This window comes from Saccoglossus kowalevskii, chromosome 3, assembly GCF_978046115.1.
Source record: "Saccoglossus kowalevskii chromosome 3, keSacKowa6.1, whole genome shotgun sequence".
Lineage (NCBI taxonomy): Eukaryota > Metazoa > Hemichordata > Enteropneusta > Harrimaniidae > Saccoglossus > Saccoglossus kowalevskii.
Genome location: NC_140643.1, coordinates 18,869,081 through 18,941,169, shown reverse-complemented (window position 1 = coordinate 18,941,169; position 72,089 = coordinate 18,869,081). Strand labels below are relative to the sequence as shown.

The 72,089-nt window shown below is 34.6% G+C and overlaps 2 protein-coding genes across 2 annotated transcripts; one reads left to right on the top strand and one right to left on the bottom strand.

Moving 5' to 3' along the window:
- Nucleotides 1–32,884: 32,884 nt before the first annotated feature.
- Nucleotides 32,885–53,358, bottom strand: LOC100375979 (lysine-specific demethylase RSBN1L-like). Its single transcript, XM_085496853.1, has 5 exons — nucleotides 53,006–53,358; nucleotides 44,687–45,539; nucleotides 43,760–43,930; nucleotides 37,315–37,423; nucleotides 32,885–37,184 (listed from the first exon to the last, which is right to left on the bottom strand). Exons 1-5 carry the CDS (start codon nucleotides 53,331–53,333, stop codon nucleotides 36,684–36,686), a joined length of 1,962 nt encoding a protein of 653 aa, XP_085352979.1. The 5' UTR covers nucleotides 53,334–53,358; the 3' UTR covers nucleotides 32,885–36,683.
- Nucleotides 53,359–53,877: 519 nt separating this feature from the next.
- Nucleotides 53,878–64,120, top strand: LOC100375832 (protein SET-like). The gene is made up of 7 exons (XM_078012311.2): nucleotides 53,878–54,241; nucleotides 56,379–56,568; nucleotides 57,335–57,498; nucleotides 58,091–58,212; nucleotides 59,391–59,512; nucleotides 61,927–62,004; nucleotides 63,608–64,120. The coding sequence occupies exons 1-7, from the start codon at nucleotides 53,972–53,974 to the stop codon at nucleotides 63,676–63,678; spliced, it is 1,017 nt and encodes a 338-aa protein (XP_077868437.2). The 5' UTR covers nucleotides 53,878–53,971; the 3' UTR covers nucleotides 63,679–64,120.
- The last annotated feature ends 7,969 nt before the right edge of the window (nucleotides 64,121–72,089 follow it).

Sequence of the window (72,089 nt, the reverse complement as noted above, 5' to 3'; positions counted from 1 at the left end):
TCTAGTGACATATATAGCCAATTAAAATGAAACACTTATCTGTTTTGTTTAATTACAGGGAATTGTTCTACGGTGAATCATTTCATCAAAACATCTATAAATTAATAAGCAATATTAGTTGTAATGATATTATTTTCGATTTGTAATATATATCTGAAAACCCATCAGAAAGAACAAAACTACAAATTGTATTACACATGTTTAATCTAAAAGTCTGAACAAATACGCAATGTACTAGCGGTATGCAAGCAGAATGCCACACGCATAAATCACGAACCATAGTAGGATAAAGATATGGTTTATTCAATAGCTATAAACTTTCCTCTCAATTACAGACAGACCCTGGAGTAAACATAAAATTTTGTTAAAAACACTATTGACGAGTTATTTTATGCATATTTGAAGTATTAGATTTAGAAGAATGTTTTTAGTTGTGGTAATGAATTGATGTTTCTCAATTGATTTAAAAGATACTCATTTTGAAATTCATGGTGTCATCATGAACATTTGATAAATATTATTAATCATTTTATTTTATTTTAAAATTATTGTTGGATATTGCGTGTTTGTCATCCTCGATTACCATCGTCTCATTCATATGCCCTCTCAGGAAAAGCAGTCTGACTTACAGAACGTTGTTCTAGGGACCGTCTCTGTACAACGTGAAGGCTACGTATCACGGACACGAGTAGCTTTTTATAATAAATTAAGCACGGCTTACGTGAGGGCGTCTATGAGGGAAACGGGTGATTTGAATCGAGATAACCTGGCTGGATAATAATTAAACACGTAATATCAAAAGTCATGCTTTATAACGTATCTGATAAGTTACCTCTAAGAAGTATTCAATAACACCGATAATAGATTATTCAAACACCGATGAATTAAATAGCATGTTCACCTCAGTAATGGGAATTTTAAGTAGCGTGCAATATTCGTATTCCGTCTACTGTTCACGTGAAACAAAATAGGCAAATAGGTAGTTCAAATGAACCTGACTGTCAATATATGAAAAAATGACCAATAATAAAATGATTCCCTAATTTCAAAAGCTCAACCTCGTAAAATTCATTTGCATTGACAGCCATGCGTCATTCAGGTGAAAGAGTATAACACATATTACAGAGTCACGGCAACAGTGTATTGATTAGTCTTGGGTTCGGTACAACCTACAGTAGAATTACAAGTATAAGGACTATTCAATAAGTATAGGGAATATTCAATCGCTGAATGTCTTCGAAATTAACATGGAATTTTGTTAAAAGAAGACGTTTAAGTCTTCGCATAATTGTCATTATAAAACTGTATTCAAAACAACAATATTTTAACTGGATTAAATCTATGCCTTTACCAAGTGCATACTACTTATATTACTTATTTATCCGAGATTATTATTTAAGAACTTCGTCGCTTTGTAAAATGATCGACTTGATTTGGAGCATAAATCGCATAATTGTGAAGTTATTGGACGTCATTGACCACGATGATGAAAGTGAAATACGTGATTATCTTTGACTTGTAAATCATATTAATATTCTGATGCGTTCTTCTTTTCTATGGTTTAATTGGATCAAGAATTTATAAACCATCGATGTGATACGTGTTTTCTTATCGTTTTAACTACTGTGACACTAGAGGGTGCAATCTACTAAATTGTTGGTGATGGCAGTATAAGCAAAAACACATTTGTAAAGTGGGGGAAATAAAATGTCATTTTGTCCATTGTGTTTATATGACTGGTCAGCATCGCGAGTTTACATGAGAATTGATAAACGTATGAATCGTTTGGCCACTCATGATGCGGTGTGCCCACTTTGCTCGAGAAAATACGGCAACAGGAAACACCACATCACTCTTAGACCATAGACCACAAATGTCAGGGCGAGGCCATGTTGTCCTGTCATATTACAAAATGTATTCTGTCTGGGTGATTTCAATTATGAGTATGTTTTATTTAAGCTGTGTAATATTACTGCTTTGCATTCTGAAATAATATGATGCCGACTAAGTGAAACCTATTTTCATGGTTACTTGTCATTAAAAAACGATCGATCTATTTATACAGCTTCCTCTACATCGGGTCATCGACATTATGTAATATATACGCTTGATACTAACACCTATCACCCACATAATTTTTAATTCAAAAAAATAAATTAAATTTATCACTCATCATTTTGACCTTTTCACTCATCATTCTCTGCTTGTCTAGATTTTTCAAACATGAATTCTATGTATGAATGCATGGGATACCTTTCTCTCTTTAAATAACATGTTCATTTCAGCAATGGAGAAGAAGGTTTTGATTTCAGCGATTGAATTGTAATTATAAGCAAACATTTTGGTGTTTCCGTTACTCTGTGAAAGTAAACACGTCAAACGCTGCTTCGATTTTGACTCATCAACTCATACTCAGGTTCGTACCTATTACAATACATATCAATGACGTCATAGCATGGTACCTGGTCTAATATCTAACCCAGTTCACCAGCATATACACTTATAAATATATAACTGAAATTATCATGGAAATTAATTGAATTTTCAGCTCATGAATCATATGAGTTAAAGTGTTGGCTGATATTAGTATCCCAACTACTGCTCGCGTGGCACAACGTAGGTGAATAAGTAGTTCAAATTTACCCGGAAATGTTCTGGCTGGCTGTATAATATATCAGAAAGACGTGTTCATGATGATAAAGGTTCGAGAAATGTGTATGCACATTCAGCGTAGAGTTCATTATGAGATTTATGAGATATTCATTTATCGTTGGAAATTTCATTGTGGTATCATAAATATTTTGAAAAATCTCCTTTAAGGTGATTGTCAATTTCACAATAAAAAAGGCTATTATCGTCTAATTGTAAATAGAAAGCAGGTACAAGTGCCCAAATTGCATTAAGTAGCACCTTTACGAGTAACGAAGAAAGTACACTGCACGATTTGACTCGGATACTTATAGTAGTATAAACAATAATAGTATTCAATTGCAGAAACCTAAACTTGTTTCCCAATCACCGACAGTCCCTGAAGTAAAGACAGAATGTTGTTGAATGCACAAAAGTATATTTCTCGAGATTCTGTAAACAGTTGTTGGTTGTTGTAATGGTTTGATATTTTTTCTTTAATTTGACGAGTGTGAAGACAGCGTTCATTTCGATTCGCCTTCGATTCACGCACGATTGAAACGTTCACTGAAACACCTATAATTCACTCAAATGTTGATATATAGCAGTTTCGGCTAATTTAACAATATATTTGGGCTGGAAAAATATAGATCGATTTAGTATTTTCTGTGGCAATCAAAATTATAAATACTTCCATAGTGCGCATGACAGTTCCTCGCGTCTGCAAACATCATCAACGTCCTTGTTTTTTTTGTGTTGAATTGAGTGGTGATAATTTTTGACTATATAATTTTTGACAAAACATTCATTTTCTTTAAACATATGTATGCGTTTCTCGTCTGTTTCTATGGCTATTTTATACTTGTTTGCGCCCACGTGACTTCTGATGTGTGCGAGACTGTAGGACTATTTATACCATGGTTTTTTCTAATAAAATAGGTTGATCTCCATTTTTCCTACACAAAATATGCTATATGTGAACTTTTGTGTAAGTTATAGATATTTCAATTTGTACGTCAATCGAACGCGAAACGTACGTCAATCAAACGCGAAACGTACGTCAATCGAACGCGAAACGTATGTCAATCAAACACGAAACGAACGTGAATCGAATCCAACTTGAGCTCGTGTCGAACGCGAATTGAACGCGAATCGAACCGAACGCTGTCTTCACACTCGTTATAATTTGTCGATCTCACAATCTCAAATCTATTATAGAGAAATTCTAAATCACTTGATTTGATATTAACAATGAATATTGTACGATGGCCTCGAAAGACCATATACTGATGAAACTGTAAATTATCAAGTATATCACATTTTCTATTCATGGTTATATTATTAATGTTGGGCTATTACGCCAAAGATTCGAATGTAGTTGAAGACCTAACCCTGGAGTTGAATGGTTAAAATCTGGTGTAATTAAAAAACAAATTTTAAATGAAGAGCCTTAGATAACGGGTTTCTAAATTGTTTTCTAACAATATTTTATGTTTACAGTTTGAACTATACAACTATCAACATTAACCTGAAATTCACTTATCATCTCCTAAAAATTACATTATTCATTTCATTTTTCAGAATAAGTATTTATGAATGCTAGTGACATATCTTGATGTTAGTGACGAAGTTGACACCGTGATGTTAGAAACTATAGAACTATTTAGCTCTCTCAGATGATTGGGGAATACAATTATGGCCTATATATCAACTATGTGTATAAATAACAGGTAATGTTCTGATTGAATCCGTGACCATTCGCGTTCATTGTTTAAATATAGCCTAACACACCATTTTGTAGCAACACTACAAATATCAATACCACCCGTTTACTCATTTAGAAAGCGTCTCTCTCCTCAGTTGAATATTTCAAAATAAGCAGCCTTTATCTGTTATATAAACTGAAGTTCATCTTCTATGAATTATGTATGCAGAGTAGAGACCTACTGATGACCAATCATGGCCACGTGTTGTTTTTCACAATAATTAATATTGTATATCACAGAATACACCCTTCTTTTTTTCTTTTGGGCTTCGCAAGTTCATGGCGATCAGCGGAGTCATGCGCCCTCATCGATGTACTACTTTAAGAGGGAAACTTAAAGGATGCACATGATTTAAGTCAGATTATATTGTGATCCGTCTGCAATTTATATCAAATCGCTATATGCCTCTTAGTAGATTTGTTACATTCCTGAGCATTATTTACATTCTGAAATTGGCATGTTGATCATTCCTTTCATACACGTGACATTTACCGGCTACAACTCGAAATCGTGAATAGACGCTCATTTATACGGTGTATACCGTCACCGTCGTTAGGAACAGTAAAAAAGATCATTGGTTTTTTGAGAGGTGTTAACTTTCTATCCCAAAACAACTCGTGATTTTTAGAAAAACAAACAAAGCAAATCAAAAAGCCTCTTGGGCCATGTTTTGAGGCAGAGTTGACTAACGAGCATGTGCTTCCCTATTCTTCGTTCCAAACTTCTTCAGCATCCCTCAATCTTGGTGTAACATTTTAATATTGGATGTAAGATTTTCTTGTACGAAATCTACACGTCCTTTGTGACAAGCCGCTCACATCCGCGCCAAAACAAAAAGTGGATTGTGGGAAAAACTTGGGACAGTCAGTGAGTAAAATTTAAAGCTAACAAACTATGTGTATAATTTATCGGCATTTACATTTAAATTACGGATTAGGTCATTATGATTTATATTTAATTTATTCATTAGCATACGGATACACCGTCCACATTTTTCGCCCATTCGTATACGTGAATATATGGTATGTATTATAGTCTGGGCGTCTATCATTTTTGAAACAAAACTAGCGTGATGCAGTGATACCCGTAATACAATTGGTCACTCTCATGGCGACAATCGCTTGATTGGTTGCAGCTTCTGGCTATTTTTTGTCGTGTTCTATCCAATTGTCGGTGCTTTCCATAGAACGGGACATTCTGCCTTGAATCCGCATCTAAACACCAATCACACCATGATTTGATTAACTATTGCAAATTATAGCATTATTATTCTCGTAGAGCACCCCACTTGCCCTGTTAGGGCTGAACGAATTTAAATCCTTAATTTAAATAGGCGGAGTATTAGAGGAAACAGAGTGAAAATCACTGCTGTCTGTTCGTCGTGTTCTGTCCAATTGTCGGTGCTTTCCATAGAACGGGACATTTTGCTTTGAATCCGCAATATCTAAAAAAAACAATCACACCATGATTTAATTAACTATTGCAAATTAGAGGATTATTATTCTCCTAGAGCACTCCCACTTGTCTGACTGTCGATTGTAACCGGCCCTGTTAGGGCTGAGCGAATTTAAATCCATGATAGGCAGAGTATTAGAGGAAACAGAGTTAAAATCTAAATTCATGAAAACGAATATAGCAACAGTGGATTTTTAACTTTTAATTTTGGTCCATCATTGATTCGTTGGGTGAAATCGTATTACTGTAACGTGGAAAGTTCGATTATCAATAATGGTTTTACCACGGGTTATTTTAAAGTTCAGAAGGGGGTCAGACAGGGGGACCCTTTGTCCCCTACATTGTTTATTCTGGCGCTGGAAGTGTTTTTAATCTCCATGCGGGCAAATCCAAATATTCAAGGTATTAAGTTGGATGATGAACTTGTAACAGATGTAACATTTGCTGATGACCTATCATGTTTCTTGCAAGATGAATCTTCTGTATTACATTTGTTTAAACTTTTGAATTGCTTCCAAAAAGTATCAGGGTTAAAAGTAAACACAGAAAAAAATGAAGCCCTTTGGCTTGGGCCCTGGAATGGTCGAAAAGACACACCTTTTGGTATTAAATGGCCTAAGGAGCCAATCAAGATTGTTGGTGTTTTTGTTTCCTATGATACAAATTGGGCTGCTACTTTAAATTACGCCAAGCCAATGGAAAATTTACAGTTAACTGTCATGATTTATATTTCAGCCTAACGGTGGTTGCCATGGCATCTACTGATAGGGGTTAAATGATGAGGTCAGTCAGTTTGACAGTGGTTGCCATGACATCTACTGATAAAGGTTAATGACAAGGCCAGATGGCGAGCTAGTCGAAATCAACCAAAAACATCTTATGAGTCTGCAGTTTTTAAGATTACAGTACAGTAGCTGTAATCCTAAACCAATTTTGTTTGCGATTCTAACTAATGTGGTATCTTTGTGGAATGTTAGTGCAAGACTATTACCCCATAAATATTAGTTAGTGTTGACAGTATATAGTAGTGTTTTTCTAGATAGCTTGACGATTAATCAATTGATTATAATGTGTAAAACTTTCATGTGATTGGTTGTTTGTTTGTGAGGCAAGGCCTTGGAGTCTCTTATACTGATTGTAATTGGTTAAGGAGTGACAAGAAATAAAGAGTGATTTAATGCTGTCTCGGGTGAAAACCAGGGACTTGGCGGAGAATCGTTTGGAACATGAATGGAGCTTGTGTGTGTTTTTTGGTGAGCCTAGCGTGGAAAACGACCGAATCCCGGTTACCTAAGTGAAAGGTTTTTAACCATCAAAAATACCTGTCACATAACCTTGAATCTGTGGAAGCAAAGAAATTTAACTTTAATTGGTAGAATACATATTCTGAAGAGCTTTGCCATATCAAAGTTTGTGTATCTTATGAGAATGGTCTCTGTACCAAAGAAAGTTTTACTTGAGATAAATAGAAAGTGTTTCAATTTTATTTGGCAAGGTCATGACCGGGTGGCCCGCAATGTTATGATTGCAGACATAGAAGAAGGTGGCTTGAAAGCCCCTGATATCTTTACAATGTACGGTACATTTCGTATAATGTGGTTTAAAAGGTACTTTGACCCTTCAGTGACCCATGCATGGAAAAAATTATTCTTAAAAAGGTTTAAGCCTGTTGGAGGCAACTTAATATTTACGGACTTGAATATTTGAAAATCAACCTGTCCGAATTTCATCGTGAAGCCTTGGTAGCTTGGTCTACTCTTCAACATTTAGATATTAAAAATCAAATATCACATCATATAATTTGGAACAACAAGGATATCCTAATTGATAACAAATCTGTGTTTTTCCCTACAATTGCCAATAAGGGTATCAGTTGCATTGGTGATTTATTTCCAAATAACACCCGTTAGTATTGCTGTCTTATCTGCTAAACATAACCTAACCAGACCTGAAATATATCTTGTGAGTTGTGTTTTTAATGCAATTACAAAAAACACGAGGGAAGCTTGGTCACATGTTTCCTATCCTATCCAAAGGTTTTCGTACGATTCAGTGCCAAATATTTATATTGATGGTAAGAATATACTGGCATCTGTGCTTAGTAAAAATTGTATAAAAAATAACTTTCTTCGTGCCAAGACTATTCATCCAAATAGTTCAGAGTATTTTATAAAAGATTTTAAACTCAACTTTGCTGCAATGTCTAAATATTACGTTTTACCATTTAGGACAGCAATCGACACGAAATCACGAGAATTTCAATTTAAGTTACTACATAAAATTTTGTTTACTAATTATGATATTTTTAAAATGAAATCTTCAAAGGTTAGTAGTCCGAATTGTTCGTTCTGTCATCAGGAAACGGAAACTACTTACCATCTTTTTTATTATTGTAAATATACAAAAAAAATTTGGTTTGCCTTTAGTGATGTATTTAAAAACATCTTTGGTCCAGATGCTCTTTCATTCAGGCAGATAATTTTAGGCTGTACTGATTTTCCAGTGTTGGCGAATTATTTGGTACTTTTAGGGAAGCAATATATTTATAATTGTAAAATGAGTAAGAGTATACCGAGTGATGTATATTTTCATAAAGTGGTAACTGAAGCATGCGAGATTGAAAAGCATATAGCTATATCTAAAAACAAATTGGAATTACATTTACGGAAGTGGTCTATTATCTCTGATAGTGTGTAAATTTTATTTATTTTTTTATTTCAGTTAATTAGCAATTATCTTGTTTTTGTTTTATTTCTTTTACTCTTGTTTGCTAGTCTTTGTCGTTTTGTATTATGTAATTAATGTTTACTGTAATGTATGTAATCAAATGAAATAAAATTGTGTAAAGAGAAAACAAACAGTGGACTTATACCAGTATACACAAAAATATAGTAAGCAAACCAAAATTACATCACACTCCATACCCTCCCCTCAATGCGCACAGTTCATCCCTTATCGAATGCATTTGCAACTCATTGAATTTGTTCCCGAAGGAGGTCACTATTTGCGAGTCATTTTTTAGAAACCACTTAGAGTCAAAGAATCCATCTAATAAAATCATATATTGCACCAGGATTGGAAAGTGATGTGCCATGTTTAGCACTGGATTAAAATAAATTATCAATACATTGTCAAATAGAAAGGCAGCTTTGAATTTTCATGAATTTTTTGCTTTTTATTATCCAAACAGTCTTGGCTATAGACTGTTAAAATGTTGTAGAATTATGAATAGTGGAACATACTCAAAAAACGATTTTCAAATATAGATAACAGGTGCAAACATTCCCTGTTTTGAATGCTTAGCAAGATTAAATAATATACATAAATAATAAAAAAGATACATGGTGAAAAAAAGAAATGACGGGATGTCCATATATACTATGAACTATATTTAACTTTTTACAAAACGAAAATACATATAAATTTGAAACTGTTACAGCCATTTTAATCATTAGCATTAGCAAACTTCGTACTGAGTGAATTGTTATGCAAATTATCTCAGCTTCTTTTTAGTGCACATCCCAAAACTTAAAAAAATAGCTTCTAGACGCTTTGACCTTTTGTTTTGAAATTTTCACAAATGATTGACAATATGTTTATCTTCAAAACGCCGTCGGGGCATTGTTTTGGTTGAACAGTGTTACAACAATCGTACAGACAACTGACCTGGGTGTTAATTTATGCATAAACTTTAAGTAGTGAAATTCTAGCTGCTGCCCTGCAAAATTTACAACTGGTAGACAGTTTTCAAGACGGTACTTTATTTAAGTTCATAATGAACAGATGTACCCATAAACCAATTTTGACAGGAAACAGAAGCGTGGTTTAGAAGCTATTTTTTTAAATCACTTTTAACCAAAAAAGCACATTTTTGTGTATATTTCAAACTACAGTGTCCATAAAAAAAATACTAATTTTTGTTTTAAATTCATACAATAAGCTTTCCGAAAATATATAGTTTTGGTTTCCTAATTAACTAATTAAAATGCCTGTCAGGTAAACTGCATCTCTACCTTAAACCTGTCATTATACGACTCGACCATTTCATTTTCTTATTTTATGAATCGGCTTAAATTATTTTTAAAAGTTCCCTTTACTATCTAGAAACTGACAAAATACGTAATGTTATATGGCACCATACGAGAAGCATAACGCATATGTAATACCTGTGTCATGGTGATGATGACCATGCCTCGCGTACATAAATAAAATGTCTGCTATTCAATAAAGTGACATAGACGTGAAATTGAATTTTAGTATAATATTTTAGTTTAAGTATAATGAAAATGACATATAATTTTCCAATGAGTTCAAACCCTAGTAATCTCCCTGTATTGAATCATCGATAATATGTATATATATACTCTGGATACTGACACATACACACAATTTGTAATCAATGAAATAAATTCAAGTTGTCACTCACCAATTTGATTTTCTCACTCGTCATTTTCTGCTTGTCAGCCAACTAACTTCTCCGAGGGATGTGCATCTCAGTAATAATCACTTCGCATCTCTCAAAGGATTTTGCAATAATTTGGATCACGGTCGTGTCGCTGTCGAGAAAATAACCTATTCGCATAATGATAATTTCAGCTTAGAACAAATCATTACGAACTATCACCAATTCTAGATTGAATGCTATGTATGAATGCATAAGGTTCATATCAGCGATGGGGAAAGAGTTTTGATTTCAATTATTGAATAATTCGTACAGAAGACGACTCTGTGGACGAGTCCAGTCATTGCAGATTTTCACAGTTACTCCGTGAAATTAAATACGTCATATGTGTGGTTACTTTGTCTCGTCTACTCCTAATATGTTTTTATCATACTCAGGTTCGTACTTATTACACTAATCTATTTTACAATACATATGCCATGGTACCTGTTCTAATACCTGACCCAGTTCACGTAAATATTTTTTCCTGGAATTCAATTGATTTTTAAGCTCATTATAAGTTAATGCAGTGTTGCTTGATATTGGTATCCTAATTACTGTTCAAATTAACCCATAATCTAATATTATTATTCTAGGCTGATGTGTTATTCAATTGTGAATAAATGAGTGGAATATATCAGAAAGACGTGTTTATGATGGTAAGCTACGGAGATATGTGTATGCACGTTCAGCGTAGCGTTCATTATTTCGTTGTATATGATGCTTATTGGAAATAAAAACAGTTGTAGTTGTGGATTAATGTTTCTCAATTGATTTATTCCCAAAATTTGGGGAAATCTACTTTAGGTTGATTGTCAATTTCACAGCAAAAAAAGCTTTTACCGTAAAATTGTAAATCATTCAGTTTCACTTGGATATTGCTTCTTTGTCATTCCCGCTTCTCAACTAATCGTTAAACTAGAACCTAATTGTGAAAAACATAGATTTAGTAGAAAGCAGGTAAAAATGCCCAAATTGCAACAAGTGACATGTCACCTTTACGCGTAAATACGACAGTACCCTGCACGATTCGATACTTTCAAAACATATTAATTTCAAAACATAATAGGATAAGCCTAGGGTTTATTCAATTGCTGAAACCTAAACTTCCCTTCCAATCACCGACAGTCTCTGAAGTAAACATGGTATTTTGTTAAATGCACAAAAATATTTTTACTAAGATTCTGTTGAAAATTTTTGGTAATAGATTAATGTTTCGTTTTAATTGTTAATTTCATTGTAAACAAAGCGTATGCGGAAAATTTTTAAATCATTTGAAATTATCAATACAATTTTGAAAGTGTAAATCATCATACATTTTCTATTCATGGTTACATATTTCTGTGGTCATATTAATGATGTTGGGCTATTACGTCACATATTCGAATGTGTGGGTGAAACCTAGGCCTGAAGTTGAATGGTTAAAATCAGTGTAATTTCATAAAAATAAATTAAAATGATGCCTTGGATAAAGGGTTTTTTAATCTGTTTGATTGTTTTCTAATTGTATGTTTAGAATGTTAACTACAAAACCAATATATTATCTACCTTAACATCTCTTTAAAAATTACATTATACATTTTATTTATCAGAACAGGTATTTATGTTTAATGTTCTGATAGAATCCGTTACCATTCGCGTTCATTGCTTAACACCCTTTTTTCCCCATTTGAGCGTTTTTAAACCAACGCAAAAAACAATACCACCCGTTTACTTCTTCAGAAAGTGTCTCTCCTCAATTGAATATTTCGAAATAAGCAGCCTTTTTCTGTTATACATACTGAAGTTCATCGTCTATGAATTAGGTATACAGAGTAGAGAACTATGGGTGACCAATCATTATATATATATCACAGAATACACTCATTACCCCCCTTTGATTCTTTAGACCTTTTATAGTTCACAGCGATTAGCGGAATCATGCGCCCTCATCGATGGACTCGGAGACACATAATTTAAGTCAAATTAAATTTTGATCCGTCTGTAATTTATGTGAGATTATTTGCACTTAATTTAAGTCAGATTAAATTTTTATATATTGCATATTGCACCCACATTTAGATGCATACTGAATATGGAAATATAGATTATGTACTGCGCCTCTGAACGACTAAGTTAAATAATCTTTCACTTTTAACCGTGCCGCCCACTCCGTAGTTACGTTGACGCATGCACAGAACCTCTGACATATGAAGTTTATTATTTGTAGTTTGTGTGAAGTATGAAATTTGAAGATGTATGGGCCTTTTCGGGCATCGTAATATTGCGTCAATTTTCATTCCCCCTTCCCACTATCTCACATGTTTGTCCTGTCACGGAAATCAGGCTTATTCACTGAACGTTGTCCTGGGCGACCGTCTCTGTATAAGGTGGAGCTTACCTTCACTGGTGAAAAGGAAGCTTTTAATATAAACTACGATTGCTGGCGCAGCTTACTTAGGTGTATGAAAGACACAGGTGATTTGGATACTAATCAGTCAATCGAGGTGGGTGACTATTCATGCTAATCAAGTACATACAATGACTTCTTCCAAAGGATTTCGCAACAATGTGGATCAAAATCTTGTCGGACTCTAGATAGCCTCCCCACATGATACTTATCTCGAGTAAACAAGTAATTTCAATAGTCAGTCTTTATAACGTAATTGATAAGTTATCTCTGGGATGTATTCAATATCACCGACTCTAGATAATTCAAACGTAGATACGATAAATCTAAGCATTGGGTTGTTTTTTTAAATAGCGTGTTCATCAGAGCGATGGAATAGTAGATTTTGATTTCAGCTATGCTACAAAATGTATTTATTCTGGGTATTCATTTGCTAGTATGCTTCTTTCTTGGGAGAATTAAAGTTGTGTAATATCAAATACATTACAGCTTTGCATTCTGGGATAACAATTCAATCCATGTATCGAGAAATATAAAGAAATACTGACACCAAGGGAACGATAGATATAATGTGAATATTTCCCAGGACATTCCCAAGATATATTTCTCGAACAATTACACTGATTTGTGCTTGTATACTTTATATATCATAATGGCATGAAGATATGATAATAAAAGTATGAAGAGAAGATAATTGAATAATTTTCCAATCAGTGCGAACCCCAGCAATCTCAGCTGTCAGTAAGTCTTTATCATCCCCTGCATTAAATCATCAATAATATGTAATATATACGCTGGATACTGACACTTAACACACACACAATTTGTAATCACTAACTAATTTGATTTGTCCACTCATCATTCTCTGCTTGTTAACCAATTAACATCTTCAAGAGGTGTGCATCTCAATAATAATCACTTCGCTTCTCACAAAGGATTTCGCAATAATTTAGCCCACGGTCGTGTCGCAATCGAGAAAATAACCTACTCACATAATGGTAATTTCAGCTTGGAACAAATCATTACGAAATTCTATACAGTGCGATACGATGGCATAATTCTTTAAGATTGTAGAATTTCTTATCATTCCGGAGAAAATATCAAGAATTATGCTTCATATAACATAACCGATAAGTTTGTCTTTAGAAGGTATTCAATATAACGACTCTAACATGAATGCTAAGTATGAATTCATGACGATTTCTTTCTTTCATTAAATACCAAGTTCATTTCAGCGACAGAAAAGAGGGTTTCAATTTCACCTATTGACTAATTCGTAAGGCAGACGGCTTTATGGACGAGTCTAATCATTGCTGATTTACACAGTTACTCCGTTGAAAGTAAATTTATTTTGACTCGTCTACTCCCAAGCTGTATTTCTCATACTCAGGTTTGTACTTATTACACCCATATAATTACAATTCATGTGAATGACGTCATGGCATAGTATCTGTTCAAATAACTGACCCCTGACTGATGTGTAATGCAATTGTGAAGAAAGGATTATATATTATATCAGAAAGATGTGTTCACAATGGTAAGCGACAGAGACTTGTGTATGCAAGGTCAGCATAGAGTTCATTATGACGTGATATTTGATGCTTGTTGGAAATACAAAATTAATGTTCCTCAATTGATTTATGTCAGTTATTATTGGAGATTTCATAGTGGAATCATATAGATTTGATAAATTCTCAAAATTTGGGGGAATCTACTTTAAGTAATTTGTCAGTTTCACAGCATAAAAAGCTTTTACCTTTAAAATGTAAATCATTTATTTTCACTTAAAAATCATCATTGGATAGTGCGTCTTTGTCACTCCCGTTTCCCAACTACTCGTTAAACTAGAATGTGAAAAACATAGATTCAGTAGTAAGCAAATAGAAGAGCCCAAACAGGTGTCAACTCACCTTTACGAGTAACGAAGACAATACACTGTTAGCCCAAACAGGTGTTAACTCACCTTTACGAGTAACGAAGACAATACACTGTTACTCTTTTAATTTAATTTCCAATTTCACTGTTAAGAAAGCTTATACGGAGTAATTCTAAATCGTTTATTTTGAAATTAGAAATGAATACTATACGATGGCCCATGCAATGATGACATTGTAAATCATCAAGAATATTAAATTTTCTATTTATGGTTTCTTATTTCCATGATAATAATAATAATGTTGTTGGGCTATTACGCCACAGGTTCGAGTGTGTAGTTGACGACATATTCCTGGAGCTGAATGGTTACAATTTCAGATTTTAAATGAAGCGCCTCAGATAATGGGTTTGTAAATATGTGCGATGGGTTTCTAATCATATTGTGTGTTTAGTACTACATATCTAATAAACTATCAACACGTTCATTTTGTTTGCTTAAATATAGCATAACACACCCTTTTCCCCTTCGAGAGTTTTTAAAACAACAGTACAAATATCAATACCAACTGTATACTCCTTAAGAAAGCGTCTCTTCTCAATTGAATATTTCAAAATAAGCAGCCTTTATCTGTTATACATACTGAAGTTCATCGTCTATGAATTACTTTAAAGTGATGATTTAAGTAAGATTAAATTGTGATCCGCCTGTAATTTACGTGAGATTGCCACAAGCCTCTCAGTAGTTTTGTTAAAGACAAATACATTCCTGAGCATTGTTGACATTCTGAAATTGTCGTTTTGATCATGCCTTTCATACACGTGACATTTACCGGCTACAACTCGAAATCGTCTGTGAATACACGCTCATTTCTATATAAAAAAAGTGGACTGTGGGAACAGCATAAACGACCAGTGGTGTATTGAGGGGTGTTAACATTCCAAAACAACTCGGGATTTTCAAAAACAAACAAAGCAAATCAAAAAGCGTCTCGAACCATGTTTTGAGGCATAGTTGACTAATGAGCTTATGCTTCCCTATCCTTCGTTCCAAACTCTTTCAGCATCCTTTAATCTTGGTATAGCATTTCGATATTTGATGTAAGATTTTCGTGTAAGAAATCCACAAGTCCTTTGTGGAAATCCGCTCACATCCGCACCACAACAAAAAGTAGATCGTGGGGAAAACTTGGGACAGTGAGTGAGTTTTCATAATGGTCATTATCATTCATATTTAATTCATTCATTAGTATACCGATACACCGTCTACATTTTTCGCCCATCCCAATATGTGAATATATGTATGGGAATTATAGTCCGGACGTCTATCATTTTTGAAACAAAACTAGCGTGATGCAGAGACACCCGTAATACAATTGGATTGGTTGCAGCTTCTGGCTATTTTTGTCGTGTTCTGTCTAATTGTCGGTGCTTTCCATAGAACGTAGGACATTTTGCTTTGAATCCGCAATATCTAAAAAACAATCACACCATGATTTAATTAACTATTGCAAATTAGAGGATTATTATTCTCATAGAGCACTCCCACTTGTCTGACTGCCGATTGTAACCGGCCCTGTTTAATTTAAATCCATGATAGGCAGAGTATTGGAGGAAATAGAGTTAAAATATCAATTCATGAAAACGAATATAGCAACAGTGGACTTATACTAGCAAACAAAAAAATATAGTTATAGTAAGCGAACCAAAATTAAATCACACTTCATACCCTCCCCTGGATGCGCACAGTTCACCTCCTATCGAATGCATTCGCATCTCATTGAATTCTTCTTCATAATTTCTTTTTGTTCCCGGAGGAGGTAACTATTTTCGAGTCATTTGTTGTAGAAGCCACTTAGAGTCAAAGAATCCATCTAATAAAATCACGTATTGCACCGGGATTGGAAAGTGATGTGCCACAGAATTCACATACTGCCTTCTAATCAACCGGTAGGTTGTTTTCATTCTTCATTCATCTTCTACATTTTATATTCTCATGACGTACATAACTACTATAACACATCTGGGGACTTTCATACCATGTTCGTGTACTAATCGTGCTAGACATTTGGCACTGCCAATTTGTTCTATGAGAGTAACCTCCATTGTCTCAATCTGTGGTGTTATGTTGCCATGTCGCCTAAAGCAATTAATCTGATGAAAATTCTCTTCAGGTGTGATAGACTTAAAGTATTACCATGGGATGAAAGTAACACGTTTACCATCTCACTGTTGGTATAACCCAAGGAAAAAGCCTGCCATACTAAACCATGTCCTCCCTTCTGCTCTGGCCCAAGTTCTGGGGAATTGTCCAATAGTGAATGGAAAACCAAAAGATGTGTACATTATAGTAACTCGACTGCTTAAGAGATGTTAATGTGATGTAAATTAACTTGTTCTTTTGTGAAACAAACAAGTTGAACTTCTTTAGGAAAACCAATAGTTTATGACAAGTATGTGTATATATGTATTGAGAACCATACAGATGTATAATAGGGAATACCATTCAGATGAATTTAAGCTGTTTAGTCTGTTTGAAACCCATGGGTTCTGTTTAAATTGAAGCAACTGAAAAGTATTATATAAATTAGCCCTCCGCCTACTTACAAATATTATATTATATTCGCCTATAAATATATAGACTATGCGTCGCATCATCCATGAAGAGGCAATACAAGAATCCTAACCAGTCCAACTGGTGAAGTATTGAACAATCATTAAATGCGTTCTTTATCGAAGCATTTTACGTTTTTGTTTGATGTTATTATAAAAAATAGTAAATTATCAATACATTGTCAGAGAGAACAGCAGCTATGAATTGTGGCGTAATCATCCATTCGTATTACATTTTTGTCTGAATCTTTTATATGACTCGACCAATTTGATAACTCTTATTTTATTAAATCGGCTAAAATTATTTCCTAAAATTTTTCTATACTATCTATGAACTGACAAAATACATAATGTTATATTAAATCATAGACACACGAGAAGCATAACGTATATGTAATACCTGTGTTATTGTGATGATGATTTCCTACCTTACATACGTAAACAAGATGCCTGTTATTCAATAAAGTGACATAGGTTTGAAATTTAAATTATACATTTTGAACTATGAAATATGATCGTTGAAATTTGTAGTTTGACTTGCGAGGTATGTATGTATGTATGTGCCTTTTTGGCCATATTAATATTTGTATTCCAGCTTCCCATTATCTGGTATGTTTGTTCTGTCAGGAAAATCAGGCTGATTCACTGAACGTTGTCCTGGGCGACCGTCTCTGTATAAGGTGAAGCTTACCTTGACTGGTGACATGGGAGGTTTTATTATAAACTACGGTTGATGCCGCAGCTTACTTAAGTGTATGAAAGAAATATATGATTTGGACACTAATCAGTGAATCGAGATGGGTGACTATTCATGCTAATCAAGTACATACAATAACTTCTTCCAAAAGAGCAATGCAACAATGTGGATCAAAATCTCGTCGAAGTCGAGATAACCTTGCTCCATAATAATTAACATGAAGAAACAAGTAATTGCAACAGTGATGCTTTATAACGTATGTGATAAATTACCTCTGGGATGAATTCAATATCACCGATTCTAGATTATTCGAACCTGGATACAATAAATAAAAGCGTTGTTTTTTTTTAATAGCACGTTGATTACAGAGATGGAAAAGTAGATTTTGATTTCAGTTAGATTACAAAATGGATTTATTCTGGGCATTTGCTAGTAGGCTTCTTTCTTGAGAGAATTAAAGTTGTGTAAAAAAAGTCGAAACATTAACTAAATAACATTTAATTGTTTAACAATGTGTATCATATCAATTCAATCAATGTTTTGAGAAATATAAAAAAATGCCGACACCAAGGAGACCATGGATATAATGTTAATATTTCCCAGGACATTCCCGAATAAATGAATTCGCATTGATGGACCATTTCTCGTAAGTCTTTATCATCCCCTGCATTGAATCAATCATCGATAATATGTAATATAAACGCTGGATACTGACACTTAACCCCTGCACAATTTGTAATCAATGAAATTAATTCATGTTGTCACTCACCAATTTGATTTGTTCACTCATCATTCTCTGCTTGTCATCCAACTAACATCTCCAAGGGATGTACACCTCAGTAATAATCACTTCGCATCTCTCAAAGGATTTTGCAATAGTTTGGATCACGGTCGTGTCGCAATCGAAAAAATAACCTACACGGATAATGGTAATTTCAGCTTGGAACAAATCATTACGAAATTATATATAGTGTGATACGATGGCATAATAAGTTTATTCCGGGGATAATATCAAGAATCATGCTTTATAACATAACTGATATTCAATATCACAGATTCTAGATTGAATGCTATGTATAAATGAATGAATGCATATAGTTTCTTTCTTTAAATACCTCATATCAGCGATGGGGAAAAGGGTTTTGATTTCAGTTATTGAATAATCCGTAAATCGGACGGCTTTATTGACGAGTCCAGTCATTGCAGATATCCACAGTTACTCCGTGAAAGTAAATACGTCATATGCGTTGTTATTTTGTATCGTCTACTCCCAATCTATTTTTATCATACTCAGGTTCGTACTTATTACTCCCATCTATTTTACAATGCATATGAATGGAGTCACTGCATGGTACTTGTTCTAATACCTGACCAAATTCACGTAAATATTCACTTCTAATTGTTTCCCTGCAATTTAATTGAATTTTAAGCTTATGAATCATATCAGTTAAGGTAGCGGGACTATTATTTGCATACTTGTTTTCATCTTCTAATTGTGACCAAATGACTACAAATAAACCCAGGAAAGTATATATTTTTAGAATCGCCAGACTTTAAGCTTTACAAAGGTGTGTTTGCCATGCCTGTATCTGCATTCTATGACCCGTTACTTAATTAAAGGTGAAAAATTACTTTTTCTGTAAAAAAAATAATTACGCATTTATGCTGGCGATAAGAAGTATTTTTTTCACTTTTTCTAGTTGTTCAATAGTCTGGTAAATTGAATGTGTCTGGTCAGTTTTATGCAAGCAACGCGTTTTAAAAAACAGTGTGCTGAATTTCAATTACTGTTTTAGGCGCATTGCCCCCAACTCAAACCACAACTCGTTGGTAAATAATCGATGAAATAGTTTGTCTGGACACATTCAAGTTCCTCTCACTGTCACCTCAAAGCTGTGAAAATTTGGTGTTAATCCGACGATAATAAGTATACGTTATTTTTTGTTAAAGACCTTGTATTTTGAAAAACATAAACTCCTAGAAAACGTCCATGAAGTAACAGCAAAGATTTTCAAGCTTGTTTATCGGCACAATCAATTTGTTTTCCCATCAAGGTCTGCTTTAACATGTGTAGGGACATCCAAATGTGTAAGGCTATTGGAAACCAAAATAATAAAGGAATGGGATAGCTATAATTGGATAAATTCGGCATATGAAAACACCAAAATCAATGATTTTTTTCCAGTGGCTGTGTGACCTTGTGACTGAAACATTCATATGCAAATGACTAATCTGTGAAACAAACAGGGGCGGAGACAAACCACTCAAATGTTTGGAAACACTCATTGTGTGTCAGATAGCTACTGATAACACATCCTAACATTGCTTTGTCTTGAGTTTATCTTTGAAACTTATAGGCACACAGATTAAACCTGTGTTGTTGATTTTGGAAAACACTACTGAGGCTGCCTTGCTTCCCTTCAGAAAATCTACATTTTAACCAACTTACATGACATTCTATATTATGTTGACTTTATCACATGAAAGTTTTTATTTTAGTGCATTTCATCAATTAATAAATAAATGTGAAAATCGTAATTTTCAACACAAATAATAGTCTCGCTACCTTAAGGCAGTGTTCCATGATATTAGTATCCCTACTACTGTTCACGTGACACAACGTAGGTGAATAAATAGTTCAAATTAACCCATAATCTGATATTAATATTTCCTGGCTGTGTTGATATGTAATTCAATTGCGAGGAAAGGATTATAATATATCAGAAAGATGTGTTCACGATGGTAAGCGATAGAATATTGTGTATGCAAGGTCAGCGTAGAGTTCATTATGGTGTGATATTTGATACAAAAATAAAGTTGTATTAGTGGATTAATGTTCCTCAATTGATTTATGTCAGTTATTATTGGAGATTTCATAGTGGAATCATAAACATTTGATAAATTCTAACAATTTGGGGAAATCTACTTTAAGTTAATTGTCAATTTCGCAGCATAAAAAGCTTTTACCCGAAAATTGTAAATTATTTTATTTCACTTAAAAATTGTCGTTGGATATTGAGTCTTAAGCTCGTTAAACTAGAACCTGAATTTAGTAGAAAGCAGGTAGAAGAGTCCAAACAAGTGTCAAATTACCTTTATAAGTAACGAAGACAATACACTGCACGACTCGGATACTTATAGTAGAATAGTGGGATAAGCATAGGGTTTATTCAATTGCTAAAACTTAAATTCTCTTCTCAATCACTGACAGTCTCAGAAGTTTTGAATGCATTATTTCTCAAGATTCTGCGCCAAGTTTTTGGTTGTAGTAATGAATAAATGTTTCTCTTTTAATTTCATTTTCAATTCACTGTTAAAAAAGCTTATACGGAGAAATTTTAAATCGTTTAATCTATTCATAGTTTCTCATTTCCCTGATAATAATAATGTTGTTAAACAAAGCGCCTCAGATAACGGGGTTGTAAATATGTTCGATTGGTTTCTAATGATATTATGTGTTTAGTATCTAAACTACAAAACTAATAAACTATCAACATTAACCTGAAACGCACTTATCATTTATAGGAATGCTAGTAATCATGAATGCTAGTGACCTGACATATCGTGAAGTTAGTGACAAAGTTGACACCGTGATGTTGGAAAATAAAACTATCTAGCTCCCTCACATTGTTTTGAAAAGTAAATTTTGAAAAATTGTACATATGCACATGTATGATATTCCCAGTATGTACAACTATGGTCATGTATATCGATTATGTGTATACATCACATAAAATGTTCTGATAGAATTCGTGATCATTCGCGGACATTGCTTAAGAATATTATAACCCACCTTTTGCCCCTCTGAGCGTTTTTAAACTAACACTACAAAAATACATATAATACCACCCGTTTCTTCAGAAAGTGTCCCTCCAAGATTTAATATTTCTAAATAAGCAGTCTTTATCTGCTATACATACTGAAGTTCATCGTCTGTAAATTATGTATACATAGTAGAGAACTATGGGTAACCAATCATGGCCATGTGTTGTTTGTCACAATAATTAATATTATATATTTCACAGAATACACCCTTTACCTCTTTGATTCGTTGGGCCTTTCCAAGTTCAGCAGAGTCACGCGCCCTCATAGATGGACTATCTACACATGATTTACGTCAGATTAAATTGTGGTCCGACTGTAATTTATGATCGACCCCTCCCTCTTAATAGTTTTTTTAAAAGAAAAAAGAAAACATCCCTGCGCATTCTTGACATAATAAAATTGACATTTTGATTTTATTATTTCCTGCACGTGACATTTACCGGCCACAACTCGAAATCGTTTGTGAATAGTCGCTCATTTATATATATAAAACAATAAATAAAGAAAAAAGGACCATGGGAACAGCATAACCGACCAGTGGTGTTTTGGGGGTGTTACCATTCTATACCAAAACAACTCATGAAGTTGCGAAAACAAACAAAACAAATCAAAAAGCATATCCAACCATATTTTGAGGTAATGTTAACTAACTACTCTACGCCTATCTATCCTCCAAACTCCTTAAGGATTCCTTAATCTTGGTGTAGCGTTTTAATATTTGAAATGAGATTTTGTTGTAGGCAGTGTAAGTCAGCACTATAACAAAAAAGTGTGACAACAACAAAGTTGGATCGTGGGAATAAAATAGTACAATTAGTGATTTTTGGGGAATGGTAAAATTTTATTTCTAGATTTGTTTTATTTTTAATTTAGCGGCATTCACATTAAAATTATGCATTGGGTCATTATGATTCATATTTAATTTCTTCATTAGCATACGGATACACCATCCACATTCTCACCAATCCCTATACGTGAATGTATGTGTGGGTATTATAGTCTGTACGTCTATCATTTTTGAAACAAAACTAGCGTGATGAATTGGTCACTCTCGTAGCGACAATTGGTTGCAGCTTCTGGCTAATTATTTTGCGTTTTCCGTCCAATTGTGGGATCGTTACTTACAACGAGACAATTTGCCTTGAATCCGTTATATTTAAAAACCCATCACACCATGATTTAACTAATTATTGCTAATTAGAGCCTTATTATTCTCCTGCAGCACACTCACTTGACTGACCGTCGATTGTACGATTTTTTAACTGGCCCTGTTAGGAGTGAACCACTTCAAATCCATGATCAGCGGAATATTAGAAGAAAACAGATTTCAAAACCAAATTCATGAAAACAAATTTAGCAATAATGTAATTATACTAGTAAACATAGACACTTTAAAACCAAAAAAAAAATAAGCTGACTAAAAATTCATCACAATTCATACCCTCAATTCATAGATGTGCATAGTTCATCACTTATCAGTGAATTTCCCTGCACAGTTTCTCTATCTCCACAATTTACAACAATAAAACCAGAATATTAAACGAGTAAATGGGCTCGTAAACTTTATAATGATCAACGAAGTAGAGGGTGTCGCGTGATATGTAATATTGATTACTCATTTCGTTGCCACTATTTGTCACGCATTAAATCGGCTTGCTAAACGCGTTCATGCAACGAAATTATTGTTACCTCCATTCGCTATAAGTGAAAAGGAGTGTAACAATGTTTGCATTGGTAAGCCAGAACACTCAAATAGGGGGAAGGCTGTGCCATGCAATATTTGATATTGTTTATTCTCGTTTATTATGCGATGGCCATGGTCATGGGTTTGATAGATATACTATGTTTATGCAGACAAAAACAACCACTTCTGTTATAGTGAGGGAAATTCTGAAACAAAAAGGGATAAATGGAAAGGATAAAGTACTCATGCACATAGATGGTATGCGTTTTTAAAACAGGAAGTAAAGCTATACTCAACAACAACAAGCCGGGTGTCCGTTTAGGTTTACGGCATTACAAAAAATAACAACTTTATTGTAAACTGCTAATATATCATCCCAACAACTAAAGAGGGATACAAGAACAACTATGGACCCACAGCTAATATGTGTATAGAAATGTATCTTGTATCTGAATTAATGAAAGAGTACAACATTGAAGACTGTGTGTTTGATGATGATGTGAAATAAAACATATGTATTAAGTCAGAAGACAAGCACTACATATCAACACTATACTATCACCGCGAATGTGGTGCTATCAAAAATGTTAATGTATGTCAAAAAAGAATATGCGGAAACTATTTAGGGTCATTGTTGGTAGAAGCCACTTCGAGTAGGAGAATTCGTCCACGGATACCACATATTGCACCAGTAATGGAAAACCCACAAGGCTTTAGTTTATTGTAACAATGTGCCATAGAAAGTTTGGCACTGGATTCACATACTTCCTTCTAATAAACCGGTAGGTTTTTTTTCATTCTTCATTCACCTTCTAAATCTTATATTCCCATGACGTACATAACTACTGAAACACATCTGAGGACTTTCATGCCATGTTCGTGTACTAATCGTGCTAGACATTTGACACTGCCGATTTGTTCTATGAGAATAACCTCCATTATCTCAATCTGTGGTGCTGTGTTGCCATGTCGCCTAAAGCAATTATTCCGATGACGAATTCTCTTCAGGTGTGATAGTCTTAACATATTGAAATGTGTTTACCATCTCGATGTTAGTATAACCCCGAGAATAATATCGGCATATTGTCGTAAACTATCGGTTGTCTAAAATAGTTCAACTTGCTTATTTTACCAATTAAGCTGTTTGGTGTGATTAGAAGCCCATTTTTCTATTTAAATTTAAGCATCTGAAAGTGCTAAATAAATATTATATTGTATTCACCTCAAATATATATTTTATGTTTTGCATAATCCAGGAAGAGGCAATATAAGAATCCTAATTATTGCATAACATACTCTGTAAACAGCCCAACTGATTAAGTATTTAACATCATTAAATGTGTGTGTGTTTTCAAAGCATTTTAAGTTTGTGTATGATTTTATCATAAAATAGAAATAGAGAACGGCAGCTTTGAATTGTCATGTAATCATGGATAGACGGAGTTTCGCGTGTCGGACTAAACGAAGTCCGCTTCTGATTCATACTACGATCTATGCTACCATTGTTTGGAAAATTGAAAAGAGGTATTTCACAAAGTGTAGAAAAAAAATCATCACGAAACAAATATTTTTAACATTTTTTTGCCATCAATCGCCCTTTAGTTACGCATACATGGAATAAAATAACAATCGAACAGCCTCAAAACTAACGACATTCAAATTATTACATAAATAAATTAAATTAGTAGAATACATTAAGTTAACAAACAACAGAGAAGGTAATGTTCTAATGTCAAGACTAAAAAATAAGATCATGCTCTGCTCATATTACATTTTTGTTTAATTCTGTTCATTAGATGACTCGACTTTGTTGATACCCCTTTTCTACTGAATCCACTTCAATTATTTTTAAATGTTCCCTATACTATCTAGGAAATGACAAAATACATAATGTAATATTAAATCATAGATATACAAGAAATCATAATGTACATGTAATACCTGTGTCATGGTGATGATGACCATACCTCGCGTACATAAATAAAATGACCGTTAGTCAATAAAGTGACTTAGGTTTGAATTGTAAAGTATAAATTTTGAAGTATAAAATCTGAATATGAATGGGCAATTTTTGTCAATTGATATTTCAGGAAAACCAGACTGATTTACTGAACGTTGTCCTGGTGACCTCTGTATAAGGTGAAGGTTGCCTATCACTGGTGACTGGTTTTATTATGACCCGCGACTGCTGCCGCTGGTTACTTGAGTTTATGACAGAAACGAGTGGGTGATTAGTCATGCTAATCAATACATTGTCAGCATCCTTTATTTCACATATTACCTCAAACCCTGCAAATGGAAGTGTGCATGGAATCATGGGAAGAAACGATGTGTATTGTGATAAATGTCATAAAGGTGATTGACAGGTCATACTTGTTTCAACTCTGGAAGGACAGTGGGTTCTACCAGATGTGCTTGTAATTTACATAACAAAGGGTGTTTACAACTTTGGAAGGAGAATTGGAATCTACCAGGTGAATCATAAATTGGACAGACTAAAGACAGTTTGGGGGAATCATTTCAACTTGGTGTCCGTCACTGCAACTTACTTTCCTGTGTGTTCTGCTACGATACAATATTACAGGCTACAACCATCATTCTGTGAGACTTGTATGAACTGTGCTTTATTTCTTGTAATTACTTTAACTTGATATTTTGGTGTATGTGTATTTCATTTCTTGTCTACCCAATACTAGCAGTGAAAGAACCCCCTGTCCAGTGTGAGTTCTGTGGGTGGCCCTCTCAATTGCGATAAGCAGGCCTTGCACTGTGACATACATACAATAGTTTATCTTAGGATTTCTCAATAATGCGGATCAAAATCTTGTCGAAGTCGAGAAATTGAGTAATTTCAAAAGTCATGCTTTATAAGTTACCTCTGGGAGGTATTCAATATCACCGATTCTAGATTATTTGAACGTGGATACGATGAATGAAAGCATTAGGTTTTTTTTTAAATAGCATATTCATCACATCGATGGTAAGTAGATTTTGATTTCAGCTATCGAATAATTCGTAATGCAGTCTCCTTTGTGGACGAGTCCAGCCACTGTGTTGTTTTCGTTACTCCGTAGAGGTAAATACGCCAGATGTTGTTGTATTTTGCATTCTGTATTATCATATTCAGGTTCGTATTCCACGCAACTATTTTACAATACGTCATATAACGTCATAGCATGATACCTGTCCTAATATCTGACACTGTTAACCTGAACATTTACTCCCATATATATATAACTGAACGAGATAATTTTACCCGAATTTAATTCCTGACTGTCGATAATGAAAACATGACCAATAATAAACGTATTCTCTATTTTCAAAAGCTCAACCTAGCTTTGGAGTGAAGGAGTGTACTATATATCACAGAGTATTGCCAATAGTGTAATAATTAGTTCTGGGTTCTTTGAACTACAGTAGAATAAATACGAAGAACATTCAATCGCTGAAAGTCTCTGAAATGAACGTAGAATTGTATTAAAAGGATACATTTAAGTCTTCCTACAAAACGATTAACTGAAATCGTATCAAGCGCAGCACAAAGGCAATTGTAAAGTGATTGAACATGACTGTTATCATTGGCTTCGATTGAATCTAATATCAGCCCTCAATATATATCTATATATGTCGTGAAAATCCTATTATTAGTCTGATGCGTGCGTTCCCTTATTTATAAACCCTTGATGTGATACTTGTTTGCTTATAGTTTTCTTTAAACGTACAATCATTGCAACCATTGTGTCACGTAACTGTTATTAGTTGGGGCCGAGAGTTTACATCAGAATTGATAAACGTGTGAATCATTTGCCACATGTGATGCGATGTACTCGCTCGCTACGCTTTGAAAATAGGGCCACACGATAAACCGCATCACTTGTGAAAATAACTTCCATATCAAGCAAACGTCGGAGCAGGCCACGGCGTTCTGTCATATATGTAATGTAATATCAAATGTATTACAGTTTTGGATTCTTTGTTTAAGTGTTATATCAATTCAATCCATGTTCCGAAAACTACAAAGAAATACTGACACTAAGGAGACCATGGATGTAATGTGAATATTTGCCAAGACATTTCAAAGATATGTTTCTCGAACAATTACACTAATTTGTTTATTTTCACTTTAAAATAACATGAATCCATGATAATGGAAGTATGATAAAAATCCTAATAATCTCAGCCGAATTATTCACGCTTACATGTTTGAATGCACTTACATATAAATACACTGTGTTTCATTAAAGGCTCTGAAAGTGATTATTTAGAAATTTTGGCTTCGAACACAAACTGTTCCAAATTGCTGAGAACCCATACCAAAAAATCCGTTTATTAATTAATTTACATTGATGGACCATTCCTCATTGCTATGGTGACATGTCATTAAAAACGATCGATCTATGGATTCTCCTGCATTAAATCATATGAGGTTATTACGTGGATGATGAAAAGTATTGTGACATAAATTGTAAGTGAAAAGTACAGAGCCCTGGCTGTGTGAAATAAAAGCGCACATGTTTGGATACTTTGCAACAACCCATTGCACATGTTTATTTTTAAGACTGCTGATACAGTCACTGGATTGTGTTGTCAGCAGAATTTGAGATACATACATCCTGTCTCTCCCTGTGGCATAATGGTATGTCTCAGACAGTGACATGGTGATTGTGAAATACCTTGGAATGTGCTGAGCCCAGTGTTGTTGGCAATGAAAATAGATATGACATTTAACGTCACAGTATGCACGAAGACAGTACAGCGGGAGTATCGACCGACGCGCAGCGGAGGTCGATGCAACGGCGTACTGTCCGAGTACATCTTTTCTTCCCAATGATGCATCATGGAGTGCAGAAATCCAAAATGTTTACAACAGAATCAGCGAACTTCTTTGTGTGGAGTCCGGTCCAACCCTGGTGGCAGCCATGTTTGTTTATATTATTAGAGGACGCTTACGCGCGTAATCATTCTATATTTGGAATTCGCATTTCTCAATATGGTAGGATGAAAACACCCCGTAAAATACCGCAAAATTACGACACGTTGTAAACTTATGGCGTTACGGTGACAGATGTATAATAATAATAATAATAATAGACAATATGTAATATACAGGCTGGGTACTGACATTTAACACCTGCATAATTTGTAATCAAAGAAATAAATTCAATTTATCACTCACAAATGTTTCAATCACCATTCTCTGCTTGTCAACCAACTAACAATTTCGCATCTCTCAAAGGGTTTCGTAATAATTTGGATCACGGTCGTGTCGCAGTCGAGATAATAACTCACTCGCAAAATAATAATATCAGCTTGGAACAAAACATTACGAAATTCTATACACTGCGATACGATGGAATAATTTGCAAAGATTGTAGAATTTCTTTAATTATTATTCTGGAGAAAATACCCCCAAAAAAGAAAATATGCTATATAAGATAACTGATAAGTTTGTCCTTAGAAGATATTCAATATCACTGATTCTAGATTGACTGCTATGTATGAATGCACAAGGTTCATTTCAGTGATGGGGAAGAGAGTTTTGATTTATTTCAGTTATTGAATAATCTTTATTGTCGTAAAGTAGACTGCTTTGTGGACATGTCCAGTCATTGCAGATTTTCCATTACTCTGTTACGTCATATTCGTTGTTATTTTGACTCGTTATTAGGTGCGTACCAATTACACACAGCTATTTTACAATACATATGTATGACGTCATAGCATGGTACCTGTTCTAATATCTGACCCAATTCACCTAAATATTCGCTTCTAAATATATAACTGAATTGGTCATTTTACATGAATTGTAAGCTCATCATGCGTATAAGTTAAAGCAGTGTTGGTTGACATTAGTATCCAAAATTCTGTATAAATAATTCAAATTAATCTAATAATACTATTTCCATGCTGTGTTGATTTGCAATTCAATTGTGAGAAAAGGAATATAATACATCACAAAAACGTGTTTATGGTGGTAAGGGATAGAGACATGTGCTCGGCGTAGAGTTCATTATGATGTGTTATTTGATCCTTATTGGAAATTTAAAAAAAATAGTGGATTGATTTTTCTCAATTGATTTATGACATAGTCGTTTATTATTAGGGATGTAATGTAATCATAATCATTTATATATTTTTTTCAAATTTAAGAGAATCTCCTTTAGTGCAATTTCGCATTAAAAAGCAATTAAAGTGAAATTGTAAATCATCGTTCGATGCTTTTTCGTAATTTCCGCTTTCCTTCATCTCGCATGTTTGTCCGTTCAGAAACAGCAGGTTAAATTACAGAACATTGCTGTGTTCCTCGGCAACCGTCTCTGTATAATGTGATTGTTACGTATCACGTGATTGGTGACAAATATGGCTTGAGCACTAAGAGTTTAGTTACCATCACAGCTCACTTAACTGGAGTATTGAATATAAGCCGGTGATTTTTTGTGAGATTGATTTAATCAAGATAATTGCTTACTATACGTACAGTCACCGATTACATAAGACCCTTTGTCGCTCCTGAAGGATGGCACTAGGAGACACTGGCCATGCACCCTGAAAGGAAATACTATTATTGTGATAAAGAACTCCTAGATATGTTATGCATACAACTTGTATCCGAAAACAAATACATGTGGTAGGCTACATTGGGATCTGTCTAATCTGTATTCAAACTAACCATGATAAGAATATATCGATTCGGTGATATCAAATATATTCCACGTGAAATGTGTTATTTACGTTACACAGGGGCGTACTTCTAGTGTTACTTTATTTATCCACGATAATTATTAAAGAAATTCGATGCTTTTGTAGAATACTGTGTGTGCCTACATAAATGCAAACAGTACTACTAGCCTGATAGTTTTATATTTCTGTCATCAAACACAAACGTATCGGATTTCTCTCAGGGTTTCGTCGAATGTTTTAGTTGGGGGTAAAGGGGTCGATGTTTTCCTACTGATTTGTGTGATAGCCATTTATTATTGGAACTCCCGTGGGATCATCAAAATCATTTGATCAATTCACAACATTTGAGAGTATCTCATTAATTTTCAGTTTTTACGTTATTTCTGGGGAATTATAAATCATTTAAATTATCCATAGATATTGACGGTTTTTCCATTAATTTTTCTGCTCCGCTTCCTTTCATCTCGAATGGTTGTCCTCTCAGTAACGGTATAGCAGGCCGAGTTACAGAAAGTTGTCGTTTCCTGGTAACCATCCCAACATATGGCTTTTATAATAATAACTGTAAATCACGAGTTCTGGCAGTGATTAGAGAGTAAAATGGAAGCATGCGCTTTATGTAGGATTCGATTCGGTTAATAACGGCCGAAATAGAACTTTTGAAAGACATCCTCACTAGACCTGTATTTTGTGTCAACATTCTCCGAAAACAATTATATTTAGTGAGATGCACATTCCAATCCCATGTCATTAGACTACTTTTTAGAATCAACAACTTGCATGATGCATGATGGAGATTATAAACATGTATAACAGGAATTTGATGAATAAATTATTTACCGTACTTATTGTATTTAGTAGTGGCAACTTTGCTAGGCTTTAACCGTGAAACACTTCCTTGGTAATCACGTGATCATGCCAACGACTGCAGCGATTGGCTGGTCGCATGTTTACTCCGCTACGTCTTAGTGTTACTTGCTGGTCGGGAGGAAGAGTCGTTAATAACGTGTTCATACACGTGTGAGCAGTTAAGCCGTGAGTCATCACTCGGCCTTGGGAAGATTTTGTAAGGATAAGATGGATTTTTATTGTTTAGCCAATTGATTGTGTCACAGAGGAAGTTGTCATGTCACACATAGCTGTCACTGTCATGTGAGTCACATCCCGTGACGTAATCACTAGTAGTCGCCAGTCAATAATAAATGTTTGAAGGTTAAACAATGTTTGTTTATTTCAGACAAAAACGTAATTGAGAACAAACAATTATATATAATGAGTTTTGTAAAGCCGAAATCGTAAGAAGCAATATGTTGTATATTTTTATCTGAGGCTGAATTGGGGTTGAATGAAAAAAAAATATAGCCTGGAATGACGTATTAATTTCAATAATTGACATCAGGAATAAGAGCAGGAAGTTTCACTGGAAGTGTGTGCATAGACTAGTGTATAATAAACTGGAGAAGAGAGTACTGCAAGTCGTTTTATTACGAACGTGACATCGCATTAAAATTAAGCTAACAAAGAAAACTGTCACGTTTACGCCTATGAATTTAGAATCACGGTTACATTTTAACGGGATATGCAAAAATACATGATGAACTTGATGTCATCCTGCTTGCGTAAATTCGATTCATACCATCACCAGCTGCTACAGATTTGGAATAAAAATGAAATTGCGGAAACAAAAACTCACTGGCATACTACTTACTACTAAAGTGACCAAGCGTATTCAGTAAATGCCAACGAAGGACTTACTTTTGGTCTTTGACATTTGTTGTAACAGCTGGCAGACTATGGCGCTGCTCAAACAATTCCTGTCACGCTTTACAGTGAAAAACAGACGTGGGATCACGCCCTCAACTAAAACTAGACTAAAACGCAAGTTTTCACAATTAAGTGAGCTTTTTCGACACTAGAGGGCGCCGTAATGTGAAATACTTTACATTTGCTGGAATTAATTTTCGCCATAAAGAATGTTTTGTATAGTTTATTTTCAGATTTTTGACGAGTTGTATGTTAAATATTGTAGGGGAAAAAAGGTATATTGCCTAGATTTTATTTTCTCTGAATTAGCCCTTCAGCAAAAATAAATTCCAAGCAGAAATAGTGTTTTACAGTATTAGGCCACTATTTTCTATAACAGAAGTTCCAGTTTTCTCAGCATTTCGGCACCTTGATCTTACAAGGAATAACGCTTATACTGCATAAACAGAATCGCAACAAGCCATGCGTGGCACAGTCCCTGATATCAAACTTAAGAAGTATAGTTTGCTTATAGAAATACATTTGAACATAAACATGTCGGAGATATAAATCCAGAAGCTAATTCTTGGTTATGATGATTTTCTAAAATTAAAATGATTGACATCTTGTATCTGATCGTCAAATGAGTACTTGTCAATATTGAGAGATATTGCTCTGGAACAGCATTAATTACAATGAAATGGCTACCAGTCAGCCATTTTTAATCTGATCTGAAAAAAAAAATGATGTGCATCAAGGTTCCATAATGTCTGTATGTACCAAGTTTGAACAAAATCGGCCAAGATCTGGTTCCAGAATGCCAGAAATGCTTGAAAAATGAATCGGATCGTAAACAAATTTATGTCCATGTGCAGAATATTATGCATGTGTGAAGTTTGAAAGTAATTGGTCTAGGCATGTCTAAGATATAGGTCCCAACGCACGCATCCACACACAGATCAATCCATAAGTCCCTGTTTTTGACCTGTGACCGAACAGGCACTAAAAAGGGGGCAAAACAATTTCAACCCTCCACCCCAAAAAATGTGCATGACAGACCAACCCATACCATACGACAAAGATACTCCTATTATTTTCAGTGAGGTTTTATTTCATTGAGATATTAAAATATACATTCAAACAAAGCAAAGAAATACAACCTAATGAAATTACATTTGTTTATCTTTCATAGAAATAACAAAACAAAAAAGTCTTCAAACTATACAAGTGCATATAATATACGATTTATATATTAAATTTTCTGTACTAATGTTTGATGAGTGATTATATTTGGAAGTTAATCACCAATGACTTCGCAAAACATGCAACATTTAGGTTACACATGCTGCTGCTTTGACAATTCCACAATACAAGAGACTATGAAGAAAAAATGTATTGTTAAAGCCCTCTATCTTGGTTAAAAAGAATAAATATACAGATATGAAAGTAGAAATCTGTCTATTATTATTCACATGACTGAAAAGGAAAAACTGTTCCTTTTACGTACAAAAAAGAAAATTTATAAAATATATATGAGAGTTGTGTTTACCACTACATGCAGTAGACTGGTATAATAATTTTAATTTTAGTCACTATTACAGAAATTTGAAAATAATCTAACTGCAGAATGAAAATTATGCCACAGTACATTGAAAACAGATAAGAGTGTAAAAAGGGCAGTGTACAAAGCAAAATCTGAATCTTCTCAATGTTCATGAAACCAGATGATAATTAGCCCTAGAAAAGTTTGTTACATGAGAAGTTTACTGGGATTGAAAAAGAACCATTCACGCACATTGATACATTTTCCTGTTTTAAGAAAAAAATAGAGTCTAATTTGCATGGGTAACACCAAAAACATGCGTAGACCCAATAATCGACATAATGTAGTGTCATAGCAGCATGTATTATCAAATTAACTATAAAATCAGCCCATGACACCCGCCCTCAAATCATGCACAGAGCATACACTGCCATGAACAGTCCAAAGGATTCTCAAGTTTCAATATAATACAAAAACTGGCATAGGAAAGTTGTGCAACTCTTAATACATCGCTTATAGACACAGTTTTCTCCCATTCATCCATGAAGACTTTCAGCATGCGATGTATTGAATAAATGTGAACTTCCTGCAAGACAAATATTATTTAAATCTTGTAGCCATGACAATATCACACTGGTACTTTAGGCTTGTAGTGGTTTCCGTAAAATGTATACTCATCGCCAACACCTTCAAAGTTGCAAGCATTTCTACCTCCACACACATAAAATTGATGAAGCTTCAGAAATGACTACACTTCTACAATTACATCTAATGCATATAGTTCACTGGATCTTCAAGAACAATGTAAATAATCTAAAAGCAAGGTGCTAACAGACGCAAAATGCATTATTAGTTTCTATTTAAAATTATGGTGTAGTATAGCAACCTGTGATCAACGATTTCCTTGACAAAAGTTAAAAATACAATAAATAGTATCACTTAAAAATGATTGTGACATCAGATAATGTACAAGCTACATTGTGTGCAGAGACACAATCAAAGGCAATAAATAGGATATAAAAGTATGAGTATTAGTAAGTATTTATTTCCTCAATAATTTGTCCCTGTACAGTTATAATTTTGCATATTAAAAATGTTATGACTGCTAATTTGCAGCAGGTCAAAATAAGAGCGAAAAAAAACAATAGCATCACCTTCAACTACGAACAAAAAAAACTGATTTTTTGCATCATTTCAATCCCACAAAATAAATCAAGTTCAATACAGTAATTTTCAATGATGAGTTGCTGATTTTATTTTACTTTTATTTATTTATACTGTGTATTTGTAGAACGATGTAGAGCGGAGATATTGTGACTGGAATGTGTGAGAAACTGAGCTAGAATATATAGATACATATGCCTGATGAGACTAACTGACTGACTAATTGGAGAGAAGATGAAAGTACAAATGTACATTAATTAAAACCACAAGTGGACTATCTGCTGTTGAAATGGTGAATCATGAATATTCATCTTGTATGCATTCTTGAGTCTACCCAACACACCTAATTTAAATATTTATTTTCAATATTTTAAAGGCAGAATCAGATAAAACCCACATTCGCTATAAGCAGCCTTAGATTTTGGTTCTATCATATATAGACATCTGTTAGGAAAACAAAGACTTCCATGTATATTAATCTGATAATCAGAGAGTCTTGTATTTTTCGATATAAGTGCTTGCAGATTTGCACTATGCATATGCATATATTTTGAGTATAAAATAAATATTACATTTGACCCACACCCTGTGTATACGCTGTTGTAGACCAATATCTACCACAGGTGAGGGAACAACAACTATCACACAATGATTGACATAAATCACATCTGATTTCATTCAATATTTGCTACGTTCACACAACAGCATTTTATCGGAGCCCAAAGGCTCGAGCCGGCTCGAGCCAGCAAAAATGGCCGTGTGAACGCGTTCGGCTCGAGCCAAGTTCGGCTCCACTAAACCCTTGGGGTTGAACTCCGATAGGGTTGAGTCCCGGCATGGCTCCAAACGTGTAATCGCATCGGGGCCCAACTATCGGAGCCAAAATCACGCCCTCAATCGTCTTCTTCGAGTAACCTCTCATTTCAATTATGGCGGAGACAACATCTTTCATAATTTCACGCAATTCCCGCTTGAATAAGAGGTACGAGTCCTAGTGCATAGTAACGAATCATTGTGATAGATTGATAGCTCAATGGGAAACAAAAAATGGCGTACGAAATTATGCGACAAAAACTTGAAAGAATGACTGGACGGAAACTTTTTAAAGACACTAAAGATAAAAATCGTAGAAGCGATCGCGGTACGGTGACGTGTTCCTGGTAGGTTTAGATTCTTCCATAGTCCGTCTATGATAGATAGAGAGAATCTGTGATTCTTCCTAGGAGTTTTAATAGATATCACCACAGTTGAATAGTTACAAAATGGTAATTTTGCATGACAATAACTTGAGCGAATAGGCTGTATTAAACGTATTTTAGCTGCCGTGTTTCCTGTTTATTCGAGATACTAGTACCAAATTTAAAATACCAGTCATTGTCTTTTCTACCTCCATGGTCAGGCTCCATTTTCTCCTAGCTCAACAGCATCATGCCATGTAAAGAAAAAAACACAAGCACGACACTAAAATCGTTTTCAGTCACTAATTATTCAAGGGCACTGTTCCGCTCGGCTCTGATCGAACTAAATCTAACTCTGGCAGATCTTGGCTCTCGTTCGGCTCCCGACCGTATGAACGCATTGTAGATAATCTCCTGTTAATCCGTGGGAGGAGCAGTAGTTCGGCTCCGATAGAATAGAATGCTGCCGTGTGAACATAGCAATTAACATCTTCATGTATGCTTAGCTAGAATCTACAAACAAAGCTGACAGAAAAATGGATTAAATAATTTTCCTGTCGCTATATTAAATTTATATTACAAATACATCATGTATTTAAATGTAGCAATCATGCACTTTTGAGTTAAATAAGGCTTTATGTAAAAAGTCTACAATTTAGATTTTGTTAGATCCTGTACTGCAAAGTAATTTAACTTGTTCTTCCTGGTATTTTTAAATAAGAAAAGTGATGATTTCCTGAGGACAAGGAATAAGAGAAGAGGGGCTATAGTAGTGTAGATTCTACATGCTACATGCTGATTAAACATATAGATGTTCTGAACATAGGGCTGGAGCAAACCTGAGTTCAATTGCTACAAATGAGAAAATGAGCATTTTTTGTAACCTCAATACAGGTGAATTTGAATATTCTGGTATAGATCTTACTCTTGAAATACTGTCATTTTGTAATTAATTCTAGGTGTGGAAATCATGAATTGCAATAAATACTATAAAAACTGCAAAATTACATGTCTGTCTTTGTTGTGTGGCCTTCTTCGAATACTTCTTCTTTTACATCGATCTGTAACTTAAGATCATTATTTGCAGTCGGTTGAACTTCTGCCACTTCATCATTGCAAGTTTTATCAACTTCTGGTGAAGACTCTGAAAACTCAACTGGCTGAGATACTGCCTGCAAATGTGACTCAGTAGATAAGTTATCTGTCACATGAACTTCCATCTCATTGCTTTCATCCTCCTTTTCCACTACAGCTGCTATCTCTTCTCCCTTTTCTGCCACTTCCATTTTGTCCTGCTCATCTTCCTCCTCTTCGGTATACTCTGGATAGTATTGTTTAAGTCTAATATGCCAAGCAATGCTGGTACAGGCTGAAGTGGTTTGGAACTGATGGACGATACTGCGTGGTATGAAGTATACATCATTGTCTCGGAGACCAATCTTTGCATATTTAACACCTTCCCTTCTCAGATGATTCAATTTGGCAGTCTCTAACCATTGCACACACTGAAGAAAAAATCAAAAATCAACAAATTAGTCAAGTCAATACAAAGGCTAGTTTAAAAGTTGTCATTCAAAAACAAGCTACTGAATGGCAAAATTATCCTATAGTGAAAGAAAAGAAGAAATATCTCACCTGTGACATAGGGGGTTCATGAAGATCCAACTGTAATTCTTCTACTACAGCATGGAAATTGGCAGCATCAAAACACACCACATCTTTTACTAGTCTGTCTGTGTCATACCTGCAACAATCAAATAATTCACTATATCACTACTGCTAAGGTTAGCCCCAACCAACATTCTCATCAGCTTATTTCAGATGATGGTATGCTCCATTCACAAACCCGGCAAGTGAGTGTTGTAAACTACTTCCAAATTTTACTGACCCAACAGAAATCAGCAGATTGGATCATAAACATTTCAACTCCTGAATCACATGCATTATAATTTTAATATAATTTTTAACTGTTTAACAAACTAAATAATTTCAAATCTTAGAAAAGACAACTCGACAGTTCTACATTATATATCAACTTATACCATATTTGAGCTTGTCAGCTTTCCCAGAATTCTCCCCAAGAAGTTTAGGAGGGGCGGTGTGTTCCCTCTTTAATTTTCTGCGTCCCTGTATAAATTTCTGAGCCTTCTTCGCTCAAACCCGCTAAGACTATGGGCAACCTGTCACTTCACACCTCATCTTTCTTAAGTGTTACAGACCAGTGTTATTGGTTTCCTATTAAGTTTTGCGAGATATCATGGCAACCATAGGTGATTGTGTAATATCTGTAGACACTCAAGCATTTTTTGTTTAGTGATGTTGTGTTTACAACATTGTACATTTTTTTAGCGAATAAAAGAAACATTGCATGCTAATATCTGTAATACAGTTCATAAAAATATCAACAGCGATAGTACTGTACTGTACATTTTACTTTTTTGATAGAACAAGAGCTCCCACACGCTACCAATTAAGTCCATTCACTGGATCTTACAAAATGTTTGTCATTCAGATAGTTATTCAGATATCTCAAACATTGAAGTAAAAAAAGTATAACTTCAGCGTAAACTATGCAGAATTACTAATCTTCTGGATTCCCATGAACAAGATTTAGCCCTGAAACAGGTCGAACCGGGAAGTAAATAGTACATTAACAAGTTTAGTATCAAAAGATAGGGAATTTTTTGTAGATTTACCAAAAAAAAACTTGATAACGTGGGCAATTTTTTTTACACAGGTAGAAGTAAGGGGTAGTGTTTTTCGTACATTTTAGATTTTTCTTACATTTATATTTTGTAATTAATATTACTTACAGCCTACACATTATTTCATATAGATATTGCTAGTGTTTTCTATACACTTTTTATTTAGATAAACTGAAGAAACTATCCGCCAGTTATAGAACAGAAATTTGCTGATGTCAGCATTTTTTACAATTATTTTAATCGGTATAACAAAATATCTTTCCTTTATTTCTAAGCACCAGCATCTAGGAAACTGAACTTTTAATGACTCGTTTGTAATTTCCAGAGGTTTTCAAACACCCTGATATTCCCAAAATATAGCTGAATCCTGTTACACAAGGAAGATTGTTATGGTAAGACTTATATAAACACTTTGCTATGATTACTTCTCTTTTTCCTTTCTGCATTATTTGCTCTGTTTAGAGTAATCATATTTTAATATAGTTAAACAAGCCATTTGCAAGTCCTTGCATGACTGTCAATCATAATAAATTGCTCAGTTTGTAAAGTCAATATGACTTTTGATTGAAGAAATGCAATGGACTGAGAAAGCCATTTAGTACCTTCCGTACACCATGAAAGTTTTATTTCAAGATATGCTTGTTGGAAAAGACACTGATGTTAAGGTGGCATCCATCGGGCAGGCCATCATATAGTGACTCCACTACAAATAGGACTTGCTGTTCAAATGCATCGCCAGTTTGGCTCACGATTTCTCATTGATTCTCTCCATAGTCATGGGAATTTGTTCATCATATGCAGAGGTAGGAACGTAGTGCCACTTTGCACCAAGCAACTGACATTCCTGATTTCACACCCAGACAATTTATACAACATGTAGCTGATAATGTTGACCATAATGTCCGGACCATTAATGATCTGAACACGTTTCATAATAACGACATTAAAAACCGGGGATATTGTGGAACAACACCATACCTAAAGTTCATGTCACATCCGAGGATATAGATTCCGTTGCAAAATTCAATATTAAATATTATAAGCAGGTATCAAAGGGCATGACCAAATTAAAGTATGCCCAGTTACCCAGTTTAATAGCAGATGATGATACATTGAATGTGGATCTTCTGTGGAAAATCTCTTGGTTGTTACATCCATCTAGACCATCTTGAAATGGTTTTACGCAAATGGTACATCAAGGTCCTCATCCTGGGGTCTCATCTATAATGTTCATGCCAATCGATATGAAATCAACTGATGAACCATGTATCTTCTCAACTAGGTGCTTCATCAGTGAACAAGCCAAGAAGTATGATGTAACACCAGTGCTCACCTTCGACCAGCCTTTGTGGTGGAAATCACCGGAAATCCAACATAATGAGCCCACAAGTAGCAGTGTGAGGAATATTGTTCTCATACTGGGTGGTCTGCATGTGCAAATGAGTTTTCTGAGTTGCATTGGACATTTGATGAGTGGATCTGGACTCAAGGAACTATTGGAGACAATTTATGCCGAAAATGCTATTGGACATATGTTGAGTGGCAAGGTCATTTCCAGGGGTATTAGGGGTCACATTCTAGTGGAAGCAGCATTATATGCATTGCTTTTGTCAATGATGTATGACCTTCCATTATCAAGAAAAGAATCAAGAAGATACCAGTGCCAGTGAATTAACAGATATACCCGAACATTGCGATTCCAGTAATGCAAATCAGTCACAAACAGAAGATACAACAAATGAGTTGAAAGAAGCAGGGATCATTCCTAGAGAGGCTGCTTGCACGTGGGACAGAGATAAAATCGGTTTATTCGGAGGATGTACTGACTGACAGGAAAAAAAAACAATTCAAGGAAACGCTCGCTTCCCTTAGAACATCCAAGTTATGGTTACAGTACATAGAGATGATTGAAATACTCCAGGAGTTCATTAAAGCTGAAAGAACTGGTAACTGGTCTCTCCACCTAAAAGCTTTTTCAAACATGCTTCAATACTTTGCTGCATCTGACCATAATCTTTATGCAAAGTCAGTGTGCATATATCTTCAGATTATGTCAAAACTACCAGAAGGTAATGCTGATGTATTTTGATCATTCCTGAATGGATACGATGTGGTTAGGCGGACAGACAGGTAATGGGCAGGTACTGTAGAATACTTTATTTTCGCTTGGAATTTATTTTCGCTATTTTCGCTGAAGGGATGATTCCGTGAAAATAAAATCCAGCGAATATACTTTTTTTCCTATATTTCACATTAAACTCATGAAAAATCAGTGAAAATAAATTTCAAGCAAAACGCCCAAGAAGCCTTTTCAGCGAAAATTAATTCCAGCGAAAATAAAGTATTCCACAGTATATGATTTTGCAATTGAACAAGTGTTGATGAGGAGTGTGAAAGCAAGTGGTAGGCTGACAAGGGGTAGAGGTATGTCAGAAATACAACACCTGTATGTGCAGAAGTCAACCACCAGGCAAATTAGAAATCATAATGACTTAACGGAGTTGGTACAGTTTCTTCGTACAAAAAATCCATTCAAGAACAACTCTTCTCTATGCTACTGGAGTTGTTGCTGACACAGTAAATGTCGATAATGCTAGATCTATTGGTGCTGAAATAATAAAGTCTATGATTGGAAAAAGTGCAAGTGATTTTTCATTCACTAAAAAAGAACAGGCTAAAACATCAGTGTGAAAACATCATTAAAGCTTGATGGAATGAAGTACAAGTCGATCCCCAGTTGTTATTTCAAAGACTTGTTTTCATTGCAAGAGGAATTGTATCAACAGACGAGTTGTCCAGTCTTTTCACATATGAGCTGTGTACTCATCCACCAGCATTGTTTGCCTCTGATGGACTGATGTGGGAAGCAAACAAGCCAACTTTAGCCAAAGCAGTCTGGAAATGTGTTGGTCCCATTACTAGTGACATGTCCAATGAGGTTAAGTATGTTATTGATGGAGGTTCACTTTTACAGAGAATTCCATGGCCAAGAAGACTAACATATAAGGGCATCTGCAAACTTTAACTTGATTACATTGACCGCAAATATGGTAAAGAATCAACAGTTTTTTTTAACAAAAGACACAACTCATCTTTGGCGTTCAATAGGGAAAATGTCTACTGGTGTTTACTTTGATTCTGACATGGTTATGAATATTGAAGAAACAACAGTTCCTTGCAAATGCAGCAAATAAGCAGCGGTTCATTAATATCCTGGGAACTGAACTGGAAGTGAAGGGAATCAAGGTTTGACATGCTGAAGAAGATGCAGATGTCCTTATAGTGATGACAGATGTAGACACTGCTGTCAATGCACCAATGGTAGTTGTAGGTGAGGACACAGACTTGTTAGTGTTGTTGATCTACAATGCCAACGTAAATAGTCACAAACTGTATTTTAAACCAGAGGCACGGCGAAATACAATAAACGTCAAAGTGTTGGACATAAAACATACCAAAGACAAAACTAGGACCACTTGTTTGCAAAAACATATTATTTATACATGTTGTCTTGGGCTGTGACACAACATCCAAGATATATGACTTAGGAAAAAGGGTCTGTCTGAATTCCAAACCAACAAGCAGTTTAAATGTCATGCTTCAGTGTTTGACCAAGATGATGCTTCAAAAGACGACATTGTGAAGTCAGGAGAACAAGCGTTGGTCCTTTTATATGGTGGCAAGTCTGATGAAACATTGGATTCACTCAGAATTGCAAAATTCCTTCAGACAGTTGCTACAAACGTTACATGTGTAGGGCCTGGAATATTCCACCAACATCTGTATGTTACCATAGTCAATGGGTATTACACCAGGTTCTGATGTGGAAAGGGCAAACTCGTGATAATCCAGAAGAATGGGGCTGGAAAGTGAAGAAGGGAAAATTGCTTGCTATCCAAACTGACAAGCTTCCTGTACCTGACAAATTACTAAAAGTTATCAGATGTAAATGTAAAGCAGACTGTTGAACGACATATTGCACATGTAGAAAACATGGACTAACATGCTCCTGCATGTGTGATGAATGTAGAGGTGTAAGCTGTAGAAATTCACCTAATCTGGATCTTGATGATGATGATGATGATGATGATCAACTATAATATAATAAACTTAGAATTATACTGACTTGATTTGATGATTGGCCAACCAACCAACCTATTTTCATACCAATCCCAAACAGAATGAAGGTATGACAAAACACAAGTATGATCATGGTAAGTTTGTAACTGTCTCATTCTACCACAAACTTTGACATATTTATTGATATAATCGATACCTCACAAGTCTTGACAATCACTCTTTTGATATTACCATATGTACGTCTTACTGCATCAATAAAATTGCTTAATATTTCCATCATATGGGCAATATCAATAGCTGAAAAAATCAACTTTCCCTTTGTCCGGTTTTGGTAGACTTTTGATATGTTATTTATCGATGTCTATTGTTGCTACATCTGCAAAGAAACTTTCTGTTGCAATTTTGTCCGGGTTGACCTAAAAATCAAAATAGATTGACTGGACTACTAGCTTTTAAAAGACATCGGCTTCACAAGGTCGACAGACTTATGCCGTCAGCAATGACATCATCATGTATATGACGTCATAATGCATGTTGCAGTGATATGTTACAGATGCAGGTTTATATTTCATTCATTGTTTTTAAAATATGGTTGCTATACAGTAATACATTTCAACGGTAATTAGAGGTTATTGCATGATTTGATATCTGCGGTAGGTAAAATCAGTGCTAAAAAACAATAAATCTTCAACATGCTCTAAAAAAACTTGCCCAACGGTTTAAGTCTTGGGGTTTTTTTTGGTCATTCTCAATGACCTTATCCAAAGTTTGAAACAAAATTCGCTAATGTACTATTTTATTCCGGGTCAAACGCTAAATCCACTGGACTACAACTTGAGATAAGCAATTAATATTTTTAAAATATGGCAAAATGTAATATTAATTCACTCACTTATTCTAAGCATTTGAAGATGTATGTTACATTGGTTTGTGATGTTCTACATGTTATTTACCCAACAGTTACTGACTGACCACTACAGTGATCTAATTGACGAAGAGGCTACTTATAAAAATGAGAAACTTTGTTGCCATCACTGTACATGTCCATAAAGAAGTAAACTTTTCCATCCAACTTGAAGCCTCTGGGGGGTCATAGGAAATGCAGGTCAAGACACAGAATTTGTCCAAAAAATAGCCATGATTGTTCTAATGTCAACTGAAGGTACAATTAAAACATTTTTGGATATCCAAGAACAGGAAAACTACTACTGTTTGAGATTCAGTTTTAGTATTGTTCTTCGTGCACGCTGTTTCCCCTAGAGACTGTGAACACAATAAAATGCAAGCATACTTACTCTTCACCACAGTGAACAGCTTTGAGAATACCCACAGCAGCAGTGGTCTGTCTGTCAAATCCCTGTCCAACGTGGTCTGCATGGCATCGTGTTCGGTCTTCAGCCAACACTTCACGAGCCTCTGATGTCCTGGGTAAGTATTGCAGATTTCTCAGTTCATTGACTCCAGTTCTACGAGATGGAATTAAATCAAGTTATCCTAAGCATAAAATAGAAGTACACACACATGTGAACATATATTTATTGTATGCTGTGTCATTCAAAATTATTATTTTGACCATAGACACACTTGTCATTACATACATAATAATACAGCAATTATTGTTTACTCCAGTTTTTGTTGTTGTTTGACAACAGGAGAGATAAGAGGCTAATTTAAACATAGGGCTCTATGGAAAAGATGCGAGCCTCCCCCTCCCCTCCAATGCCATCTACAGTACAATTTTCTATCCCATAATCCTTTGCAAAATCCAATATGGAGTTAACATGATCATCTGAAATTTTAGTATTACAAATGTACTGCTGTCTCCATTGTCGTACTTAATTTGATATTTCCATGTTGTCCTGTCAACTCCTGGGTATGGATCACCCCACAAAACTACATGTAGCTGGGAAAATGCTCAAAAGTTTTAAAATGAGCTTTGTGTCTTGATTGACAAAATATTGGGTAGGAAGATAAGATTTTATTTTTTTATATAAAATTTATTTTAGCTTAGTTCATTATTTCCAAATAAACTACTTTTTAACAGGTTGTTTCAATCACAATGATGCAATGTTGCATTCATTAACTTAAGATTAAGGAAGAATGATCACCAGTTGCGAGTTCGTTAATATAGTGGATTTGTCTTGTTCTGGCCATCTACTACATCAAAAGAAGTAAATGAACAAAGTTATCTTTGTGAGTAGAACATGGCTAGTTAATCTTACCTTCTCCTCTGTTTATAAGGTGATTTTGGCATCTCAGCTGTAGGTACCATCTGTTCACCAGGCCTTACCCACAAAATAGGCCCATCATTACTACGATTCCTTGGTATGTTACATATTGACAAGTTACTCCATGGCACTGTTCTTTTAATAAATGGATTCTGTTCAAGTATGTCGAGAAATTCAGGATAATACCCCCCAACTTCTTCACTGACTGTTCCAACTAAACTAACTTGCAGCATGGGTCCTGAGCGATAAGTGCCATTGCTGTATGTCTTATGAACCTCTTTGTGAAACTCTTCCATTGTGGTTGATATGAGGTCCGACTTCTTACCAATGAGTTCAGTTTTCACTTTGATATTGGGGTAGTGATAAGTAAAATGTTCTACCAAGTCTGGCAGGTATGCAGCTGATCCATGCACAATGCTCATAACAAAACGGGACACTCCAGGCGACACTTCGGAGAATGATAACCTGACAAACTCATCAGCAAACTCCTCAAGTTCCTCATACTGTAAATGTGCAATTTCCTCAGAATATGCATGCAACACAAGTGCTCCACCATTTGAGTCTTTCACAATGTGCATATACTTTGAGAATTTAGAATCATCTTGAATGTAAAGATTCTCTGATTTAGTTTCTTGTAGCATGTGCAAGTTATCACATCTTTTGGAATCTACAATGGTAGTAGCTGAACATGATACAGTCTGGGTTTCCTGGTGGCGAACGTCTTTCTTCCTACTTCTATGTTTCTTCAACCGAGGCTTGGGTTCTTTCACTTTCTTTATGATTATTTGAGGTGCTAAATATCCATTGTTGTTTAGGACAGGTTCATTTTCTTTTGGTTCTGGATCACCTAAAACAAATTACAAACAAATTTGCTATATGTACATATGTATACTATTGAAGTCAAGGTTCTCTCCAAAAAATTGTCTCATACTAGCAGCTAATTTGCATATTAATCTGCATACTAACGAAAATATAACTTTTTACCAAAAATTACAAAAAATTAGAGAATTGAAGATATCATCATGAAATGAACAAATCTAGGAGAGGTCTACCCAAGGTACATATACACTAAGTATCAAAGTAAAAAGTTGACACGGACGACGGACAATCAGTCATATGATAAGCTCTGCCCGACAAAGTCGAAAACTACCCTTTTTCGTCTATATAATCATTCCAGTAAACCATGTGTCACAGAGCTCGTCACAGGATACCATTTTTTTGGAAAAAACATGTTGTCATTTCATTTGCTTAGGACAACTTTGACGTCACTATGGGCCGTTTTTGTTTGGGGTCAGCTATGGCTACACAAATGAGAATGCCAAATCCACACGTACCATTCTATTTATTTTCAGACACAACATTAGTGAAACAATCAAAACAAAAACATTGATAAGTTTTGTAGGAAACACATGCCAATCTTTGTTCGAATGTAACTGTATTTATTGCAGGGCTAAAAACCAAATTACTATTATGTGAAGAATATCTTTGAATAAAACTCATTACTGGTACTTCATAGCACCCGATTGCAGGATTGTTTTCGTGCCATGTGTACACTATATAGTAATCAGAACTGCCGGCCCCGGGCAAGCGCTACCTAACACATTCTATCAAAGTGGAATAGTTTTCTCAAAGAATTTGAGAAAATCACACTGTATTCACTTTGGGTTACATTGGTACAGAAATAATGAAATGCAAAATTTTTCCATAAGAGCAGGGTTTTGGGGATAGAAAATTTACTTATCTCTTGTTGTACTGACCTGAGTAAATCGCTATCGCTACAAAATTATTATTACTACTGTACACTGTATTACTATCTGTTGCCAAATTATTTTCAAGTATGCCAAAGGAAACAAAACCGAGTGCCAGTCGCCGACGTGCAGCCTATGACGTATTTTTCAAGTTGAAGGTTGTTTCAACTGCTTTCGAGCGGGGTAACAGAAAGACTGCTGAGCATTATGGTTCGTGATTGGATCAAGGAAAAAGACAAACTTGCAGTGAGATTAAATCGGCTAAACATCTAGCAGGCGGAGGTCAGTCTGTCACTGACAAGAAGCAGACAGCACTTTATGGCAATAGTTTGAAAACTAGTCAAAAATGGCAATGGAGTCACCGGGAAGCAGCTACAACGCCAGAAACTTCAAGGCATCGGATGGCTGGTTAAGAGGTTTTAAACATCGCCAAAGTTACTGCCAGATTATGAAATTAAATTACGATATTTCATCGCATCCGACATCAACAGCAACACAAGTTCCCACTATCTGACATATTCAATATGGACGAAACACCACTACACTTCGATATGCCTGGAAATCGCACCCTAGTACATAAAGGTTCCCAGACTATACATGTACATTTAAAAACAACAGCAAATGAGAAAAAGGGTTTCACAGTAGTGTTGAACGCTGCAGGTACCAAGCTTAAACTGGAAAGGAAAGCGTGATCAGTCTCACTTGTCAACTGGAAGTGTTCAAGTACATCCTAAGGGATATATTGATGAAGCAGGTAAGTTTTTTTTGCTCATTACATTACGTTATTCATTGGGAAATCTGGGTAGAATGACTGAATGTTTCAGTTACTGTTTCAAGATCTCCAACATGTACTCTTTCGGCACTGCTTGATTGGGGTGCCATGTGACGTATTGTAAATGTAAATTAGGTCATCTGCATGAACCACATGCCTTTTTTCTGAGTTCACAACATACATGTATTTTTTTTCCGTTTATTTCCAGGTTGTCTCGACTACATATGACACACATTTCAACACTGCGACGACAAGAGTAGAAGGCAGCTAATATGGGACTGATGCTCGGCCCAGCTGACGGCAAAAGTAAAGTTTGCACTTACAGAAAGAAACGTCGACACAGCAATTCGAGGCGGCCTTATGTCACTCCTTCAGCCTCTTGACGTTGGAATGAATCGACCAGTAAAAGACAGCATGTACAACTTATGGGATTTGTGGATGAAGGATGGACATGCCGAATTAACAGCCTGGCATTTCCAACAATTTGAACGGACCAGAAGATGACATGATTTAAGACAACCTGAAGATTGACGATGAAGAGGACTTTGAAGAAATTGGTGAGAAAATCGCTAATTTGTTTCACAGTTACAGTGACGACGATGAATACATGTAGTATGAAGAAACCAGACGAAACCAACAGCCTTTTTCAGGGCACTATTTAAGATGAACTCCCACTAATGGCCCTTTTCTGGGCCAACACATATTCCAAAACAAAATATACCGTAAACCACTGTGTCTATTTATGTTTGTATTTATTGTTTTTGTATTCTGTTGTCTTGTAACTTGTTTTGCAACATAAAATTACTCTGGGAAAGTGACCACACCTATTTGATGTTTTCCATATGTACACAATATAAAAGGCACCCCAAACTTTTGTTTTTCACAACTATTTGCAAGTTGATACATTGTAATATAAACCACGGTTTATATTAGGACTTTAACAATAATTTAAAAGTGATGATAGATTCATTGATAGTGAATTAATTTTATCATTGCTTCCAAGCAGTCTGGGGTGGCTGAACTTGACATGTGTTAATTCCAGTATAGTGCATTGAAATATTTGCTTTCTGCTTTTGAAAGCAACAGAAACCAAGCTTCACACTTCCTCTCAATCTGCTAGTAAGTGCCAATTCAGTTTTTTTTGTTTCGTTTAGCATGTTAACTAATGAACACCAGAAACAGTAAATGTGCCTAACAGATTGACAATAAACTTAAAAGATAAGTCAAGGTGGGATTTCTTCAGAGTTGTGGGCAAGCTGTCAGAGTATTGTCGTAAATCTTGGAGTAGTGGCCCTGCTCCGCTAAAACGCTTTCAGCAGAACACTAAATTCAGTACAGACATACATGTATTATGAATAAAAGTTTCAAACTCGCAAGCAAAACAAAGCACTTTGTCACTGTAAGTAGACACACTTCAGTATATGCCACAGCCAAGGTACATCCAGCTGGGCAGTTGTCATTGTTTACAGCTATTCTGCCTAAGCAAGAATAACGAACATGCAAATTATCTTTGGCTATAGCATAATATTTTCATAATTTTTGTGTGTATTTTGAGAGTTGTCACGGTCATATTTACTCTGTGAAACACACGTGTACCGTCTCCATTTCAGTCGATTTTCCCTGAAAAATCCACGTTTCTCAGCTGTCTTAAATAGTTCTTCTAGCTGCCCTCGTTTGTACCCACTCACATTCACTCCTTTATCTTTAAAAAACTGTTTAAAATATGCTGCTGACTTCTATCGGATTGACTTTTTTTACTTTTTATATTTTTGTCCTACCCTCGCCCATTACTATGTAGATTACGCATGCGCAAATAGAATTACAGTACATCTGACAATAATTCGGGAATCGCCAGGCATTGCTTGCTACATATTAAATGAGATAGAAAAATTTGCCAATTTATGCCAGTAAATTACAAAAATCTGTCAAATTATTACTCAGTTAAATTTTAAGAAGAAGCAAAATGTTCTTACATGAAGATCTTATAAAATTCAGGTACCGTAATATCTTGATTAATTCGCGCACCCATTTTATTTTCGAACACTAATTTTTAAATGTACCCTTTTAATTCGCGGCGTTCAAAAACATGTTTAAAATTGTATCCTATTAATTCGTCGACCAGAATAAAGTGGATAACTCAGAATATATTGCATGAAGACATTAAAAATATACATTTTGTTAGAGTTTTTATGTTATCAGTACTTGGTGCAGCCGCAATCGCAGACGATCTCCGTTATCACAGCCTTTCAGTTAGCAAGCAGTTTAGGTTCGGTCATTCGCCCACGACACAACAGATGTTGGGCAAGATTATTACTTAGTCGATAAATATCCATCAGTCAGCACATCGATTACGAATTTCCGCGATGGAAAGCTTAGTACAGGGCTTTTCGTCGCTGGTCCACAGGGTTGCATCAACCATGTGTCCGACATTTTGGAAAGTGATTTTATTCTTTTACGTCATTTAAGTGAACCGCCCTATGGTGCGTAAATTGATGTTTTTGATTGGTCAGGCGATTGACCTTGTGTCACATTTTCATTAGTGCTCGACAAAAAAAAAATCATATAAACAATGAACACATGGCCACCTTATCCGAAGCAACACTGAAATAGCAGAAATCACTGATGATCTGCTTTTAGGCGACGACGACGGCAAAGATGGTGATATTGGTTTGATGGCTTCACTGCCGACAACCTGTCGAACCTGTTGTGTCTGACGGTACTGCCTAGCAAAATATAAAAAAGGTAGTGCAGCCATGCGGCTACTTTGTAGCCACGTGTTTGTTTGTGTACAGAGTGACCTTTGCTATTTCACTGTTCCATTTCAAGTGTAACAAAGTACGTGGTTCTCGACGCAGTGCGTGTTCTCTGCCCAACTATACGCCATGAATGTTGCTAGCCACGAGCCTCAAAGGCACTAAAACAACGTCCTGTAATCGTGTTCATTGAAAAACAAAACAAATCACTAATAAATTTATAGAAACAGCTCTTTTTTGAATCGATCTAAAGTACTCTTTTAATTCGGGCACCAAAAACCAAAAATTTTCGTTTTCATGCTATTAATTAGCGCACTTGAAAAAATAATTATTTTTACTACCGCAAATTCATCGAGTTTTTACGATAGTTCTAGTATTGTTTCAGGTAAACAAATTGCCAAGTAAATTCTGTAACATCCACAATATATGTAATATTATATATTTCAAGCTATAAATATTCTATCAAAGGAAGCAAGACTTGGGTATCTATTTAACTTCTAACCTGTCATACAAATTAACAATCATATCAATTCCATTGCTTCTAGGGCCTTAAAATTAAACCTGACTGTGGATAAGTCAACTGCAGGAAGCATTTGTCACTTTTAAGGTGTATGACATTCTTTAATAACATTTCATTTAAATCTAATATTGATATTTTTTCATCTCTAGTTTAAATCTGTACTGTATAATTATTTTTAATTTTATTTTGTTACTTTGTCATTTTGATGTATATTTGCTTATAGCTTGTATTTGTATGCGTTTTCTTTATGTATTGTTCATTTTTTTCCAGTTCTGTTAATAGGTTTGCCTGTTGAATTGTGTATTGAATAAATAAATAGTCTGTACAACAACAAAAATAAACAGCTTCCCATTTTAGTATTTGACATTTTCAAACACTGGAAGCTGTCATGTCTTTGTGTTAGGGGCAAACAATAGGATTAGAGAAGCTGTATCTATTTGTAAAAGTTGCACATTATAAAATACCTGTATATATGTTACTTGCCCAATACTATGGGAGTCAGGGATATTTGTTTACAATTTTATAGACCTTTCTATAACTGGATTTGCAATTCCTACCATGAATAAAATATAGTGTCACCAATTTAAAAATTAAGGCTTTTTTTACAAATCAATTGTGATAATTTTGTTTACACTGTTATCATTTGAAGTTTAGATAACTTTAATTAATAGGTAAACTATAATTTTAAATAAAATACATGTACACTAACAAAAATATTATATATTAATAAAAAATATATATTAAGAGAATTTATTATATAATCTGGGCAAAAAAGAAAGCATTATCCTCCCTTAGAATAATGATGCATTTTTCCTATTTCTGCAACTTATAGAAATCTAAAAATAAACAATTTATTTGTTCACAACAGCCAGATTTTACAGGTTTTCAATTGGGGGGGTTGGGTGTTGTTGCAAATATTTTTTATTTACATTTTCTCTAAATACATCTTTATTAGTTGTGTTCATGTTACACGAAGTACGGGCTAAGATTTAAGCTGATTTAGGCTTATCTAGCATATTTGCATTTTGGCTAGACCCAATTGCGTCCACGCACAGGGAGGGCCAGTCGTTAGCACGGGCTAAGGGGTGCCATTAGTCGGTGACCTTTGGTAAGCCGCTATTTACGAACGAAAAATGGATGACACGCGCGAGGTTCTATTTCTGCTGCTGGCATGTTTCGTTCTAAATTTGAAGCGACGTGCACAGGAACGCGAGAGAAGACGGACCCAACTTATTTGGATGCACATAAACAGTATACAACGGTCGTAACAGAATACAGAGTTTTATTAATGCATGTCGTAGACAGCGAACCAAATTTATTTTGTCTACGATTGGAGCTGCTGTACGCTCTACTACTACAGTGACCCGATTAGTGTGGAAGCGAGCGCGGAGTAATGACTGGTGGAATAGTGTCGTTATACGAACATGGGACAATTTTCACACCCAAACGTCGCCGCAGAGGGCGCTTAGCCCTGGGCTAAGCGTTCGCGCATACTTCGTTAGCCCGTGCTAAGGTCTAGACCGCGTCTTAAATTCGGATCTGATTTAACCCGTACTTAGCATTCCTTAGCCCGTGCTAAGCGTTCACGCACGTTTTCTTAGCACGGGCTAAGGAATTTGACCTCTTAGCCCGTGCTAAGGAGCTGTGCGTGAACGCAACTATTGTGTAGTCTTCTGCAAATTTTTCGATAAGTTTCTTCTTTTTTTTACAAAATCTTTCACCTCACGCCATAAGTCATTCAAATTAAGAATTGACAAATATTAAAATATTGACATGTAAACATTTGTACAGAACAGTGTTATGAATTAACCAAAAAACAATGTTTTATATTGCTACACATACATCAAACTCATGATTAAAACAAAAAAACTTTTCGTAACAAAATTTTACTTAAGAACATGAATTCAGTCTATTATTTAGACATTTGAGATGCTTTGGAAACCAGCATTCAGAATGTAAATCACTCCAGTGATGAAAAATCAACAATAATAGCTAGGGGGTTCCAAAAAGATACTAGTACTTTATGTATGTACAAATGTACATTATGTATATATATATATATATATATATATAAACTTTAGAGTGAATATAAACTTATCAAAACGTTTAAATGAAGAATACAGTTAATGAGTTTATCAAAATTCATTGTATACATATACTCAAAATTTCAATACTGCACTTGAAAGAATATTTTGTACACAACATACTAGTAGTTGTGTTTAGATACTGTACAATGACCATTTTATGGTAAGAGTACTGCGGATACCGAATCATAACAAGCTTTGTAAGAAGGTGTCGATTAATTTTATAAAACGACAATCAATATGAGTGCGAAATAATTTTATTACCCTTGGCCTACGTGTGCATGTGCATGAATATTAGTGGACTCGGTAACAACAAAAGGCGTTAAAAGGTTTTCTGACCGAGTGAGTGAAAAATACACGGCTAAGGAGGGATACAGCAGGTTAAGTTCAAATTGATATACATTTGTTTATTTAATTGCATATAGAAGGTACATACCTCCGTCAAAATGCAGCTGATCAGAATTATTCAACATTTTTCGTCTCGCTTTGTGTTTCGGAGGCGACGGTGACAACTCTGATTCACTCGCTGTACTCGAAAATCGCCGTCGTCCGTCAGCGTACACTTCGTCGAGGTATCCCGAACTTGAGAGCCGCTTATAATTGTGTTGTATACGTTTCCTTTTGCCGGTATCCGGGCTTATGGATTTAGTATCATTTAAGAACTCTAAACTCGGCTTCGTTTCTGCAAATAACTGTTGTTGTGAGTCGTCAATGTTTTCAAAAGATACGACATGCTCGTCGCTTGGCTCCATCTCCGTCGCCATTTTAATTTTGTTGATTACTTTGAATACCCCGGATGATACACCCTTCGTGCATACGTGGTATTACTTGGCTCCGTTTCGAAATATTTTACAGAATAAATTGTTCATGTATTGTTTTGTTTCGGATAATACTAGTATTTTTACAAACGGAAAAGAGTTTGTACTTTTTCTGGTGTTTTCCGACAAAAGTGTGTATGCATAAACCATGACAGTTGGGAACGAGGATACCTTTTGCTTCGTACTATGCAATCGATTACACATTTCTACTTGCAGTTATAATGACATCTATAAAACAAGAAATAACCCTCCATCGTCAATTTTTTATCCACCGGCCTAAATTAATCCGTGAAACGGTCTCTTTTCTGTCTTTATAAAATAAAAATTATCGGTTCCCAACAAGACATATGATTGGTTAAAGTTCTTGGAGCTGACTATCAACTATAGGTTATCGTTGACCAATCAAAATATCTCTTATGTCGAGCACTTGAGAAGCCGCGAATTATGTTTCTGCACATGCTCAGGGCAATCAGGTTGAGGAAGTATACAATAATACTACTTCCGCCCTGTCAACGTTAGTCGATTGTGTACTAGCTGCAGACCTTGTTTATTGCACCGAGTGAAACTGCAACAATCGCTGCAAAATGAGTGAAGGTGGACCGGCACCTGCAAAGAAGCTGAGGTCAGACGTGATTTTACTGAGCTCGGAGGGGGACGATAGTAAAGATTTTGACGTAGAGACACAGAGGGTACTGGAGGATATCGACGCTTGTCAAAATGAAATCGACGCGCTGAATGAACAGGCTAGCGAAGAAATCCTGAAAGTGGAACAGAAGTACAATCGCATGAGAAGACCGCACTTTGACAGAAGAAATGACCTGATCAGGAAAATTCCCAACTTTTGGGTGACTGCTGTATCCTTTTTCCCAGTGTTTTTCGTAATGCGCTTGCTTCAGCCACTGCACTATACTTTGTGTTTGTAGTGTACACGTGCGCGTTGTATTTTCTAAACATTACGATTTGTGGGTTTATTATTCACAGCTGCCGTAAACCAAAGATATTCTCATGTTTTGTGGGCCACCGCTTAGTGAAAATATATAAAGAACATGTTTAGATGTGTTGGTAAACTACTTTCTCCGCTTAATCAACGGTTGTTGTTTGATCATCATGTAGTACCACAGTGTAGCTGACTGGGAGCTCATCAGCTGGCTCATGAATAATTAATCAGCTATACTGACCACCATTGATAGTAACTGTTGAAATGCCTTATCTCGTATGCTGTCTGCAGCTCTTTACTACTCGTATCATTCCATTTACATATTGTAGTATGCTGCACATTTTAACTGCCACCTCACTGTATTACTGGCAAATACTTTAAAAGTTAAAATCATGATTTTAGACAGTTCCCTGGTGTTATTTAAATTCATGGCATTCCTAAGTAGACTAAATTTCTTAAAAGTTATTATGACTGTCTGTGTAAAGAACCCTAGTGAAATTTGTATTATAAAATCATGGGTATACATGTATCTTACAAAATTTGAGTAATTGCAGCAGTGTATACAAGTGTTGTAAAGTAACTGAATTAATTGCATATGTACTGCAGTTTTTACTCCTGAAAAAAAAATTGGTATTTTACTACCGAAACGAACATAATTCCACATCTTTATTCAGTGCTCATGTAGTACTGCACAAAATTTTTTGCATTTCATAAAGGCATTTATTTTATGAACATTTATGAAATTATAAATGTTTACCCAAGAAGATCCACACTCTTCAATCAAATTTAAAGAAGAAACTTTCTTTGGATATAAAAGTCATTTGGTGATGCCCATTACCCATAATGCTCTGCAGGTTAAATTTTCTTCAGTCTTTAGTCAATTTAGGGTCATGAATTCTAAATACGCGATGTTTAAGTCAAGTGGTTTTCAACCATAATTTGAATGTTTTAAATACTTATTCAATAAAATGTAATGCCTTCATGAAATGCATAGTATACTATTCACCTTTCCATTTAAAATACTTCAAAATGAATATTATAGAACACCAGAGATGAACCCTGTTTGGTTTTAAAACTGTGAATCTATCAGTTTGCAGGGGATGATGTGCTTGACTGACCGATTAAATTAGAACATTATATTATTTAATATGCAAATAAGATGCAAAAGAGTCAGAACTTTATTTTCAATGTTTGTTACAATAAAATCACCATGGATTATTTTGTTGTATGTATTTTAAAAAACTCTGTTTTTTGCATTTCTCAGTCGTCATTTTCAGTGCACATAAATAGAATTGAATGCTCGGTTAACCAATCACTGACCGTAATTCATTAGGCTGTTATTCAAAAATTGTTAATGACATAAATATAACTTTTTTTGATGATTCGCATCGAGGAAATTATTTACTAATAACAAACTCATATGGTCTCTTCATGATGTTTGCGGGATGTGGAAGGTATTTTCACTTGGGATGTGGTTTATCCACAAGATACACTACATCATTTGTGAAAATAAATTCTGTACCCCATAAACATTATGGGTTCTATAATATTTATGTGAAAAAAATGCTTATATAAACAAGTGGTATTTACTGACAAATCAGACATTACCCATTTTTGTTCTTATATCTTGAGCCAAAAAAATACATGTATGTAACTATTTTAAGTTTCTGATTCAAAACTCACAGTACCCGGTATGTATATAGCCATTCACACCTCTGTCTTATTTCTTGAGCATCTTTATTTTGTTTCATTTACCGGTAGGCCCCTAAATATGGATACCATCATTTTTATATAAGTACTGACCTTGAAAATTATATTGGTGCACTTTTTCATATGAAACAGTGTGCCTCTAAGTCAATTTGCAATTGACACAACATATTGCAATTTTGAAAAACATCTTATTGAAATTTTGAAAAATGAAATTCATGTTATATTACCCAACTATGTTTGGCACAGTCTTTTTTTGCCTTGTATACTTGCATCTTGAGGAGGAACATTATTTCATATCTTGACATCATTTTTGTATACAATACATTTCCTTACATCGTGCACAGTTTGTGAACCATCCACAGATTTCAGCGATTCTAACAGAGGAAGACGAAGAGTGCCTTCACTATCTCACTAAACTAGAGGTTGAAGAGTTCGAAGACATCAAGTCAGGCTACAGGATAAAATTTAATTTTGACAAAAACCCCTTTTTTGAGAATGATGTCTTACAGAAGGAGTTTCATTTGGCGAGTTCAGGTTAGTTTGTATCTTTTCAAAGAATAAATCTAAATAGAGGTGTGTCTGGACCTGTATCTTAGACATTCCTGGACCAATCACAATCAAACTTCCCACACATACATCATACATAATATTATGCATATGCATATCAATTTGTTTCACGATCTGATTCAAGATGGCCGAATGGTGGCCATTTCTTTGCTAAAAAATCATCAAAATCATTTATGGATAGTTTTGTTTGAACTTGGTACATACTGTGGACATTATAGAACCTTGATGCACATCATTTTATTTTTCAGATGGCCGACTGGTGGCCATTTTGTTTTTATGAATGCAGTTCTAGTGCCATATCTGTAAAATGATTGATTATGTTCAAATTGTATATATTCATTTTACATCATGTTATAGATATATAGATGTATTCAAAATGGCTGACTGGTGGCCATTTTGTTTTAATTAATGCTGTTCCAGAGAAATATTTCTCAATATGGACAACTACTCGTTTGACGATCAGATACAAGATGTCAATCATTTTAATGTTATCATAATCATATTCCTGACTTGTTAATATTTCAACTATATTACTATAAACAAAACTATATTTTTTAAATTCGATAACTAACAGGGACTGTGTCATGCATGGGTTGTTTTTTCTGCCTTGATATATCTGTTCATCTAAAGATTGAGCAATGCCATGTACTCATTTGTAATTGTTTCCATGAAACCCAATAGACAGTCTAGGCTTTCTAAAAATTGTTATGTTCTTATGTTGTCTGCTATATAGGGGAACCAGCGAGTCAATCATCAACGTTTGTATGGAAGAGCGGGATGGATCTGACGGCCAAGAGTTCAATTGATGTCAAAGGAAGGAAGAGGATCCGGGAGAACCGAAGTTTCTTCTCCTGGTTCAATGACCATACAGAGCCATCAGCAGATGATATTGCTGAGGTAAAATCTATTCGCTTGTCTAAAGACAATGCTAATTTTTTAGTAGTACGCACATTCAGGTGTGTATAGAACCAAAATTTAATGATTCAGTATACACTTTCTAGTTGTTGTTGTTGTTTATTTGTGCTTCTATTAGACCAAATATGGTATCTCGAAAACAAACATTTTTGACCATTTTACTCTTGTTCGCATATTGCAAAGTGCAGCTTATAACTGGAATAAAAGTAATATTTAACTGGATTGACCTCACTTATTCTGTGTGCAAGTGGTTATGATATTTTTCTGCATGTTTTACGTTTACCCCATGGTTATAGAAGAGTTCTGAGTTTTCTGGTTGCTCGGATCCCATGTCACAATGAGAGGGTTAATCTACATAGATTCACTTCAAGTCAGCAAGAATATGCAAGCTGCATATCAAGAACATTAATTACAATAGCAAGTTGTACCTAGCATGTTGTTACCTTTGAAATTTTGCGAAACTATGAAAAACGCGTTTTTTATTCATATAAATATAAATAATAACATTGAAACACGTCCTGGGAACTCAAAAACTATTGTATTGAAGTTTATTTTTGTAATACTTTTCTTTCAGGTTATCAAAGATGATATGTGGCCCAATCCTCTCCAGTATTATCTTGTACCAGATGTTGAAGTGGAAAATGGTTTAGAAGATGATGACGATGATGAAGAAGATGATGATGAAGATGATGATAGGTAACCAAACAGTATTGAATATCTCTGAATATTTCACGACTGTATTTTGAATTATGTAAATATCTTGAATGGTTCAAACTACTCTGTTTCCTGTACCCAGGAATTTCCCAGAATTTGCGACTTCCTAAAAGAGCAAGATAACTAGTGGAAGTAATGTACCAAAAAATGTCAAAATTTTGACACTCTAAAAATTTTAATTTGATTATTGGCTTCTAAAATTTTAACTGGCCACAGATTTGTTCTTTTTTTGGTTCTCCAAAATGTTTGATCTTTGAAGTTTTACTGTCACCGCCATTCTGTTTCAAACATCAAAACAGTCAGTTAAAAACAGTGATATTCGCAGCTGAGTCGCTGACTTGTTTGCAATGCCTGTCTTGAGATCATATTTACCATAGTGTGTTGTTCACATAAATGTGTATGTACATTTACAAGTGTTATGAAACACACCAGTGACTGTGTCTTGAAATTTCATACATGTAAATACATACATTTTTATTTGGATAACTTTGCCACCTAATTGCCCAATAAACTGTCAATGTTTTCTTACGTTAACTTTGAGTTTTGAAATACTATATTGACATAAATTTTGCTTAAAATCACTGATTTTTACTTGAATTGTTCGACCTTCATTGTTTCTCATAATTTTGTATTCTTAAAACCTGACTATTTTTCAAAACTAATTACTGTAAAATACTTTATTTTCACTTAGAATTAATTTTCGCTATTTTTGCTGAAGGAATGATTCAGTGAAAATATAATTCAGTGAATATACCATTTTACCTATATTTTACATTCAACTCGTCGAAAAACAGTGAAAATAAAATCTATACAAAATGCCTAAAAAGTCTATTCAGCGAAAATTAATTCCAGCGAAAATAAAGTATTGTACAGTAGTCTTTAAATGTGTTTGAAATTTTAAAGTTTTTATGGTATTATGGTATCACAGCATTTTTGTGTGATAAGCTACATTACTGTATAGTATTGTGTTGCTAGGAGCAACAGAAAGATGATCTTTGTGCTATTAAAGTTAATCACTTGTTCCGTCTCCAGATCCTTAGTAACAGTCTAAAATGGGGGATTATTGATTATTATGTACATGTAGAATATGGGAAGAAAAATGTTGGTTTTCAGCCCCACACAGTTTTATAATAATGTCTGGAAATTGCTTTTTTGCTCAGTGATGATGAAGAAGGATTGGATGAATCAGTGGTAGTTCTTGATGAAGAAGATGATGATGACGAAGATGACGATGGTAGTGAGGATGTTCAAGAGGTTATGGAAGGAGAGGAAGGTGAAGATGGTAAGTAAATGGTTACATGAATATGCGGTTGCTACGAGAATATTGTAAAGTGTGTGCAAATGTACACCAGAACTGCCGTAAGCACCAGCATACTGTAGTGAGGATTTATTTTGGTTTGTTTATACTACAGGCCTTCAATGAATGGTCAGCACTCACCAGCGATATAATTACAGGGTTAGAATTGATTGATGTATGCTGTCAGCTCTTATAATTTAATGTTTTGGTTTGCTCGTAATAAAGTGAAGGGAAAGTCATAGTAGTGGCAAAATGTCTGTCATCAGGCATTGGCGTCATCGTTGTAAACTTTTCTTGTGTGAGCGATAAATATAATAATTCTCAGCCGATCGCTATCAAACTTGTATATATGATTAATCTGTAGGTATAGTTGGCCTGTGTAGGTTTTGCGGTTCTTATAAAAATTGTATTTTGGTGATTTTGTCTATTGGGAAACTTCATAGTGTATTTGTTAAAACACTTGCCTTGCAAGTGGAGATTGAGGGATCAGATCCCATGCTAGAAAATTTGTCCCTGTTCAAATAAACTTTCAAACAGGGTTTTATAATTATCTGTCTGTCCATCCATCTGTCTGTCCTGAGTCATATTTCAAAGCCCTGCGGACTAAATCTGTTCATTCTTTGCATGTGCCTACTGGTAGTACTTTATCTGGGACATATATATGCACATGCAGTGGTTAACTGATTCAATCAAAGATGGCTGACTGGCAGCCATTTTTTGACTCCCGTGTGCGAAGCACAAAAAGGGAGTCTTTGCAGTTAGTGTGTCTGTATGTGTGTGTCCGTCTGTTCCACTGATATTTCAAGAACCATACATCAGTTTTTGATGAAACTTGGTGCATAGATACTCTGGGCCAATGCGCAGATTTGATTAGGTTTTGGTAATAATCCATGCATATTAATTACCTAATTTGCATGATAATTAGCTGATTTTTAGCTGTTCCATGACTGTTCCACTGATATCTAAAGAACCACTCATTGGATTTTGATGAAACTTGGCACACAGATGCTCCAAACTAATGCGCAGATTTGATTAGTTTTGGGTAAAAATCTGTTCAATATTAATTACCTAATTCGCATAATGATTAATCAATTTTTGGTTTTTCCACTGATATCTCAAGTACTAATCATGACATTTCAATAAAACTTGGTACATAGATGTCATAGGACACTGCACAAACCTCATAGTTTTTAGGGTAATATCAGTAGATATTAATTACCTAATTAGCATAATTAATTAATTTTCAGCATTTGATATTTCAAGTAGTAATCATACATTTCAATGAAATTTGGTACATAGATGTCATAGGACACTGCACAAACCTGATAGTTTTTTGGGTAATATCAGTATATATTAATTAGCTAATTTGCATAATTAATTAATTTTCAGCTTTTGATATTTCAAGTAGTAATCATCACATTTCAATGACACTTGGTACATAGATGTCATAGGACACTGCACAGACCTGACAGTTTTTAGGGTAATATGAGTACATATTAATTACCTAATTTGCATAATTAATTAATTTTCAGCTTTTGATATTTCAAGTAGTAATCATCACATTTCAATGAAATGTGGTACATAGATGTCATAGGACACTGCACAGACCTGATAGTTTTTAGGGTAATATCACTATATATTATTAGCTAATTTGCATAATTAATAAATTTTCAGCTTTTGATATTTCAAGTAGTAATCATCACATTTCAATGACACTTGGTACATAGATGTCATAGGACACTGCACAGACCTGTTAGTTTTTAGGGTAATATGAGTACATATTAATTACCTAATTTGCATAATTAATTAATTTTCAGCTTTTGATATATCTAGTAATCATCATATTTCAATGAGACTTGCTACATAGATCTTCTAGGATTATGCAGAGACCTGATTAGTTTTAATTGGATATTAATTACCTAATTTGCATAATGTTCTACTGATATATAAAGAACCACAAATTGGATTTTAATGAAACTTTCAAAGAGAACTATGCAGAAACCCAATTAGTTTTTGGTAAATATTTGTGATCATCACAGTTGAATAAAATTTGGTACATAAATGCTCTAGGACAATAGACAGGCCTGATTAATTTTGGGTTAAAATTTGTTCATATTAATTTTCTAATTAGCATAATAATTCATAATTTTTTTGTTCTGTTCTGTTCATATTAGTTACCTGTTTTACATAATTAGTTTTCAGCTTTTCCATCAATATCTCATGTACAAGTAATTTTGAATTAATTTTTAATGTGTCTTCAATACTCTCAGCACACAGGAGTTCTTTCTAAGCTTTCTTTGATATTTTTTGTGCATGATCTGTCAGTTTTTTGCAGTAATTTGCCGACCCTGATTGGATTAGTCAATATAAGAATTTCAAATGATGCTTTTTTTTTCAAGATGCAGAAATTATTGAGGGTAGTGCACTTGGAGAAGATGAGGAGGAGGAGGAGGAAGAGGATGATGACCTTGAGGAAGGTAAGACATTGAGTCGTCTGTCCATCATTTGAGTAGTTTCCGTATGTCATTAGATGCACTTAGTTCCAGGAAACACTGCATCTTAAGTAATTTGTGTTCCCACAGTACTAGTACTTGGCTGAATAATTTGATTTAAAATATATCACTCTGATTATAAGAAAGAATAATGTATAGTTCCTATAAACGACCTACCTTACTTTTACTGCCAGACCCTAAATATTTTTTGGTCTCAAAATTGTGCTAGGCTTTGAATGAGATTTTATTGAAATTCAAACCTTAGCAAAAGGGTATTGTAAACAACTTTAAACATGGTTCATGGCACTCTTCTCTGGAAAAAAAATATATGGTAAAATAACAAATAGAATCCTACCTACCTAGTTTTAAAAAAAGCACAACAGTTTTTCCTGCAGTGTCATATTGTAGTACCGAATAGTATAATGATTCAAATAATTTTCTTTAAATCTTGTTTCCTTATTGCAAATTTCAAGTAATTCTGCAGAAATAAAAATAAAAAAGTAGCACAACTTTTGCACAAATGATGGCTTGTAACTGAAATACTATGTATACATTGCAAACATCTTCACATTACTCTCTTGTTAACAAGGAAGCTAAGGAGTACACTGTATATGTAATATACATATATCACAATATTATACATTGAGCTCCAAAAATAATAAAATTGTTCCGTAAAAATCTGCACTCCTAAACATATCAGCACTCATTCAAAAGAATCTTCTCTTGAGTGAGATAACTACGCCACTAACAGAGAATCCAGTCACTGAATTCATATGTTTGCACAGCGCAAAACATTTTTCAGTGCAATTTGGGCTATGATCTCACAAAATTATTTCTACGAGTAGAAGAAAAATGTATAATAATCGTTATAAGAAGGTTACATCAACTTCCACAATATGTCAGTTGATACGATCGCCTTTGTGTGTCACAGGTACATCAGATTCTTAAACAATCTCTCAAGCCTAAACTCACTAATTGCTGATCAAGTCAATCAGTCATTCAATCAATATAAATGTTTTTGTTGAGATAATTGCAAGATACAAGACACAAATTTACTTGTCTAAAATTGATATCTATTCCTTTTTGACAAAACATTAAGCAGTCACTAGTGACTAAAGGCAAATTATTTTCACAATTACAATATGATGCCCAGAAATTTTGGCTTGGGCTTTCTAAAATTATGCAGAATAACATGTGCAGTGAAGTTAGAAAATAGACCATTCTGTAATTGTAACGGATCTCATTTGAACACATACCAGGCTAATGAAAAACAGCCAGCCCTCATTAGCACCCTCTGGTGTCAAAAAACAAACACTAAATTTTAATATGATCACTAGAGAACAGTATGTACCGGTACTTCAAAATTTTTGATATCTTCCAAGTTTAACGTTTTTTTCCTAATGGGGTTCACTCAAGAGATCAATAATCATGCTCATTGTACATACTGCCATCTGGTGACAACTATTTCATTTTGCTCGGGTCATTTTCAAAGATTCCTTGGCAAACAAACATTTGTGGATAGACTTGACTTTAGCAAGGGTGTGTTTTGCTTTATCTGAACGAATGCTCCTTGTCTTCATTATTTCAGGTGCGGAGGATGTCGAAGGTCAAGATGTGGAGGAAGGGGATGAGGAAGAGGTCAAAGGCGAGGGGGAATGAGGATTTTTTTTAACACCAATGAATTTTAAAAAAAAACAATAGTTTTGTTAATGTTGAAAGATTTTGTCTATTATTTAGTATTTTATAAACTATTAAAAAGAATACATTTTATTTCAAAAACTGTCAGAATCAATCTACCTGTCCATCCTGTGCCATTGTACATTGTTTATACATTTAATTCAAAATGTTTCCTATTTAAAACTATGGGTTGCCTAGCAACCAAGTCATGCTTCAACTCGATAATTCAATATAATATTTGTTTTGTTTTGATCATTTTAAGGTTTGAATTATTACCTAGCAACAGAGGTAGAAATCCACAATATCTTCTTCTTCTTCTCAACATTATCTGATATGATTCCCGTGCGAAGTATACAAAGCATGTAAATTTAGTTTACGTGAAATTCAACTATGTGGTGACTGTGTGTTATTATTAATGCAATAAGGAGAGTATGACGAATTTCTCTGGATATTCATGATGTGGTTGCCCTGAGCTGGCTTTTCGTAATTATGAATGAAATTTAGCTTGGAGCTTTAGATTAGTCTGAAGTGTAACTGCTTTGCATGGGAGAACAAAATTTGTATTCAGGGTTATTCCTTATCTCTTCTGCATCTTAAACAATTCACCCTCCCCCTTAACTTTGCGCACTCATGGATTGTTCCTAGCTAGAATTTATTCAAATTCATCAAAAGCTAGAAGTTGTGTAAGATTCTGTTTTACCATGCTCGTCCGACTTAACGCCCAGTGTATTCAGCTTCAAAAATTGTGTTTTTACCAGGAGTGGGCAATTAGTCAAGCATCCTGATTAGTTGTACATACAAGTAATGATTTCAGTTCAAGATGTGCCATATCTAGAAGAATTTAACGTTTCCTTGGAGAAAATAAAATTACGAAATGAGTTGTCATGTTTTAAAAATAAAAAATGGTCACAATGGTCTCTGAGGAAACGGTCAAAATGAAGGTCGTCATCACTATCATCATTGTTGAATGTTTTCGATTGTATGCAAACTCTAGTTGCAAAACAATTCCCACCATGATTTTTTCTGCTTGATTTGAACTGTACATGTGTGTTATTACCCAGAATGCTGTGTTGTACTGTTACAATTCTCTGGGGAATTCCTGGAAGCATTCTTGTAATGCAGTGCTGAATTGAATTGTCAAAGTATGATCTGTTGTAGTTTCTTCAAAAAATTGCATGATTTTTTTTTTTAAAGTTTGTGATTAGCAATTTTTGACATTATTTACTGCCTTTAACAGGTCTTTGGCAAAGCGTAGTTTATTCGTTCACTTCATATTCACAGTCGTCAATATCCACGCTGTATAGATTACTGATATTGAAAGAGCCATACAATGTACGAAAAACAGATTTTATGACTAGACTGTCAAATTTTTGAAGGAATGTGTGCTTCTTCGAACGTGACCTCAAACAATTTTTAGAAATGCCCCGAAAGTGTGGGTTTAGACGCTTAGTAGTAGTTCATGGGCCATGTGTCGGTCGAGTATGTTAACATTATCTAAATGAAGGAGCATATGTAACAATAATGGCAAGAAAACTACATGCGCCTTTTCTTCAATATTGATTTTTGATTGCTCATGATCAGTGTTTTGTCACTAATATTGTTCTGTAAAAGCGTAAAACACATTCCTTATGGCAATGATGGCCAGTTTTTGCACTGTAAAGTTTATACTCCCGGTATTCGCGACAAATATTCATGTACATACGTTCCACATGCCCACTTTATCATAGAAAAAAATGACAAGCTTTATTGATCGTAAATTCTATGTTTGAACTCGGGCGGGGATTATGTTGAAGGTAAATTTTTTTTGTTAGTTTTCTTCTGAAAGAAAGTAATTTGTGTTTTATTCATTACATTTCATAATTTGAAATATTTGTTTCATTGTGATGTCCAACCATCAAGTTGATGAGTATCTAGTGGACTTTTAACAAATTGAAATTTAAAAACGGCAAAATGTTAATTCTGACAGCAAGTTCAACCCACAATTTAATAACAATTTAAATAGCTATTGTGTAAATATGAAATTTGATAGATCAGATGTCATTTCTAGGAAATATTTGCAGCATTTAACTGTTGTATTGTTTTTTTCTTTTTTACAATTAAAGTAATAAAGAATTTTTTTTTATGTGAATGGGTACTATAGCAGTCAATTCTAAATTATCTGATTTTTATGTAGGGCAGTGAAAGCAATTGCTTCAGTCTTTGTAATATGTACTTGTCAATTCATTTCTTAGTACTGTATATTTTTTTTCCCATGGCTTGTTTCTGTAACTTTTTCAAAAATTAAAGTACAAAAGTCCCCCTCCCCTCCCCAATTCAAAAATAATTTTCTATTAAAAAAGACCAAAGATCATTTGTACTTACTTGAATTTTAGTCTATTTTGTTCATATTTAGTCTAGTTTGTGTCATGTCTAATAAGGGTTACTGCAGCTTATTGTACCCCCGAATACAATGGTTTTATTTTTGAACTAAATATACATGAAACATAATCCTAAGTATCGAATTTGTCTTTTTAATGTATTATGCGCATTAAAATGCTTATTTATGTAGATTTTATTTCTAATATTTCACCACTTTATTAAAATACATATAAAATATATGTAATAGTTTATGGAATTTGGTGAAGATGTGTATTGTACAATCAATGTTTATATACACGTGGGTGTATAAGTGCTCCAATATCAGTTGAATCAACAGTTATAAAATCATCCACTATTTTCAGTGTTCAATGAATCTGCAGTTGTGAAATCACCATTGATTTTTCAATGTCTGATGATTCAGCAGTTATGAAATCCCTCACTTTTTTAGGTGTTCGGTGAATCGTCAGTTTGGAAATGATTATTTTCAAGATATATGTAATTTATGCTGCCATTTTACATTGAATCTAAGCCATCAAAAAAAACTAAAAATACACTAAAATATAAAATGTCCATTAAAAAAAAAAAAAAAACATCATTTTACGGCATCAAACAGGTTTTTTTGATAACATGTGACAAAATCTTTGTCCATGGTTGGTCACTTTAATGAAACCCATTTGTTTGTTTTTTCTATAGGCCTGTATAATTGAGTGAAATAGTGCAGAAATGTTCTTGGGCTTCATGTACAATTCTAATAGACACTGGCAAGCACACATAAATCCACTGTGTTGTATCTCCTAATGTGAAGCCGTTTCACACATGCCTGGAAAGTTGAAGTTCAATTTCTCAAACTCTGATTGTCCAAATTTACGCACAGCTTTCAGCCGATACTTGACCGTGAGTGTTTGATATATATGCATATTGGTGGATACTGCTAAAAAATAGTTTTGTTTTTTTTTGGATGGAGCAACCAAATATCAAAACTGCTTGCCAATTGGGACAACTATGAAAATAAATACAGAAATTCTAAAATATAACATGGTCCTATGTAGTGTTATCGTATCTCCATTTTATTAAAAAACATTTTTTTGAAGTCAGATCCTGACATGACTGATTGATGTTGTACCCGCCATTAATTATTCAGGTTTATATAATCGAAAGAAAAAGTTGGTTTAAATGAATTAAACACTAAAAAATTATTGCACAACTACATATCATGGGGTCAACTAGTTTCTCGTAATGGTTGTCACATCCCGCTGAACAACCATGAATTTTCAAATTTAGAAGCATAACACTATCTTGGTATTTTTTTGAGTAACACATTCTGTTGTGTAAATGACACGATGCAAATAAAAAGTGAGATTACCCAAACTTGTTCCCATGGTTCCCCCCCCCCCCCCCATCATTAAACCTTACTCTGATGCTCATTTTGAATTGAAAATTTGTCAAAATTCATATTTCAAAAAGTTGTTTTTCCTCAGGAATTTGTACAGCTTTTTCCGTCTCTTTATTAGTTTATTTTACTCAATTATAAAGTATAATTCATCAATTTGAGTAAAACATGGTTTCCTTATAACATGCACGGCTACATTAGTAAAATAGTGTTATCTTTAGAACTAATTATTTATTTTTTTCAGATTCAACTCACTTGCATGAACAACTAAGATTATTTCAGCATTCACTTCACATTATGAGATTCCAGTTATTGCCGTGACTACAGATTGTATTTCTTGAGAATGAGAGACATTCTGTTTAATGTTCAACTCACATGCTCTCTGCATGTAAATCAACATTCTAGACGAGTGTGATTATAATCCTGTGTACTGTACTGTATTTTTGGTCACTTATGCCTTTGATTGAACCTTGCTCAAAATCAGAATGTATATTTTTAAATTTTTGTGATAGTTTACATACACATAAGGACCAGAAAACAATATTCATAATTCTTGTCACGGCTCTTTTTTAGTATTTTTGTTTTAGAAAAATTTACTTTTCATGAAAAACCCAAATTTAAGGACAATTTCAAAATAATATTCCCAGCCATGGGTGTTAAATTGACAAGAATTATTTTTTCTTGGCCTTAGAGTTTATCTAGTAATTCCTAAAATTGTTTAATTATTTATTGTACAGTTGACTAAATTGTGCCAAATAAGGGTTGGGTAGGGTTTATATAGTTCTATATATATACTGTGCATGATGTTGCATGTTTTGGAGATAGCTATGGATTGCCCAGATTAGGAACTTACCAAATGATCTTTGTCTTTATTTGTTATAGGGGTGGATATTTTAACTGAGACAAGAAGGTTTTTTTTTGTCTGTAAGAAACTTGTTTACCAGCTGTAGAAACTTTTCAATAAATTTCCTGTTTGTAAAAAGTGTCTGTATTCAATGTTTTGAACTTAGTCCACTTGCACACATCGGGTAGAGATACTGTGTGACTAATGATGCACATAGAAGACACCCATTTATCATTTATTATAAATTGTGCTTTCCTTCGTCATCACCGAGTATACTTTTATCCTGTCGTATTTACGCTAACTTTCTTCAGCTCGCATGCAGCATGCAAAGGCAGCTCTCTTATGTGAACAGAATACTGTCTGCATGTAAAACAGAGCAGCTTCCTTACCTTACCAGAATAATATCTGCATGTAAAATAGAGCAGCTCCCTTACCTTACCAGAATAATATCTGCATGTAAAATAGAGCAGCTCCCTTGCCTTACTAGAATATTATCTGCTTATAAAATAGAGTAGCTCCCTTACCTTATCAGAATACTATCTGCATATAAAATAGAGCAGCTTCCTTACCTTACCAGAATACTATCTGCATATAAAATAGAGCAGCTTCCTTACCTCACCTTACCAGAATACTATCTGCATATAAAATGGAGCAGCTTCCTTACCTTACCAGAATAATATCTGCATGTAAAATAGAGCAGCTCCCTTGCCTTACTAGAATATTATCTGCTTATAAAATAGAGCAGCTCCCTTGCCTTACCAGAATACTATCTGCATATAAAATAGAGCAGCTTCCTTACCTTACAATAATACAGTCTGCATGTAAAATAGAGAAGCTCCCTTGCCTTATTAGAATATTATCTGCTTATAAAATAGAGTAGCTCCCTTACCTTATCAGAATACTATCTGCATATAAAATAGAGCAGCTTCATTACCTTACCAGAATACTATCTGCATATAAAATAGAGCAGCTTCCTTACCTTACAATAATACAGTCTGCATATAAAATAGAGAAGCTCCCTTACCTTACAAGAATACTATTTTCATATAAAATAGAGCAGCTCCCTTACCTTGCTTTGCCTTGCCTTACCTTACCAGAATACTATCTGCATATAAAATAGAGCAGCTCACTTACCTTACCAGAATATTATCTGCATAAACAATAGAGCAGCTCCCTTGCCTTACCAGAATATTATCTTCATATAAAATAGAGTAGCTCCCTTACCTTACCAGAACACTATCTGCATATAAAATAGAGCAGCGTGCTTACCTTACCAGAATACAGTCTGCATATAAATAGAGCAGCTTCCTTACCTTACCAAAATACTATCTGCATATAAAATAGAGCAGTTCCTTTACCTCACCAGAATACTGACTGCATATAAAATAGAGCAGCTTCCTTACCTTACCAGAATAAAGTCTGCATATAAATAGAGCAGCTTCCTTACCTTACCAGAATACTATCTGCAAAATAAATAGAAAAGCTTCCTTACCTTACCAGAATACTATCTGCATATAAAATAGAGTAGCTCCCTTCCCTTACAAGAATACTCTCTGCATATAAATAGAGCAGCTCCCTTACCTCACCAGAATACTATCTGCATATAAAATAGAGCAGCTCCCTTACCTTACCAGAATACTATCTGCATATAAAATAGAGTAGCTCCCTTACCTTAACAGAATACAGTCTGCATATAAATAGAGTAGCTCCATTACCTTACCAGAATACTATCTGCATATAAAATAGAGTAGCTCCCTTACCTTACCAGAATACTATCTGCATATAAAAAAGAGCAGCTCCCTTGCCTTACCAGAATATTATCTGCATATAAAATAGAGTAGCTCTCTTACCTTACCAGAATACTATCTGCATATAAAATAGAGCAGCTCCCTTGCCTTACCAGAATATTATCTGCATATAAAATAGAGTAGCTCCCTTACCTTACCAGAATACTATCTGCATATAAAATAGAGCAGCTCCCTTGCCTTACCAGAATAATATCTGCATATAAAATAGAGCAGCTTCCTTACCTTACCAGAATACAGTCTGCATATAAATAGAGCAGCTTCCTTACCTTACCAGAATACTGTCTGTATATAAAATAGAGCAGCTTCCTTACCTTACCAGAATACTATCTGCATATAAAATAGAGCAGCTCCCTTACCTTACCTTACCAGAATACTATCTGCATATAAAATAGAGCAGCTCCCTTACCTTACCTTACCAGAATACTATCTGCATATAAAATAGAGTAGCTCCCTTACCTTAACAGAATACAGTCTGCATATAAATAGAGTAGCTCCATTACCTTACCAGAATACTATCTGCATATAAAATAGAGTAGCTCTCTTACCTTACCAGAATACTATCTGCATATAAAAAAGAGCAGCTCCCTTGCCTTACCAGAATATTATCTGCATATAAAATAGAGTAGCTCTCTTACCTTACCAGAATACTATCTGCATATAAAATAGAGCAGCTCCCTTGCCTTACCAGAATATTATCTGCATATAAAATAGAGTAGCTCCCTTACCTTACCAGAATACTATCTGCATATAAAATAGAGCAGCTCCCTTGCCTTACCAGAATAATATCTGCATATAAAATAGAGCAGCTTCCTTACCTTACCAGAATACAGTCTGCATATAAATAGAGCAGCTTCCTTACCTTACCAGAATACTGTCTGTATATAAAATAGAGCAGCTTCCTTACCTTACCAGAATACTATCTGCATATAAAATAGAGCAGCTTCCTTACCTTACAAGAATACAGTCTGCATGTAAAATAGAGAAGCTCCCTTACCTTACAAGAATACTATTTTCATATAAAATAGAGCAGCTCCCTTACCTTGGCTTGCTTGCCTTACCTTACCAGAATACTATCTGCATATAAAATAGAGCAGCTCACTTACCTTACAAGAATATTATCTGCATATATAATAGAGCAGCTCCCTTGCCTTACCAGAATATTATCTTCATATAAAATAGAGTAGCTCCCTTACCTTAACAGAATAAAGTCTGCATATAAAATAGAGTAGCTCCATTACCTTACCAGAATACTATCTGCATATAAAATAGAGTAGCTCCCTTACCTTACCAGAATATTATCTGTATATAAAATATAGCAGCGTGCTTACCTTACCAGAATACAGTCTGCATATAAATAGAGCAGCTTCCTTACCTTACCAGAATACTATCTGCATGTAAAATAGAGCAGTTCCATTACCTTACCAGAATACTGACTGCATATGAAATAGAGCTGCTTCCTTTCCTCACCTTACCAGAATACTCTCTGCATATAAAATAGAGCAGCTTCCTTTACCTTACCGGAATATTATCTGCATATGAAATAGAGTAGCTCCCTTACCTTACCAGAATACTATCTGCATATAAAATAGAGCAGCTCCCTTGCCTTGACTTGCCTTACCTTGCCTTACCTTACCAGAATATTGTCTGCATATAAAATAGAGCAGCTTCCTTACCTTACCAGAATACTATCTGCATATACAATAGAGCAGCTTTCTTAACTTACCAGAATACTATCTGCATATCAAATAGAGTAGCTTCCTTACCTTACCAGAATATTGTCTGCATATAAAATAGAGCAGCTCCCTTACCTTACCAGAATATTATCTGCATATAAAATAGAGCAGCGTGCTTACCTTACCAGAATACAGTCTGCATATAAATAGAGCAGCTTCCTTACTTTACCAGAATACTATCTGCATATAAAATAGAGCAGTTCCTTTACCTTACCAGAATACTGTCTGCATATAAAATAGAGCAGCTTCCTTACCTTACC

Excerpts from the sequence above, each read along its gene's own strand:
- LOC100375979 (XM_085496853.1), bottom strand. The coding sequence starts at position 53,333 with ATGGCGACGGAGATGGAGCCAAGCGACGAGCATGTCGTATCTTTTGAA. Across the intron at positions 37,424-43,759 it reads GCTGTTCACTGTGGTGAAGA|GTATGACACAGACAGACTAG; the intron begins GTAAGTATGCTT and ends TGATTGTTGCAG. Across the intron at positions 37,185-37,314 it reads ATGAACCCCCTATGTCACAG|TGTGTGCAATGGTTAGAGAC; the intron begins GTGAGATATTTC and ends TTTTTTCTTCAG.
- LOC100375832 (XM_078012311.2), top strand. The coding sequence starts at position 53,972 with ATGAGTGAAGGTGGACCGGCACCTGCAAAGAAGCTGAGGTCAGACGTG. Across the intron at positions 54,242-56,378 it reads CCAACTTTTGGGTGACTGCT|TTTGTGAACCATCCACAGAT; the intron begins GTATCCTTTTTC and ends CATCGTGCACAG. Across the intron at positions 57,499-58,090 it reads CAGCAGATGATATTGCTGAG|GTTATCAAAGATGATATGTG; the intron begins GTAAAATCTATT and ends CTTTTCTTTCAG.